Source organism: Artemia sp. Qi Xiang Cuo, chromosome 3 (assembly GCF_049724085.1).
Source record: "Artemia sp. Qi Xiang Cuo chromosome 3, ASM4972408v1, whole genome shotgun sequence".
NCBI classification, from domain to species: Eukaryota; Metazoa; Arthropoda; class Branchiopoda; order Anostraca; family Artemiidae; genus Artemia; species Artemia sp. Qi Xiang Cuo.
In genome coordinates this window covers 83,742,413-83,814,501 of record NC_142796.1, presented here as the reverse complement: position 1 = coordinate 83,814,501, position 72,089 = coordinate 83,742,413, and the positions used below count along the sequence as shown (strand labels likewise).

The window sequence follows — 72,089 nt, the reverse complement described above, 5'->3', positions numbered from 1 at the left end:
AGTTTTGTGGTAAAACAGGTATTATTGAGGTTTGATTTCTATTTGTCTCAGCAGTCACGATTCTACATAATACTTCTTCATCAAGGTCATAGTAAAAATTATCTATCTCAATTCTAAGAGTTTTGAATTTATCCGGTTACGCATCGTCATTCACAAAATAATTAATAAGCGCTGAACACATTTCGTCCTTTTTTTGCTTTATTTTTATATTTTCTAAAGACAAGGGACAATAGTTAATCTTATTTTCTTTTACCGTGTGCTTGACGTCTTTTTTACGTCCATGTTTGATCTTAGCATTGATAGCGTTAACTTCATTTTCCTCAGCTTCTGACGGAATACTTTCTGGGTATCTAATCAAAAAGTCGCAAGCTGCATTTTGTTTACCTTTTAAATATTCAAATTCGTAATCTAGGCCATGGATTTTCATAATCCATCTAGGTAGAATGCCCGTGGGGTTTTTAAATGTGCGCAGGTACTGCAAGCTTTTATGGTCTGATCGTAGTATAAATTTTCTACCAATTAAATAGTGTCTAAATTTGTCAAAGTGGTGGATTATAGATAATAATTCTAAGTTTGTGGCGGAATAACTACTTTCGCCTTTTGATAAAGTTCTACTCGAATAGCATATAACTTTTTCAATTTGTTTTTGTTTAGGCGTTCCCTCTAGAGGATTAGGGTTTTCTACCGGGATTATTTGCTAGCGCCAATGCCTTTTGAACTAGCATCGGTTGTGACCACAAATTGTCCGTTTTCGAAATCAGGAAGTGATAATATTGGTTCAGAAGTGAGTGCCGTGTTGAGACGGTCTTCGGAAGTTTGAGCTTCGTGGGACCATGTCAGATTATGGGATTTCCCTTTAGTTATTTCCGTGAGGGGTTTCGCAATTTGGACGTAATTGCGCACGAATTTCCTGAAGTAGCAAGTAAGACAAAAAATTCCGCTTAATTCTTTCATAGTTCTTGGAGGTTTGAGGTTTTTAACACATTTTATTTTATCTGGGTCTGGGGATATTTCTCCTTGTTTCACTACCACCCCTAAAAATTTAATTTTAGGTTGAAATAAATTTACTTTCTCAGGCCGGTATTTTAAATTACCCTCTCTGAATTTCTCGAACACCTTAGCTAATGTTGCTAAGTGTTGTTAAGTGTTTTCTCCCACGCATATGACATCATCAAGAAAATGAATGATATCCTTTAATCATATTAACAGGTGTAATAGGGATCTACATAGAGCGCTTGAACTTGTTTTAAGTCCAAATGGTACCCTTAAGTATTCATATGAACCACATTCATATGTTGAAAATGCAGTTTTATAGACATCTTTTTCGGATATTTTCACTTGGTGGTAGCCTTGGGTGAGGTCCAAAGAAGTAAAAATTTTGTTTTTGCTTGAAATTGAGTCAAGAATTTCATTTGTTCTTGGTAAAGGAAATTTATCGCTAACTACTTGTTTGTTGAGGGCTCTATAGTCTACTACAAGTCTAAGGTCACCATTCTTCTTTGGTACTAAGATCACTGGTGCAGAATACGGGCTTATACTGGGGCGTATAATTTCATTTTTTTCTAATTCAGGAATTTTATTTTTTAACCACTCTTTGTGCTTATACGGCACGCGATATGGCTGTTTTGCTACGGGATTACCAGTCGTTAAAATTTAGTGTTCATAAAAAGGTATCAGTCCGATATCATCTTCAGATGCGGAAAATACATCTTTAAAATTACATAATAATTCGCATAATTTTTTATTAAGTTCCATGTCCGTAATATGATCCATATTAAATTTATTTAAGAATTGCGATTTAGTTGGAGGGTACTTGTTATTTGAGGTTTTAATGCCGTTAACTAGGTTTCTTTTAGAATTTTCCCATCTATTTAAATCATTTTGCGAGATAACTTGGATTTGAACTAAACACGTCCCCTTTTTATTGTAATTGTATCATTTTCGTGGTTATTAGTTACTCAAATAAAACCTTCTCCTTTGTCATAAGATATAATCTGTTCCTCGCATAGCAGATTTTCGGGAATTTCAGATGGGGTCGCAAACCATATTTCGGATTTGCTAACCACTGACTCAATATCAAAAATATCCATCTGTGATATTTGAATATTTTGCATCGATTTGGGAGGGACTTTTGTTCTCCTTATCGCAAATCCGTAATATTTCTCTTTATTTTCATTGTTTATTAGATTCATACTAGCGCTATGCTGCGCCATTGCGGAATATTGCGGTGTCACGTTGGGATTTATTATGTTTTTCCATAATTCCGCTATTTTTTTAATTTCGTTTGACCTATACTGTCGTATATCTCCTATTTTTATTTTTGCAGATTCAATGCTTTTATTATTTAAATTTACTTCATCTCTACAATGTCTTTCAGAATAATTGAATAAGTTTCTGATTATTCCTTGTACTACTTACGAGACATCAGGCTCAGGAGATTGCGGTATTACAAAGTCAAACACTTGGTCTCCTTTTATATTGTCCTCATAACTCCTTTTATGATATTTTTCAATAGGAACTTCTTCCCCCATCTTAGCTGGGTAGACGAGCTTCTCGTTCTCTATGTCAAATAGCACTTTATTAAACCTTAAAAAAATTGCTCCTATAATTGCTTCACACAGAAAGTTATCTTATATTATAAAATTTGTCGGAAAGATCCTATTGTCCCTTTTTACGTTTAGGCAAATTGAGCCTCTTGCATCCAATTTATGCCCTGTCACGCTAGTTAGATTGGGATTATTAGGGTTCATCTGTTGCCTAATATGTGGAGGCAACATATTAAATACGGACGAGCGTATGATATTACCTGTAGCTCTGCTATCAACTAAAGCTTTAAAGTAAACGTTTTCTACACAAAAATCATTAAATATAGGTAACTTGTTAAAACTATCACTACAAGACGGTACTACCATAAGTTTGGACCTATTAAATGTTCTGGGCAACCTTTGGGTCCAATTTATGTTTCTGAGGTGCCTGAATTGTTTCCCTGACGATTTATTTTATGCGTCGGTGCCTGTAATGGATATTCAGACATGTGCGATTCCGTAGGCATATTTAATTTATTTATGTCTGTCTGCCTTTGCCATGTATTCGTATGATGACTTGGATGTCCTGCGTCAGTGCCGCTTGCTGGCGCTGACTGCCAGTCCCATTGAATTGCAAAGTTTTTTTCCCCCGTCGGCAAATTTTCGTGATTTCTTTATAGCATTCTCGCATTATATTGGCTTTGGCGATTGTTTGGGTTTTCAAATCGGTAATTAGTTTGTCTATTGGGAGGAGGGTTATACAAAATTGGTTGATACGCGTTGTAAGGTACTGATTGGAGCAATCTCCCCAGGTTATAGCTTAATGCACCCCTGGTACTAAAATTTTTTTTTCCGAACAAATGGTTGCCATAATTTTGCCTACTGTCGACAGCAATTCCTGGTATATGATTGGGGACATAATGGCAGTCTCTCGCGATGTGCCCAGGTTGATTACAATTATAGCATCTTATTATTGTATGGTTATTTTCATAATTAGATTGTTTGACAGGCTGAAAACGTACTTTTTTTTGCCTAGCTGGTTCTTGCGTTTTATTTCTTTGTGGCACTGGGGAGTTATCCCTTGAAAAGAAATTGGGAGACGCCTACTCGCCCTTGAAGTTTATGTTCGCATTTGAATCGCCTAGGCTATTTATTTTTGCTTTACTGTGATTTGCGACCATCGTGTCGACTTCGATCAATCGCTCCACCTCCTGAACTGCAAGATCCAACGTCTGAATATTTTTGGATATTACCACTGTGTATAGTTTTGAGGATAGCCCTTGCAAAAAGGTATTTAGTAAGACTTTTTCATACAGTTGTCATGAACCTCTTCCGTATTTTGCCACTACCGAAATTCGTATATTATCAAGATATTCTCTTATATTTTGTGAATAGTCAAAGCACACCGTTCCGTGTTTTAATTTATTTACGGAACTGGTTTCGATAAATCTATCTTTAAATGCTTTTAACAATTTGTCCACCGTATTTATTGGCAAGTTGGCGTCATTGCCTATGGTATGTTCAATCTGTTTTAGAAAAGTTAAGGCCTGGCCTTTTAATCGTAGTAGGAGCATGTCGACTAACACTTCTAGCTCTGTTTTTGTTAGTTGTACAAACCGGGCCAACTGGACATTGAATTCGTCAATATCTGATTGACCATTGTACTCCGGGATAGATTTCGCTATTTATATATTTTTCACGACCAACTTCTGCACTATTAATAAATCGTTAAGGTCGTCAGACATTTTTTTTTTTGAGTTTGAATCGACTCAAAATAAATTTATTTTTTCACTTAACCTATTTTGGGGGAGGCTTCTCCTCGAGCTATCTGGAGATCAGATTCCTTGGGAAAATATCTCCTATGAGATATTTTAAAGGGTTTCCTGTGGTAGCTTAGTAGTTAGAAGCCTAAACACTTTACTTATATATCTGCACCTCTCCAACAATTAAATTCAAATTACAAGGTTTATAACGTAATTAGTTCGCAAGTATCGCTCCCATTTCCGACTGCGCCATTTGTAGCGATGAAAGTTATTATGTGACTATAAAGAAATTATTAGCTATAAAAGAAAGGATTGGGCTTAATTGTGGTCATAAATATTGACCGCGTCAAATCTAATATTGTACCCTGAACCTGTGAACTTACACCTTATAAGTTCTCCGATAGCGCCGCTTATAGCGCTATAGATCGTGCAACCAATGCCAACGCCACCCTCAATTAATGAGAGAAAATAAAACTTGTAGCCATATAAATGTGATCTCTTCTCCCCGCACTATCTGGAGATCAGATTCCTTGGGAACGTGCCTTGGGGATGTGCGAACTAATTACCTGTCGTTAGGCTAGATACAGACATATAAAGTGAAATAAACACAGGTAAAAAGCAATAGATTTATTGAGACTTACATATTTAGGTGAACAGCAGTAGGTCACTTCAAATGACAATAACGATGACTGAAATACACCAATGAAAGAATTGCCAAGCTTGAACGTCGAAATAATTCTGTCTAAATGATCCTGACTCTGATTTACGAATATATCCAAAAAGCACTTTTACCCCACTATCAAACGTAGTTTTTTTTTGTCCTGCGCTCTAAGAACTGGCTCAAGTGGCCCAAGGATGCGAACCCTTTGTCCAATAAATTGTTTTAAATATTTCTGATGATTCAAACGTTCACACGGTTCTTATCATTTAAACTTCCTTAGAAATATTTTGCGTAGCATCTTTTTTATTGCCCACTGTCTAAGCGAAATCCAAGGCTTGAATAGCGCTGTTCTTTGTCTGAGACTAACTGCAATTTATCTCTTTGCTGATTAAGGACTTTTCTTTCTTTTTTGACACTAGATTTAAACTTAATTAGAGGAAGTCGGAATTATCTTTAGAAAGAAGGAACTTTATTTTGGTATTTTCAATATATCGCATTTGACTCACGGTACACTATTGAGGTAGTGCGTTTTCAGCATAAACAAATTTGGTGGGATTATGTATTTCTAAAGTCATAAGCAATTTTCTAAAAGCAAGAGCTAATGTACCATTATATAGCGATTTTCCCTCTTTTTGATTATTATAATTTGTTAGATGCCAATTAACACTGTACAGTCTCATAGTAACTCTATAACAACACAAATTACTATACTATTGAATGCGGATTTGTTTTTCACTTTTTTCTATTTGCCAATATTATTATTTATTATAACATAGTTTAACATAAGTTAATATGATATTCACATGACTGTAAAACAGCTAACCTTGTTATTTCTGTTATTGTAAACCGAAGACTGGCAGAATCAATACAAGATACTAGGATCTATAGGAGCCCTGTTATTGATTTTAAAAGTAAAGATCACCATCTAGCAGTGTCTAGGGTTAATCCAAAGCATAAATTTAGGAAAGTTATCTACCTTCAAGGAAGCTGTTATGTTGGTAGACTCCAGGATGAAAATCTGAGAGAAAATTTTAGGAACAGTTGAATACTAAACTAGATAGTTTAAATTTGACAACGTAGAAGATGGATGGAATAATTTTAGGAGAATAGTTTATGAAGTTGCTGATAGTGTCTTGGGGAAGAAATTTAGAAATGCAACTACGAATATTAGATATAACGCTTTATGTTTAACAGAGAGGAGGAAGAGCCTTTAAGGGAAAGGTTTGAAAAAATGAGAGGAATGAAAATAGAGAATGCATTAAAATATGAATTGAAACGGTGTGAAGTGAAGATCATGTGTAAAATTGTTGAAGATTTGGAAGATGCAGCTAGACGGCATACTGGAAATAATGTTGTACGGGTATGTTAATAAATTGAGAGGGAATATTCAATCTGGACTAATCACAGCTAAAGATAGGAACGGGGTCACAACTAGTGATAAGGAGAGAGTTAAATAGAAATGGGCAGAATATTTTAAGAATGTGCTAAACTGTGATAGAGCTATGCTAAAAATATAGAAAACAATGAAAAAGTTTGTAACATTTTTGATGTGAAGGAAGATTTATTTTGCGTGGAAGAATTAGTGACGGTACTAAAAGAATTAAAAAATAATAAACCCCCGGTATTGATAGTGTCGTAATTCAGTTTTTCAAATGCGGTGGTTATGAACTTAGAGGAAGATTACGGAAGATTATGAATGGGATTTTTGAAAAGGCGGAAGTACCTAGCGATTTTAGGGAAACTCTAATTGAACTCCTCTATAAGCAAGGTGATAAGAGTGAGTGTTGTAATTATAGAGGCATTAGTTTGGTTTCTTAACGAAGCAAATTACTTAGTATGATGATACTTTTTAAACTTAATGATGTTGTGGATAAAGTTTCAAAAGAAGAATAATGTGCTTTTAAGAAGGGGAGAGGATACGTCAAACATATTTTCTCTCTTAAATTAATAAATGAGAAGTACCAGAGTCATCAACATCTTTAGTCCTCAGTTTTATAGGTTATGATTACTACTCAACATTAAAGTGATTAGTGGTATGTACGAGAATAACATTGCTATTGTTAAGGTAGGAAAAGAGGTAAGTAGAAGCTTCCGTATTAAATCAGGAGTTAAGCAGGGTTGAGTCCTATCTTCGTTTGTATAGATCATTTTGATGGACTTTGTCCTAAGGGGCACAGCAAAGGCAACGGGAGACTACGGAATCAATTGGGAAAGTAAAAATCTCCTAAACTTAGATTATGCTGATGGTTTATGAATCCTAGATGAAGATGTTAGCAAGATAAATGAATTTTTAGAGGTTCTCTGACCTAAAGGTGAAAGAATATGTAAGAAAATTACTAATAAGAAGACTAAGTCGCTGAGACTAGGAATGAGTGAAGGTGAAGACGTGATGTTGGGAAACAAAAAGATTGATCAAGTGGACAGCTTCACTTACTTAGGCAATATTATTATTAAAGACGATAGGTGCAGTGAAGATGTTAAAAGGAGAATAGCCAATGCCCAGGGTGGTTTTTTCACAGTTGAAAAAAGTTTGGGAGAATAGGAAGATAGGTCTGCCAATCAAGGTTAGAATATTGGAAGCTACAGCGTTGAGATTAGTAAACTACGGTCCTGAAGCGTGGGTATTCCTAAAAAGGGGGAAAGATTTACTATACTTTTCCCAAAGAAATTATCTACGGATTGTTTTGGGTACCCGACTGACTGACAGTATCTCAAACAATAAACTGTACAAAAATGTGGTTTAATCTCGCTTTCTAGGGCTATAATGAGAGAAAAATTGAGATGGCTAAGGCACATTCTGCGGATGAAGGATGACAGATCGTCCTCTGTCAGTCAATCGTCTATGGCCAAATAAAAAGCAGGTTGTTCCCGAATGGGGTGGGATGATGACGTGAAGAGAAGACTTAAGAGAATTGGGAACTTCTTGGGAGGGTGTAAAGAGGGAGGCTTTGAATAGATTAGAATGGAGGAGGAGCGTGCGTAGCTGTGTTGGCCTCAGGCGGTTTGGTGCTGCAGTGAGTTTTAGTAGTAGTAGTAGCCAGGGGCGTCGTTTGGGGGTGGCAAGGGGGGCAGTTGCCCCCCCCCCCCAATAATGTGGAGAAAAAACATTATATATCACATGCCCTTTGACTATCCGGATATGGACCCCTCTTGCCCCGCCCCCAATAAAAATGCTGGAGATTCGCCCCTGGTAGTAGCAGTATTAATGTTTATTAGAAGCCATTTAATATTGTTCAGTCTTATACAATTTCTTTAAAAACCAGAATTAATGCTCCCAATCGACAAAAGTCTCTTTTTGGATCGAAAGCTTGTTTTTATTATTTAATAAAATACAACTAACTTGGTATAGAAATTCCCTTGGAATATGATTAAATACCCAAAATGACAAAAAAAATGTAATTGTTGCATATGGATTTTGGTCGTTTCGTTTTTGTGTCTCGTTCAACCATTATTCAGAAGACACTAATTTGCAAAATTAATACTGTATAAATTTTCCATATTTAAACACAAAATCAATCAACAAAACTCCCAACTTTCTCATTCATCTGACAATCAGTGGTGTCACCTCACGGATATACATTTTTTTTTTTTGGGGGGGGGGGGGTAGAATGGGGCAAATGTAATTTTCAAAATCTAGGGGGGTGACATTTTTTTCAATCTTCCAGAGATGCAAAAAAGGGGTATTTCTAATGACCCCCTCCCAATTGAAGCCCCTGCAGACAATACGTAAATTACAATAAACAGTAGAAAAGTATCGTCTTTGTCATTTTTGTCTGTTGCTCGTTAAATGCAGTTTGGCAATTTGCTCCTGCACCACTCACATCAAGTCATGGTATTGCATAATAAAACCATGAAAAATGTGGAAATAGGAAAAGGAGGACAACATTATTAGCTCGGGTTGTAGGAGGGTTGTAGAAGCAGGTATGGTTAAAATGAAACCAAATATCGAAAAACGGATAAAATATACTCTTATTTTAGATAGTGAACGTACAACAACAGAAGAAAAGAAGTGGAAGTAGATGAAAAGGGGAAATAGGAAAAAGAGGAAAAAATTATTATCTCGGAAAAGAAGGGATATAGAAGCGAGTGTAACATAAATCAAATGAATATATTGTCAAACGGGTAGAACTTTTAATAAGACAGTAAGCTTTGTAAAAAAGAAAAAAGAAATCAATATATAAAAGAAAAGACATATTCCATTTTTCAAGCATAAAAGTATTGAAGACTTTTGATCTGAATAACATTTCAATTATTTTGAGCTAGGCTATAGATAAGATCTTTAAACTAAAAGATTGTTTCATTATGCTAAAATCTCATGTGAGACTCAGATATACGCAGTAGTATATAGTAGTGAATTATCACTGCTTTTTTTGCGTGAATTATCATATTGAACTCGTTTAAATATATTTTTTTCGTGTTTTGTTTGATTGTTTCTATAGTATTTTTTCTTTTTATGTTCGTGATAATTTGTTTAAGCTACTTTTTTTTTTTTTACTAAAACCTTCCATATGCGAAGCCAAAATATTAGGATGTTGATTTTATTTGGATTAATTTGTTTCTTTTTTTTAACAATATTCACTTTATTATTAAAAGTGCTGCCAGTTTTTTATATATGTTCATTTCATTTTATTATAAATGAAAAGGCACTGTTGTCGAAAAAGTCGAATACGTAGAAGCATGTATATGCCACTATAGCAGTTGCTAATTGCTATAAATGATCTTCTTTCTCTTTCTGCCTTATCACTCTAGTCCTCCCTCCGCCTCTCATTACTCCTCTTTCTTCATCTTTGCATGATTTCACTTGAAAACATACTGTCCTGCTCATTCCCCATGTATGTACATTGTCCTTCCCATGGACTCCCACAGGCCCTCCCCTCCTGGAAAAAAAAAAAACATTAAATGCATTTAAAAGGGAAAATAAAGTATTCCCACTTAGATTTTGGCAAAAATAAAACTCCTGGTAGCTATTACCCCCCTCCACCAGTAGAGTAGAGTGCCCCACCCCTTCTCTACATGATACTAAGATCCAATAAATATCGAACTTAATGTAACCCTTACAAGCTGAGGAAGGACTGTTTCTAGGTCTTCAACTTTGACCTCATTTGAGCCCCGATTTTCAGCTTGATTTCCAGCACGTAGAGACATCTCTAAAACAAACAAACGAATGAGCTCATGAAATGCTTTCAAGCCTTCTCCTGATAGCTTTGCCTTGTCTCCATATGAAAGCGAAAGGAGTCTTTCTAGCGTTGCCTACAAGAAAGAAGAGACATAAAATTAGTTTTACGTGTTAAGTCAAACTAAAAAATTAAGAAGACGTTGTACAAAGACGTTGGGACAAAAGATAAGAAGACTTGGTAGTAATAGAGAACAAATGGAAACAAATTAGTGTTGGTGAAAACTTTTGAAACCAATTTCTTGCAATTTTAATTTTCCACTTCCGAAAGTTTGGCACCAAAATAAAGAAAAACTCCATGGCATTCATAAAACGTGGCTTTCCTTATTTACAGATGTGATTGATGTGGCTTTCCTTATTATGGTGAGACTCAGCCATGAGGAAGATTGGTTAAATGTTTTCAACAAGAACTGATTGAGGATTAGTCTTAGGAACTCGTTTGACTGACCGTATATCAAAGATAAGGTTTACAAGGAAGGTAGTTTGATCCCTTCGTGAAAACAAGCTTAAGATGGCTAGGCCACTTTTATGCAATTAAGTTAATAGATAGCTAAAAGATTTACTTCTTTTGCCACCTATCTTGGGCAAACAAGCTTAAACATGAAAACAAACTTAAGATGGCTAGGCCACTTTTACGCATCTAAGTTTATAGATAGCCAAAAGATTTGGTTCTTTTGCCACCCATCTGGGACAAACAAGCTTAAACATGGAAGCAAGCTTAAGATGGCTAGGCCACTTTTATGCATCTAAGTTGATAGATAACTACAAGATTTGTTCCTTTTGCCACCCATTTGGGACAAACAAAGCTTAAACATGAAAACAAGCATAAGATGGCTAGGCCACTTACGCATCGAAGTTGATAGATAACCACAAGATTTGGTTCTTTTGCCACCCATCTGGGGCAAACAAGCTTATGCATGAAAACAAGCTTGAGATAGCTAGGTCACTTTTACGCATCTAAGTTGATAGGTAGCAAAAAACGATTTGGTTCTTTTGCCACCAGTTTGGGGTAAACAAGCTTAAACATGAAAACAAGCTTTAGATGGCTAGGCCATTTTTATGCATCTAAGTTGACAGATATCCAAAAGATTTGGTTCTTTTGCCAACCATCTGGGGCAAACAAGTTTATGATGGCTAGGCCACTTTTACGCATCTAAGTTGATAGATAGCTAAAAGATTTGGTTATTTTGCCATCCATCTGGGGCAAACAAGCTTAAACATGAAAAACAAGCTTAAAATGGCTAGGCCACTTTTACGCATCTAAGTTGATAGATAGCCAAAAGATTTGGTTCTTTTGCCACCCATCTGGGACAAACAAGCTTAAACATGGCAACAAGATTAAGATGGCTAGGCCAAACATTTCATGGCCAAAAATCAAATAAAATAGTATGGCACGGGCGATCATAAATGTGTTCTGCAAGGGCGGTCAAAATTTCTGTTTTTTCCCGCTTTTTAAGGGTGTTATTGATTGAATTAGAGAGCTGAGTTAATCTATCCGTAAGCCGTTGATCAGTTCTTCTGAGGTACCAAAGACCACAAGAGCATGGAATCCTGTAAACACCGGAGTCTTCGCCTTTTGGGATAGGGTCTTTACCTTGATAAATTTGGGAACTGATTATTTTGCTGGGTCTATAATAAGTGTAAATGCTATTTTTCTTAGATCTTTGGAAATGTGGTCAAATCCTTTTTACGTACGGGAGACCAAGATAAACGGAATTTTCAGTTTGATTTGTGTTTTCTGTGTCACTATTTGATAGCTTTTTAATACGTTTTTCAATAACAGAATTTATTAAACTGATTGGATAACCATTCCCAAATAAAACATCTCTAAGGTGGTCGAGCTCTGAATCCAGAAATGTTTTCGGTATTTTCGTTTGGCCTTAAAAACCCCATTTTTGATCGTTTCTTCTTTATATTATGACAGGCCAATGTGGTTTAAAAAATTATCTTGGTTTTGTCTATCCTTTGGCTTGGGACGGAGGTTAATGGTGTGACTTGGCAAGCCTAGCCGCCGTGAACTTGCACAAATTCTCAAGTTACACCTGAGCTTCAGATGCCAGGCGAGAACTTGCCATGGCGAGGTCATGAGCTTGCACCGATTCTCAAGTAACACCTGAACTTCGGATGCCAGGCGAGGCGGGGAAACTTCTTGGCCTGCTGCAAGTACAAGCAAGTAAAATGAACGTTTGGAATGTCCGCTACATAGCTATCTTCCTTATAAAGGCAGCTTTAGTGCCATCATGAGAAATTTTTAAATATTGGCTGATATAAGTATTCAAACATGATACTCCCTTTGCCGTACGAGGAAAAATGCTCAACCAATGCACTATTGTCCATAATCCATTATGATATTAAAAACGGACAAAAAAAAAATTCGAATATTCCTTTGATGGTCTGCTACTTTGATTTTTGCTACTTCCCCCACTCGTTGACTTATTTGTTATCCTAGGTATACTCACCAAAAATCATTTTTATATTGTTGGTTTCAATTTTTTGCTTTTATATTTACTTTTCTGTATTTATTCTTACCAGAATGAACATAAGTATCTCTGCTTTAAAATTTATTCAAATATTTAGCTATCAAAATATGAGGTAATTATTAACCATAATCACAGGGAGGGGTACCAGAATTATCCCCCCCCCAAAACAAAAATAACATCTCTGGATCGTAAACAGATACAAGTAAGAAAAAACTCTAGAAAATACCTCCCTCCCAACGAACAGACTCTTTTGGTAAATCCCCGGAGCGAAAACTCTTCTAAGCCCACCCTTTTTCGAACGAAAATCCTGGATACAGTCCAGCTAAGAAAAAACAGCGACTAATTAAAACTTAAGTAAACTAAAGAATTAAAACAAAGGACTGACATTCAACGTTAAAATCATTTATTATAATTCGTTTAAATACAAGCGAATCACGAAGATCTTCCAAATATTGAACAGTGAAAGGGATTATCTATCTATTGTTAAAAAACAATTTAGAAAACAAGCACTGAATACTCGGAACTCACCTACATTTGAAATAAACCATAAAATCAGTGCCTAAAAAAAAAAAAAAAATAAATAAAAACAAATAAATAAAAGATCAATTTGAGTGGCAGCGCTGAAAATTACAAAACATATATCCAAACCTCGGTAGTTGTACATAATATAATCATCATAAAAGCATGATCGTTACCAGGGGAAAAATAAAGCCTACCCTAGGGAAAAATAAAGCCTACCCTAGGGAAAATAAAAAAATTCAAATCGTAATTTAGGCTTCCACTATGTATTTACCCTCTCTCCCCTTTGTCCTCAGATCTATTAGGCCCTCTATGGTCCTTTAATTACAAGAAAATTTGGACTTTTAAGCAGTCTAATTAGACACATGAATATAATGGTCTAAGTCAGGTAAAGTGTCTAAACAAGAAGAAATACAGTCATTAAAGCACACATTTTTTTCTATCAGAAAAAAAGCTTAAATTGGTGCAAAATGGCCTAAGAAAGATAGTCTTAAATTTGGGGTTACTCATTAAACACTGGTCTTGAGCTAGAGGGAGAAAGTAATCTTTTTCCCTTAAAAATCAGGCAAGGACCTAACTTCATGTTTCAAATAAGACCCAAAACTCTATTGAACAGGAAAAAAACAAAAAAAACAGACCCATCTGAAAGACATTACCCTCCAAATTTCCAGGATAGAAACAGATCCCTCGTGGATATGTTACTGTTGAAAAAATGTCTACAGAGCTTTTGAGTAGGCTTTCGGGGTCAGCTGGAGTTCGAATCCTCAAAGCACCAAGGATGGTAAAATATAAAAACTTTTTGAATTGGAATTTTTAATTTTTTGATTTGAAAGTGAAAACTATCACAAACATATGTTTTCAAAAATTTGGAAAATCATTAATTGAGTTTTTAATAAAAAAAAGACCTCTATATTGTGTTATGCATTTTACGGTGGTGGGGAGCAAACTTAAAAAAGAAAGGTGGATGATACATCAGCAAAAAAAAGCCAAACAGGTGTTTATATTTATATTTGTGTTTTTGCACGGTAATATGCTAGATAGGATTTGGTTATATTTTTTGTCAGAGGCAAAATAGATGCTGTTCATAAAACCTGAGGGTATAATGAAATTTTTAGAGATACTCAGCTGAAATATGTAAATACATTGAAAATAATTACATATTTATATTAATTTACATATTAAATACCTTGAAAATAAGTGAAAACGATTGTTCAAACAACTCTACATGACCATAGTTTTAGTATTAAACTCATGAATTTAGGTCTAAAAGTATTAACAATCCCTATATCAATGAAAAAAGCAGTTAACAAAAGTTAACTTGTCCAAGCCTGATAAAACTCCCTGGAACCTGATTACATGTAAAAAATCCTTAATTAAACCCAAATATAATAGTAACATTCATCATGACAAACAGACACGTAAATTATTCAAAATACGGACATGTCCCTGCTGTACAAAGTCAAATGATTATTTTCAGTGCTGAAGCTTATTGATTGACTGGGAAGTATCAACAAAGGCAATTATACAGGCCGATAATTTACCTTAAAAAAAAATCGAAGTCATTTCTGACTTGTAAAAGCCCCAAATCATACGTATATTACTCTGCACCCAAAATGGTAATTTTGGTGCAGAAATAGTAATTTGGTAATTTTGGTACATATACATATATTATTGTGATAATTTAAGAGGAACTCTGAAAAGGCTTTCACCCAAAATAATAATTTTAGTGCAGAAATAGTAATTTGGGTTGGGAAGTATCAACAAAGGCAATTATTTACCTTATTATACAGGCCGATAATTTGCTATATAAAAAAATCAAAAAAAAATTGAAGCTATTTCTGACTTGTAAAAGCCCCAAATCGTACATATATTATCCTGACCCAAAATGGTAATTTTGGTGCAGAAATAGTAATTTGGTACATATACATATATTATTGTGATAATTTAAAAGGAACTCTGAAAAGGCTTTCACCCAAAATGGTAATTTCAGTGCAGAAATAGTAATTTGGGTTGGGAAGTATCAACAAAGGCAATTATTTACCTTACTATACAGGCCGATAATTTCCTATATAAAAAAAAAAAAAAAAAAAAAAAAAACGAAGCTATTTCTGACTTGTAAAAGCCCCAAATCGTGACCCAAAATGGTAATTTTGGTGCAGAAATAGTAATTTGGTAATTTTGGTACATATACATATATTATTGTGATAATTTAAGAGGAACTCTGAAAAGGCTTGCACCCAAAATGGGAATTTCAGTGCAGAAACAGTGATTTGGTTTGGGAAGTATCAACAAAGGCAATTATTTACCTTATTATACAGGCCGATAATTTGCTATATAAAAAAAAAATCAAAAAAAAAAATAGAAGCTATTTCTGACTTGTAAAAGCCCCAAAACATACACATCTTATTCTGACCCAAAATGGTAATTTTGGTGCAGAAATAGTAATTTGGTAATTTTGGTACATATACATATATTATTGTGATAATTTAAAAGAACTCTGAAAAGGCTTGCACCCAAAATGGTAATTTTAGTGCAGAAACAGTAATTTGGTTAGGAAGTATCAACAAAGGCAATTATACAGGCCGATAATTTGCTATAAAAAAAAAAAAAAAAAAAAAAAAAAAAAAAAAAAAAAGCTATTTCTGACTTGTAAAAGCCCAAAATCATACATATATTATTCTGACCCAAAATGGAAATTTGGTGCAGAAATAGTAATTTGGTAATTTTGGTACATATACATATATTATTGTGATAATTTAAGAGGAACTCTGAAAAGGCTTTCACCCAAAATGGTAATTTCAGTGCAGAAATAGTAATTTGGGTTGGGAAGTATCAACAATGGCAATTATTTACCTTACTATACAGACCGATAATTTGCTATATAAAAAAAAATCTAAAAAAAAATCGAAGCTATTTCTGACTTGTAAAAGCCCCAAATCATACATATATTATTCTGACCCAAAATGGTAATTTTGGTGCAGAAATAGTAATTTGGTAATTTTGGTACATATACATATATTATTGTGATAATTTAAAAGGAACTCTGAAAAGGCTTGCACCCAAAATGGTAATTTTAGTGCAGAAATAGTAATTTGGTTAGGAAGTATCAACAAAGGCAATTATACAGACCGATAAATTACCGTATAAAAAAAAAATCAAAGCTATTTCTGACTTGTAAAGCCCCAAATATTGCGTATATTATTCTGCACCTAAAATGGTAATTTTGCTGTAGAAATGGTAATTTGGGTACATAAATTATTCTTCACCCAAATTATACATATATTATTCTACACCCAAAATGGTAAATTGGCGATCATAAGGTATGTGTGTATGTGCGTATGTTTGTATTGAATTAACGACGCTTATTGACTACTTTCGTCCGGTCCTTTTCGTCCTTTCGTTCGGTCCTGCAGTGTGCTGCTCTGTGCAGTCCCGTCCATAATAAGGTATCATCTACCTTGTGTGTTTTTGAAAACTTGGGTCAAGCTTGGTGGCACCGTAGCTATGAAGCAATCATAGCAATGCACATTCCTTGCTAGTAATTTCCCGAGTATTAGGGGTCATAGGTTTGAAGCCCTGGCATATACCTGGCAATTATCACAGTCAAGCGCTGACAGAATTTTTTTTTTACTAAGAATATCCACTAAAATTTTGGCAGTTCAATTTTCAAAGAGAATTAAAAATATTCAAAAGATAACAATTCAAGTCCACAATACAAAATTTTGAGATCCAATGTTTCACTGTGACTTGACTTGTGTCGATTTATAATGAGTTGGAAAACTATCAAATCAAACTTACAATGGTGCCAAATAAGAACAAATATGTATTGTCATTCAAAAACTAAGAGACACGTACCTAAGAATTGTTTTTCAGGATGGCATTGGGGGGTCGACAGTAAAAACAGATTTTGCTGAACAATATGAAATAGAAGTATATAAAAATTCAAAAACATTTGGAATTTCAGGGGTGGGGGTAAGGCCCACCATATAAGTACGTTTCTAGAAATTAAATCTCATTTTTAGTAAAACTAAATTTTTAATCCGTCCCTATGTACCCTCTTCTACTTGTATCCCTTATTTATCCCCCTTGTATGCCTGGCCATCGAGCCTTTTGAGGAAGAACAAGAGTATTGTATTTCCAATCTGTATTTATTGGTGAATAAAACTATGAAACTCTACTCACATTATTTGAGAACTTCAAATGCAAATTACCGCATTTGCATTCATTTGTACACATCCTTCATCGAACGTTGTTTAAAATGACTCAGTGTAGGCTACTTTAAAAGTAGCCTACACTGAGTCCTTCTAGGACCTCTCGCCATGATTATATGCGATTTTGAGTGATTTATATAAAATATTTTTTTAAAAGCAAAAGTGGCTAAGAAAATGTTTTAACAAAACTGATTAAACAAATTGCTTGAGAATAAGTCATACTTTTAGGAAAGCCAAGTTTTGCTAAAACGTTCCTTTTACTTTTGAAACTTGAGTATCCTAATATGCAACGTATTGTGAATTGCTGTATGTTTCTTCCTTTTATTTACTACTTCGTCCAATTGGATTAGTGAATTGTCTCCCCCCCCCCTTGATTTTGAAGATACATTTTCGGAGGAGTATTTCATTGGAATTCTTTTTTCTGGTATTTCATCAGAAAAATGAAAACGACAAGTTTGCCCCCCCCCCCTAAATTTTGCAAAATACAACTCATCCCCTTCCCCTAAATTTTCATGAATTGACGCCACTGCGTTCAACTCTGTTAAAAAAGCATCAAATCTCGTAGCCTCCAATAGGTTCTAGGAAGGATTTCTAGGAAAAAAGAAATAATCAATGTTCAGTAGAACTGGAGATGTTTTTTTTCAAATCTATAGAATTTCAACAAAAATACTAAAAAGAAGCATTTTCCAATGAAAATATACCCATAAGAGGTATTTTTCAAAATCTAGGGGTAGGGGAAAAAATATATGTGGTGGGTAGTCCAGATCATGTAGCACCCGTTAGCTCCCATAGATTCTTACTCAAAATAACATGGGATAATTTTTTTTTAGTAACACTCATTCAAAGACTTGTGTTTTAACAAAACTGATAAAGGAGAAGTTAATAATACGTCTTGTTTATAGCAAAGTAGAGTTATAAACTCTAATTCAAAACTGAGTTAATTCAATACTGAATTAAAGTTTAAAACTTAATTGACAATAAATACAGTTATCTTACAATAGCCTCTAACAGCACTATAATGCTCAAGTCCTGAATTGCCTTCCAAAAAGGCACCCACTTTCCCACAAGTCCTGAATTGCCTTCCAAAAAGGCACCCACTTTCCGCCACATGATGTGCATTTTAAAACCCATGCGTCCCACGCAGTTCTACCGCGCTTGGCACAGTTTCGGGAAATCATTGCACACTTCCACCATACTTGGCAACCAATATTAACCAGTTACTTCTTAACACAGAGAGTGCTCTGCTGTAGAATTACTAAATTATGGCAGCGTTGCCATAATTAGCCTGTTACAAAATGCTATCAGTTCACAGAAACCAAAAAAAAAAAAACATAAATTGTTCATAGATATGAACTGTTTTAGACCTAGCCTAACCTTCAGCATAGTGTGTTCACAAAAGATGGCTCTCAAATCACCACAATGTAAAATTTGGTTCATTATGTTTGAGTTCAAACAAACCATTAGCCAAACAGTAGATACCCCACAAATTTGTCACGCCAGGTAAACGAGGCATAAGATTTTTTAGTATATTGATCAGTTTTTTATCACTTTCTTCCTGTTCTTCTGGCATTTTTCCAAATATAAAATCATAATCTAAGGGAGATACAGCTAAGGATTTATCAAAATGTGTCACTTTAGACGCACCAGCAACAACTAAAACACTGCACCAAAACTGGACAAAATTGACATCATCTGATGCAATTAAAATTTTCTTTCCATTCAAAGTTTTCCACCTTGGTTTCCATTCAATAATCTCAGATTCAAAAATTGCACTGGGGAGGAGGTATTGGGTGTAGGCGAGAATGCTGTCGCGTCGTATTGAATCAGTTACCCAAGCATTATGAATAGGAGGGAATCCAGCAGCAAGGGCGTATACAAACTTCTCGGTTCTGCAGGCTCGATTGCTAATGACAAAAATTTGAAGCTTGGGATGGAGCTAAAAAAAAATAAATAAATAATTAATATACAAACAAAATAATGCAAAGAATAAAATATTAATAATAAAATGTAAAGTAAAATAAAAATAAATTTCCCTTCTTCGGCGTTATAAGAAAAACTTACAAGGAAACACGTTCACAAAAACGATAAAGACAAACAACACGAAAAAACAAACAAAAAGGAAAAATAAATAAAACCAAAACTGAGAGAAGTAAAAAGAACAAAAAAAAAAAAACCAACAAAGCCGAAAACTAAAAAAAAGGTAAATTCAAAATTAACAGAATTAAAATTTTTAAAGGAAAAGGAAACTAATTTCAAAAGCGAACCACTAGCTGCTGCTACCTACTTAATACTAGACTGGTGAGCGACTCGCTTTTGAAATTAGCTTTTTGGCTTTAGATTTTTTTTTAATTATGTTTATTTTGATTTTAACTATTGTTCGGTTTGCCGCATTGTTCAGTTTTTTTTTTTTAGGATTTTGCATTCTTATGATTCTAATTTTATATTTCTTATAGTTCCAATTTAAGATAAATTTTAATTCTAATTTGTAATGTATTATTTATAGCTAATAATAAAATAATTAATAGGGTAAATAAAGGCATCTCAAACGTATTCGTATTCCGAATACCAGCGCGACCACTTGGCTAGAATTACTGTTACGATGGTATATAAAAATGATGTAACCACATTTTGAACAATGATCACCTTTCCCCAGTTTTCAATAGTTCACCCTGGCACATCAAGATCAGGCCGTCCAACAGGGCCGTATACAAGAAAGGGGGGAGGGTACTCCCCCCTGTGAACTCTCTTCCTCCTTCCAAATGTTTTGTCCGACACGTAAAATATTAACAATATACGTACAAACAAATTTGTGTTGCGTGTTGTAAAGTTTTTTATACCTCCCTTACCTCCAACGCATCCCTCTTTGGGAATGCCATATCCTTCATAGCACTTTGAGGGAATTTATTTGACTGGGCAGGTCCCGCATCAGTGGCGTGCCATGCATAATTTCGCATACAAAATCTTGGCTGGGAAGCATAAATGGTAGCACATAAACAAGTTCAATCATTTAATTTGATAATTATATTGGTCTAATATCAATTATCCAACAATTAACTTACTATATGAACAACAAATTTATCTTTAGAGTGCTAATTGTGTTAATTACACTAAACAGAAACACTGTTTTTGAAGTTTTGAGTTTCTAATGTAATATAAAAATTTAATGTTTTTAAATTTTTCTGGGCGAGGGCGATCTTAATCCCTTTACGTGTACAAATAAGATCATAGATGACCACGGGACTGACCCTTTTCTTGGAAGGAGACAGGCTGTAAATACTTTTTTTTTTTTTAGAGAGGAGCAGGGGATGGGGAGAGTCCATTCGACCCATCCTAGGAGAAACTTTTCGATCAGCAGCCCCTCAAACTTTTCAGGTACAAGATAGAGGCTGTAAATATTTTTTTTTTTTTTTTTTTAGAGAGAGAGAGAGAGAGAGAGGAGCAGGGGATGAGGAGAGTCCATTCGACCCATCCTAGGAGAAACTTTTCGATCAGCAGCCCCTCAAACTTTTCAGGTCCAAAAATTTTTCAAGGATATTTGAGTAGTACATTAGGGACTTTCTAGCATTAGTTTTAGAACAGTTTTTCATGGATATCTTCCCATTCATTCGATAAAGGGGCTATAATTAATTCAGGCTCAATAAATTGGGGAAACCCATTTTACATATTTTCAACCAACTGATTTGAAAATAGGAGCTTTTTTTGCACACTGCTTCTCTCTCAGTATATTTGTTCGTTATCATTATGACCAGTTTCAATATTCATTATGACCATTTTTGATGCCTTACTTCTTTTCCAGCATATTTGACCTTTTTGCTATGACTAGTCTCAAAAGAGGAGCTTATAGGCCTATAGTACATTTTTTACTTCTTGCACCAGTTTCAGCATGTCTCATCTTATGATCAGTTTCAAAAGGAGCGCCTCTAAGAGTCTATTTTGATTTCACTTCTTTTCAGTAAATTTGACCTTTTTTGTCTATGACTAGTCTCAAAAGAGGAACTTATATAGTACATTTTTTACTTCTTGCCCCAATTTCAGCATTTTTCATGTTATGATCAGTTTCAAAAGGAGCATCACTAAGAATCTATTTTGATGTCACTTCTTTTTCAGTAAATTTGACCTTTTTTCTTTGACTAGTCTCAAAAGAGGAGCTTATATAGTAAATTTTTTACTTCTTGCACCAATTTCAGCATTTTTCACCTTATGATCAGTTTCAAAACGAACACCTCTAAGAATATATTTTGACGTCAATTAATTATCAGTAAGTTTGACATTTTTTATATGACTAGTCTCAAAAAAGGAGCTTATACAGTACATTTTTTACTTCTTGCACCAGTTTCAGCATGTTTCCCCTCATGATCAGTTTCAAAAATAGCACCTCTAAGAGTCTATTTTGATGTCACTTCTTTTTCAGTAAATTTGACCTTTTTTGTCTATGACTATTCTCAAAAGAGGAACTTATATAGCATATTTTTTACTTCTTGCCCCAATTTCAGCATTTTTGTGTTATTATCAGTTTCAAAAGGAGCACCTCTAAGAGCCTATTTTGATGTCACTTCTTTTTCAGTAAATTTGACCTTTTTTGTCTATGACTAGTCTCAAAAAAGGAGCTTATACAGTACATTTTTTACTTCTTGCACCAATTTCAGCATTTTTCATCTCATGATCAGTTTCAAAAGGAGCGCCTCTAAGAGTCTATTTTGATTTCACTTCTTTTCAGTAAATTTGACCTTTTTTCTTTGACTAGTCTCAAAAGAGGAACTTATAAAGAACATTTTTTACTTCTTGCCCCAATTTCAGCATTTTTCATGTTATGATCAGTTTCAAAAGGAGCATCCCTCAGAATCTATTTTGATTTCACTTCTTTTCAGTAAATTTGACCTTTTTTCTTTGACTAGTCTCAAAAGAGGAACTTATATAGTACATTTTTTACTTCTTGCCCCAATTTCAGCATTTTTCAACTTATGATCAGTTTCAAAACGAGCACCCCTAAGAATCTATTTTGATGTCACTTCTTTTTCAGTAAATTTGACCTTTTTTCTTTGACTAGTCTCAAAAGAGGAGCTTATATAGTAAATTTTTTACTTCTTGCCCCAATTTCAGCATTTTTCACCTTATGATCAGTTTCAAAAGGAGCACCTCTAAGAATATATTTTGACGTTACTTCATTATCAGTAAGTTTGACATTTTTTATATGAATAGTATCAAAAAAGGAGCTTATAAAGAACATTTTTTACTTCTTGCCCCAATTTCAGCATTTTTCATCTCATGATCAGTTTCAAAAGGAGCACCTCTAAGAATCTACTTTAATGTCACTTCATTTCAGTAAATTTGACCTTTTTTTTCTATGACTAGTCTCAAAAGAGGAACTTACATAGTACATTTTTTACTTCTTGCCCCAAATTCAGCATTTTCGTGTTATGATCAGTTTCAAAAGGAGCACCTCTAAGAGCCTATTTTGATGTCACTTCTTTTTCAGTAAATTTGACCTTTTTTGTCTATGACTAGTCTCAAAAGAGGAGCTTATATAGTACATTTTTTACTTCTTGCCCCAAATTCAGCATTTTCGTGTTATGATCAGTTTCAAAAGGAGCACCTCTAAGAGCCTATTTTGATGTCACTTCTTTTTCAGTAAATTTGACCTTTTTTTTCTTTGACTAGTCTCAAAAGAGGAGCCTATATAGTACATTTTTTACTTCTTGCACCAATTTCATCATTTTTCATGTTATGATCAGTTTCAAAAGGAGCACCTCTAAGAGTCTATTTTGATGTCACTTCTTTTTCAGTAGATTTGACTTTTTTTTTTATTTGACTAGTCTCAAAAGAGGAGCCTATACAGTACATTTTTTACTTCTTGCACCAATTTCAGCATTTTTCATGTTATGATCAGTTTCAAAAGGAGCATCTCTAAGAGTCTATTTTGATGTCACTTCTTTTTCAGTAGATTTGACCTTTTTTCTTTGACTAGTCTCAAAAGAGGAGCTTATATAGTACATTTTTTACTTCTTGAACCAATTTCAGCATTTTTCACCTTATGATCAGTTTCAAAAGGAGCATCCCTAAGAATCTATTTTGATGTCACTTCTTTTTCAGTAAATTTGACCTTTTTTCTTTGACTAGTCTCAAAAGAGGAGCTTATATAGTACATTTTTTACTTCTTGCACCAATTTCAGCATTTTTCACCTTATGATCAGTTTCAAAAGGAGCACCACTAAGAGTCTATTTTGACGTCACTTCATTTTCAGTAAGTTTGACCTTTTTTTCTATGACTAGTCTCAAAAAAGGAGCTTATACAGTACATTTTTTACTTCTTGCACCAATTTCAGCATTTTTCATGTTATGATCAGTTTCAAAAGGAGCATCCCTAAGAGTCTATTTTGATGTCACTTCTTTTTCAGTAAGTTTGACCTTTTTTCTTTGACTAGTCTCAAAAGAGGAGCTTATATAGTAAATTTTTTACTTCTTGCACCAATTTCAGCATTTTTCATCTCATGATCAGTTTCAAAAGGAGCACCTCTAAGAATATATTTTGACGTCACTTCATTTTCAGTAAGTTTGACCTTTTTTCTATGACTAGTATCAAAAAAGGAGCTTATAAAGTACATTTTTTACTTCTTGCCCCAATTTCAGCATTTTTCATGTTATGATCAGTTTCAAAAGGAGCATCCCTAAGAATCTATTTTGATTTCACTTCTTTTCAGTAAATTTGACCTTTTTTCTTTGACTATTCTCAAAAGAGGAGCTTATATAGTAAATTTTTTACTTCTTGACCCAATTTCAGCATTTTTCACCTTATGATCAGTTTCAAAACGAGCACCCCTCAGAGTCTATTTTGATGTCACTTCTTTTTCAGTAAATTTGACCTTTTTTCTTTGACTAGTATCAAAAGAGGAGCTTATATAGTAAATTTTTTACTTCTTGCACCAATTTCAGCATTTTTCACCTTATGATCAGTTTCAAAAGGAGCACCTCTAAGAATCTATTTTGACGTCACTTCATTTTCAGTAAGTTTGACCTTTTTTTCTATGACTAGTCTCAAAAAAGGAGCTTATACAGTACATTTTTTACTTCTTGCACCAATTTCAGCATTTTTCATGTTATGATCAGTTTCAAAAGGAGCATCCCTAAGAGTCTATTTTGATGTCACTTCTTTTTCAGTAAGTTTGACCTTTTTTCTTTGACTAGTCTCAAAAGAGGAGCTTATATAGTAAATTTTTTACTTCTTGCACCAATTTCAGCATTTTTCATCTCATGATCAGTTTCAAAAGGAGCACCTCTAAGAATCTATTTTGACGTCACTTCATTTTCAGTAAGTTTGACATTTTTTTATATGACTAGTCTCAAAAAAGGAGCTTATACAGTACATTTTTTACTTCTTGCACCAATTTCAGCATTTTTCATGTTATGATCAGTTTCAAAAGGAGCATCCCTAAGAGTCTATTTTGATGTCACTTCTTTTTCAGTAAGTTTGACCTTTTTTTCTATGACTAGTCTCAAAAAAGGAGCTTATACAGTACATTTTTTACTTCTTGCACCAATTTCAGCATTTTTCAAGTTATGATCAGTTTCAAAAGGAGCATCCCTAAGAGTCAATTTTTATGTCACTTCTTTTTCAGTAAGTTTGACCTTTTTTTCTATGACTAGTCTCAAAAAAGGAGCTTATACGGTACATTTTTTACTTCTTGCACCAATTTCAGCATTTTTCACCTTATGATCAGTTTCAAAAGGAGCACCTCTAAGAATCTATTTTGATGTCACTTCTTTTTCAGTAAGTTTGACCTTTTTTTCTATGACTAGTCTCAAAAAAGGAGCTTATACAGTACATTTTTTACTTCTTGCACCAATTTCAGCATTTTTCAAGTTATGATCAGTTTCAAAAGGAGCATCCCTAAGAGTCTATTTTGATGTCACTTCTTTTTCAGTAAGTTTGACCTTTTTTTCTATGACTAGTCTCAAAAAAGGAGCTTATACGGTACATTTTTTACTTCTTGCACCAATTTCAGCATTTTTCAACTTATGATCAGTTTCAAAAGGAGCACCACTAAGAGTCTATTTTGACGTCACTTCATTTTCAGTAAGTTTGACCTTTTTTCTATGACTAGTCTCAAAAAGGAGCTTATACAGTACATTTTTTACTTCTTGCACCAATTTCAGCATTTTTCATGTCATGATCAGTTTCAAAAGGAGCACCTCTAAGAATCTACTTTAACGTCACTTCATTTCAGTAAATTTGACCTTTTTTTTCTATGACTAGTCTCAAAAGAGGAGCTTATATAGTACATTTTTTATTTCTTGCACCAATTTCAGCATTTTTCATCTTATGATCAGTTCCAAAAGGAGCACCTCTAAGAGTCTATTTTGATTTCACTTCTTTTCAGTAAATTTGACCTTTTTTTTCTATGACTAGTCTCAAAAGAGGAACTTATATAGTACATTTTTTACTTCTTGCCCCAAATTCAGCATTTTCGTGTTATGATCAGTTTCAAAAGGAGCACCTCTAAGAGCCTATTTTGATGTCACTTCTTTTTCAGTAAATTTGACCTTTTTTGTCTATGACTAGTCTCAAAAGAGGAACTTATATAGTATATTTTTTACTTCTTGCCCCAAATTCAGCATTTTCGTGTTATGATCAGTTTCAAAAGGAGCACCTCTAAGAGCCTATTTTGATGTCACTTCTTTTTCAGTAAATTTGACCTATTTTTTTCTTTGACTAGTCTCAAAAGAGGAGCTTATATAGTACATTTTTTACTTCTTGCACCAATTTCAGCATTTTTCATGTTATGATCAGTTTCAAAAGGAGCACCTCTAAGAGTCTATTTTGATTTCACTTCTTTTCAGTAAATTTGACCTTTTTTGTCTATGACTAGTCTCAAAAGAGGAACTTATATAGTACATTTTTTACTTCTTGCCCCAAATTCAGCATTTTCGTGTTATGATCAGTTTCAAAAGGAGCACCTCTAAGAGCCTATTTTGATGTCACTTCTTTTTCAGTAAATTTGACCTTTTTTGTCTATGACTAGTCTCAAAAGAGGAACTTATATAGTATATTTTTTACTTCTTGCCCCAAATTCAGCATTTTCGTGTTATGATCAGTTTCAAAAGGAGCACCTCTAAGAGCCTATTTTGATGTCACTTCTTTTTCAGTAAATTTGACCTTTTTTTTCTTTGACTAGTCTCAAAAGAGGAGCTTATATAGTACATTTTTTACTTCTTGCACCAAATTCAGCATTTTTCATCTCATGATCAGTTTCAAAAGGAGCACCTCTAAGAGTCTATTTTGATGTCACTTCTTTTTCAGTAAATTTGACCTTTTTTTTCTATGACTAGTCTCAAAAGAGGAACTTATATAGTACATTTTTTACTTCTTGCACCAATTTCAGCATTTTTCATCTTATGATCAGTTCCAAAAGGAGCACCTCTAAGAGTCTATTTTGATTTCACTTCTTTTCAGTAAATTTGACCTTTTTTGTCTATGACTAGTCTCAAAAGAGGAGCTTATATAGTACATTTTTTACTTCTTGCCCCAAATTCAGCATTTTCGTGTTATGATCAGTTTCAAAAGGAGCACCTCTAAGAGCCTATTTTGATGTCACTTCTTTTTCAGTAAATTTGACCTTTTTTGTCTATGAATAGTATCAAAAGAGGAACTTATATAGTACATTTTTTAATTCTTTCACCAAATTCAGCATTTTCGTGTTATGATCAGTTTCAAAAGGAGCACCTCTAAGAGCCTATTTTGATGTCACTTCTTTTTCAGTAAATTTGACCTTTTTTTTCTTTGACTAGTCTCAAAAGAGGAGCCTATATAGTACATTTTTTACTTCTTGCACCAATTTCAGCATTTTTCATGTTATTATCAGTTTCAAAAGGAGCACCTCTAAGAGTCTATTTTGATGTCACTTCTTTTTCAGTAAATTTGACCTTTTTTTTCTATGACTAGTCTCAAAAGAGGAGCTTATATAGTACATTTTTTATTTCTTGCACCAATTTCAGCATTTTTCATCTTATGATCAGTTTCAAAAGGAGCGCCTCTAAGAGTCTATATTGATTTCACTTCTTTTCAGTAAATTTGACCTTTTTTCTTTGACTAGTCTCAAAAGAGGATCTTATATAGCATATTTTTTACTTCTTGCCCCAATTTCAGCATTTTTCATGTTATGATCAGTTTCAAAATGAGCATCCCTCAGAATCTATTTTGATGTCACTTCTTTTTCAGTAAATTTGACCTTTTTTCTTTGACTAGTCTCAAAAGAGGAGCTTATATAGTAAATTTTTTACTTCTTGCACCAATTTCAGCATTTTTCACCTTATGATCAGTTTCAAAACGAACACCTCTAAGAATATATTTTGACGTCACTTCATTTTCAGTAAGTTTGACCTTTTTTCTATGACTAGTCTCAAAAAAGGAGCTTATAAAGTACATTTTTTACTTCTTGCACCAATTTCAGCATTTTTCATCTTATGATCAGTTTCAAAAGGAGCACCTCTAAGAATCTATTTTAACGTCACTTCATTTCAGTAAATTTGACCTTTTTTTTCTATGACTAGTCTCAAAAGAGGAACTTACATAGTAAATTTTTTACTTCTTGCCCCAAATTCAGCATTTTCGTGTTATGATCAGTTTCAAAAGGAGCACCTCTAAGAGCCTATTTTGATGTCACTTCTTTTTCAGTAAATTTGACCTTTTTTGTCTATGACTAGTCTCAAAAGAGGAGCTTATATGGTGTATTTTTGACATTTTGCTTCAATTTCAGCATATTTGACCTTTATGATCAGTTTCAACAGAGGAGTCTCACAGAGTCTATTTTTAATTTTCTTTTTTTGTTTTACTTCCTTTTTAGTATTCTTTTGAGTTTATCTAACATTCCAAAATAAACCAACTTTTGTTTCTTAACATAAATTTACCACAAATTTTTACTGCTTCATGGTATTGCTCTAACACCAAATGCCTCCCCCCTCCACCTTCTAAACGTCTCTTGCTATTTGTAGCTGCAAAAGTGAAAATTTAGACTAAATAAAAAAAAAAAAAAAAAAAAAAAAAGGTTCCATCCAGGAAAAAACCGACAACCTACAGCATGTAAAAGTAGACACGATAATATACAGTGTATATAACACTAATATATAATTTCTATAGCGGACTTGTTTTTAAGTCAATTAGAATACGAATATATGCTAAATAAAAATAGCCCAAGCAATTTAAAATATAACCTTTCAAATATTAAAAGATATCTGGACGATCTCTTAGTAATCAATTGTGCAGAGTTTATTGAGATTTAAAAAAATATTTATACACAAGAGTTAATTCTGGAGGCTAGCTATGGGACAGGACACTCTGACCATTTCTTAGATTTAAATATTAATATTTCAGATGATAATAAATTAGGTTTTATAATATATAATAAAACGGAAGATTTTAATTTTGAAGTAATTAATTTTCCATTCCTTGAAAGTAATATACATTCAAATATTACTTATTCAGCTTATTATTCCCAATTATTTAGGTATGCAAAAATTTGCAGTAATTACACAGATTTTAAAAATAGTTGTAAAAAGCTTAGCCAAAAACTGATCTTAAGAGGTTTTTCTGCAAAAAAATTTGTTGGCAACTTAAAAAATTTAGTTTTATGTATCATGAACTTTTAGGTAAATATACAAAAAATTCGCTTTCGCTTTTCTTTTTTGGAATTTTGAATTTGTAGACTGTTTCCAAACAAGGTTGAAGAGCTTTAAATCTGTAATTGGTTCTGGATACCAACAAAAGGCTTTTTTTTATAACTCACATCAGGGCCAGTCTTTATTTGTTCCAGAATGGTCTTTGCTCAGTTACCTCTGGGGTTTTAATAAGGAAAGAATGAAACTCATTTTGTATGTAATTTTGAATAGCTTTACTAGTATGCATGTATTTCACAAGTTTTACCTAACATGGGGATACCATAAAAATCTTGTGGTAGAGGCTCCACTGTGCCGGGTAAAGAAAGTAAAGCCTCGAAACCCGTTAAGGCAGGTGGTATTTCTTCTGGTGAGCCCTAATGGAAGGTACTACTTGGAAATATTTCGCTAGATTTAAGGTTCTTTTGCTTGTAAATTTACAACGACTTACATTTATTGATGACGACTTTGCAATGATTTGGACATTTCTACTTGGTTGATGGTTTGGTTATACTATTTGGTCCTAGGTAGTTGGATAGATGAGTAAGGTCAAAACCTCGTTCAAGTGCATATTTGTCTCAATTGCTGGAATAGGATGACAGTCTTTTTCTTCTTCTTCTCTCTCTCTCTCTCTTTTTTTTTTTTTTTTTTTTGCCAATTAATTAACTCTATAACATTATATAATAATTCATGAAACCTGGCCTATGATTCAAGTACTAAGATGCTCAAATTTCTCGCCCTCCTCCCCTCTTTTGACTTTCTCCTGCTAAAGCCAATTAGGTTTTATCATTGTTATAAAAATGTTAGTATTTGTTCGGTAATACAGAGCAAACAAATAAACAAACGAAGCCCTTTACTGTATAGTAAGTAATGAAGTTATTTACCTGCGATGACATAAAATCATCAAAAACAACTCCTCCTCTGTCTTGAATCAGCGCGCGGAGTTCAGTTTTATTGAAGTCAACCATGATAAACGTCCTTTCAGTGTCAGACATGTCATCATCAATATCTGACAACACTTCTTTTTTAGTCAGCAAAAATCCATAGCCTTCAAAAATTTGCTTTGGGGTTGAAACTCTGGATTCAAGCAATTTACTTTCTTTCTGCTGCTTTGTACCAACACAATCATGAAAACAAGAAAAAAAATATTAAAGAGACTTGTGATAACATTGGCCTCCGAAGTTGGTCTCCGAGGGGGCCAACTTCGGAGGAATGGAGGTCCAATGACAAAATGAATTATATACAACTTCAAATTCCTGATCGGATGGAGGAGCTGACCCCACAACAGAACAGCCCGAAAGGGGTTTTACATAACCCATAGATTTGAATGGTATATTCAGAGTTTGATTCGTGGCATAGCTCTAACGCCAACTACCTCCTCCCTCACTTTCTCCTGGCCTTCTCTTGCCATTTCTAGCAGCCAAAAAAATTAAGAAACAAAAAAAAAAACAAAAAAAAAAGGTTCAATCTGGGGTCAGCATGTAAAGAAGACGCGATAGATTTTGACAAATAATCTTCATTAACAAAAAAGTTGAAAAAATTCTACACATCCCCCATTTTGATAAATTGGTTTCCCTAGCTTTGAGTCTTTATCATGTTATATTTCTACTGGAGTCTTTATCAAGTTGTATTTCTACTGTTAAAATTTTTGCCGAATAATTTGATTCAGTCTTTGGGTAACAAAAGAAACACTAATTAAAAACATCTTTCCATTTAAGTATCATCAAATACCCCCCCCCCCCATCACCTCAAGAGATTTAGAGTGATATATGCATGCTCCTATCCTTAAAAGCTGTTTTCTTTACAAAGTACAAAAAAACTAAGGTTGTTCGATATTATAAAGGATTATCATATCTCGTTCATTATAATCTTTTTGTTTGTTTGGCAAAGCGATTCAAAATTGATTGGGCAGTCTTGCAATAGCTTGTATAGCTTTAATAAGCAATCTGAGTAAGTAACTACAAATCCAAGAAAGGTTATCTTGGATTACACATCCTAGAAAGGTTACACGACAGACTCTAAGGTTCAAAAGAAAAAAAAAATAGTTTTATAATTGGCTTGAAAGGTGTCATTTTATTTTGGATGTTTTTTTTTTTTTTTTTTTTTTTTTTTTTTTTTTTTTTTTTTATACATACCAAATGAATTTCGGGCTTAGGTAAAAAGAAAGTTCCTTTTTCCTCAACTTGAAACCTTAGGGTTTGCTTCTATTACTTAAGTTAAAGACCCTTAAGTTAACGATCTAGTTACAATGACTAGAGCTGCCATCTAGCAAACAATGGCACAAATACAAAGTGGCTATACAAATGCTACCTTCGCTAAAAAAAAAGAAAAAAAGCTGCGATTCTTATAGCTGTATTTTCATGCAAAACAAGCACTTTGATGTTTTACGTCAAATTCCATCCGTTTTTCTACAAGCTCTTCTGTCATAAGCTGCTGTATGGAAATCTTTCATATTAGCCACTGAAAATTTTTTAGGAAAAAATAACTCTTACTACCAGTTTTGCATTTTTGGCTTTCCTGTCTTTCTCAGCTACGGGTTATCAGGTATCAATTCTTGTATTGACTGTTACTTTGACCGGTACTATGAACTGTCATTCCTGTTTTTAAAAGTATCGCCCTCCGAGGATTTCTTAAATTACTCTTTGACGGCTCACTGTTTTAGCACATGGCAAATGAGCACAACATGTTTATTGTCTGTCTCAAAATTTTGTTCTCGAATTCAAACAAGCCTAATGATCGTACCGCCAGTGGCGTCAATCAAGGGGGGGGAGGTCATGCTTGGTGAGCACGAACACGTTAGTTTTTTGGCAAGCAATGGCTAATTTTCTTCATATAAAATTACTCTTTTTAAGAGTATTTTAGTATGGTGAAAAAAATGGGGCCTTAAATCTCAAATATTTGCTATAAGTGTCCTAAGTATGATACCCCAATCAAACCCCCCACAAAAAAAAAAAATCACGGAAAGCAAATATCACAATTTATTTTCAAAACACACAGAGATTTAATAATTCCTTTTCGGGAATATCTATAAGAACAATCGATTCGGAACGGTTTGCAACGGTTGCAACGGTCGATTCGGAACAATCGGTTTGCAGTCGATTCTGTAGCATTAAAGTTTCATATGTTGTACAGCTTAAAATTTTATTCTCTAAAAAACATGTTTAATTTTCTAAAAAAATACCAAAGGATGCAAAATCCCATCGTGCGAACTCTGAAGTTATACTCTGTATACAGTGAAGGTCTGCAGCCCTCAGGAACCTTATCCCAGTTATGGCCTGAATCGACTGTAGTCTTCCTTGGTAGGGACCGAAGGAGCAGCAACAAAAAAATAATGAAAAGAATAGTAATAATAAGAACAAAAATAATAAGAATATCATATGGCGAATTCTAGCAGCCTCCAGGAGCCTTATGGCCTGGTCATTCAAGCCTTATCCTAGTTATGGCCTGAATTGACTTTGGTCTCCCTTAGTAAGGACCGAAGGAACATAGAAATAATAAAATAAGAGTATCAAATATAAGGCATACTAACACAATCCATAAGCCATACAACAGGACAACGACTGTTAAACTACAACACCAGGTAAAACAAACACAAGAAGATTGTTAATGAATTACAATGAAAATTTATTGTAAATAAATTCTTTTCTTGCCTTTTTGTCGTTTTCTTCTTACCTTTTATCAGTCGCTTAATATCAGTGAATATGATCAATATTTCTAACTTGACAAGTTGTAAAACTTGTCGCAGAGACTTGAACTTAATAAAGAGTATAGCATCTGTGATCTACAACTATTATGGTAAGTCTTATTCATCTGACACAAACTGATGGAAAGTAAAAGAAAACAAAAATCACTCCAAGAAATCATTCCGGAAATTGTTTGATTACCATTTTACTTTGCTTTAGTGCTCCTATTTGGTATCGTTAATTCCTTAACCATATTCGTCGCAAATTCCCGTTACTCATGCAAATTCGTTATTTTGCTGCGAACCCTCGTGGACAGGTATGGAAAATTTTCCAAAGCTGCCAGTACCAGAATTCGATAGAATTCCAAAAGCTGCCGACACTTTAGCAGCACAACTTGCGTTTTGACACCTTTTCTTTGAGCAAAAAGTTTTTTTTAATGTAAAAATGGTATTTTCAGACAAAGTCTACCAACAAATTTCACTAGACCATAAAAACTGCCAAGTAGCATTGCTACTAAGCCACCCCAGTTTTTACAAGGCGGCTCGTGGGTAAGCAGGTCAGTGAGTGAATTAAATTAATATTAGTTTAATGTTCCTACAATTCTACTCGCTCAAGTTTTCTGCAACTTAGTAGAACATTATCACAAAATGAAGCTTGTAGAACAAGCATTACCTTATTAATCAAGCCTACTGGCTTAATTAATTAATTAGGGTTAAAATAAAAAAATTCTATAAAGCCTACTGGCTCTTGCTTACGTATCAAATGTTTCAAAATAAATCCCGAAGCAACTTACCTGAGGCTTATCAACGTCTTCCATATTCAGTTTTTTTGCACTTCGTCGCGGAGTTGCCACCCTTCTGTCAACTTCACTCTCTGTCCCGTCCAATATTGCGTCCTTCTTTGCACGACACTGGGTTGACGGTGACTGAAGCTCCAATCGCTGCATTCTCTTCCTCTTCCCACAAATAACATTATCTAAATCAAGACAAGGTGTACGAATTTCTGGTGCTTCTGATAGTAGCAGTTTCATCTGTTCAGTAGATAGTATGACTTTAATACGAGGAACAATGCGTACATCCCCATTATCTAGTTCAACGATATAATCAACTTCACCATTTGATTTATACCCAACTATGATACCAGGTAACTTCACATCATTATTACATTCACAATATACCAGGGTCCCTTTAGGTATGTATTGAACAGGAATCACTCGAACATGCCCGACTTCAATTTTTATTCCATCTAAAAAATTAACTTCCCATTTATCCGCTTTAGTATGCTGTCCTAGCTTAGCAGGATAATAAAATGGACCATATTGGGAGTAAACATCTAGATTGGGTTTCAGCTCAACAGATTTTGAAAGTACTTTTTGAACTGAACTATCTGCCTTTGCTGAAAACTCCTCGTCTGAAATTCTACTAACATCAGTACTGGCCATTTTTGTTCCCAGTGTTTCTGCTGCATCTTCTTCTTTTATAAGCCTGAAAAAATTTAAATTTTTTAAAATTAACAATCGAAGAAAATTTTTAAATTGAAACAAGCAATTTGGAAAAAAAAGAAAGAAAAAACGACACTGGACAGAGAAAATATTTTTTTTCATATTTTGGGTCAAAGTTATCTATATTCATCTTAAATATTTAGTTTTTAATCTGAGACTAATTATACCTTATTTTAATGAAGCCCAAATTCATTTCATTTGACTGCGCACCTCTTTGGTAGTTCAAAGAGCCCAGAGTCCAAAAAGCCCAGACAGTTTCTAATGAAAGTTTAACCCAACCAATACTTTGGAATCTCACACTAAGGTGTGAGATTACTATATACCCCAAAATTAAAATGTTATCTTTTTTTCATATGAAAATATCCAATTCACTATAAAAAGCATTCACCAATCCAGTCCAGCCAGCTACTTGACCCTGGAAATATTATTGCTGTTTTTTTGTTGTTTTTTTTTTAGCAGAAAAAAGGTCTAGGTGACCACTTTCAGTCCAGTTTGGAATATTAGTTCCAATGCAGCTAGCAAGGCCGTATCCAAAGAAGGGGAAGGGAGAGTTTCAGGGTTTGAACCTTGTCCCCGATATTTTTTTTTCCCGACTCATACAAACGTAACAAAAATACACTTAAACAAATGTTTGGCGCATATTTAAGCCTTTTTTTGTGTCCCCCCCTCCGTAAAAATACTGGATACGCCCTTGGCAGCTAGTAGCATGTTTTCGACATTAAATAAAGACAGTTTGTGTAGAAACAGTTATACCTGTTAGTCTGTTAGAATTAAAGAAAGTTGTACCAATTTAAAGTGTAGCCACTGGAAATTTTCAAAATTCCCAATTTCTAAAAAAAAGAATACAGCCATCTCATTCTGAACAGCCTCCCCCCCCCCTGAATTTGACTCAGGTGAATTTGAATCAGATTAAGCGAATAGGTCTCTATACTTATCCAAATACGAAAAATTATTTTCCTTTCTTCTTTTTCTTGTCTGGACTGTCATGGAGACGCTTTTGCATAATCCCATCACCGGAATAAAATTCCTGGCTCTGCAGTAGATTGACGAAGCTAGGTTCGAGCTCCCGTTTCCCGCACTATGAAGCAGAGATCAATCCCACTGCGCCACTTCAGAAAAGAATAATATAGAAAAACTGAACAGCTCCAAAGTGGATGTCAATAGGGATCAAGCAATAGTTAACTCTAAAGATGCCATTAGTATCACCTAACAGAAAAGAAGGAGGGCGGGACAAATATGTATTTTTCTAAATTTGGGGAGGGGGGCAATTTCGTTGCTTTTAATTCTATTAATGAAAATTACCAAAAAAGCCAATTTTCAATGGAAATACACAAAAAAAATAACCCGAGATAAAATACCAAGAGAGGGCCAAATACCCCACCCCCAATAGACGCCACTGAAACACCCCAAAAAACTATCAACAACTGACCATAATTTACCAATAATTGATGATAGGATAGATTACTAATGGGATTGAGATTGTTGCAATGAATTATCTTATTCAATGCAAATTAATCAACTCACTTTGTTGTCAAAGTTTCAAGGACATTGAATATGATATCTAATCATTTGGTTTTGGAGGAAGTCTAAAGTTGCAAGTTTAGACAAAATCTATACAAGTCAGTATTTCTTTACAAATCTACATAGTTTGAACTATATTGCATCCATATTTATATAATACAATACATAGACTTATTTAATTTAATAGCTAAACCGCAAAGAAAACCATCCTACAATTGCCCACCTTAGACTAATACTTTTTTTAATAGAGCCTAAAACTAATCCAAAGCCCAAAACCAGTTAATTTTTTTTTTTTTTTTTTTTTTTATTACCATACCTTCCAATACTTTTCTGTAGACTTCCAATGCCATTGTTTTAAATAAAATAAACAAATGAAATAAAACTTACAATAGAGATTCTGCAGTCTTCAGGCGTTTCTTGCTAGGAGTTGCCGCTTTGTTGAAATTTTTGCCAACCTTAGAGCTCATTTGCCTTCTTCCATCTTCAATTTCTGGTGGCGTTCCAAAATCATAAGACTTTGCACTTTGCAACTCTTCTTCTTCTCTTATCTGGTCTTCTACTCTCTTTTCACTGCCCTCCTCCCGATTTTGAGCCCCTTGCAAAGGTAAAGAGCTTGAACCAGTTTCTAATTTTCTTTTGGCACCCCTAATATTATCATCATCTTTATTCTCATCAATTACAGCAAGACTTCGTGCATTCTTGCTTGAACGTCTGACACCACTTTTAGTACGTTTTCTTGCTGATTTGGGGGTGTCTTTGAACGCCACTTGGGTAGACTGATCTTGTTTAAAAGGACTCTCTTCTGAAGATGTTATTGAATTAGCTAACTGAAGGCAAGGGGTGTTGACATTAGCATCATTTGGGCATTGCTTTGATGAATTTGAAATTGCAGCTCTAAGTAATTCATTGCCACTTCCACTAGATTTACTTTTACTAGATGACGATGTATCAGCTGAGTATGGACAATGGAAGTTCCATTTTTCAATTAGACTATCTAAAAAGATACCAGCTTGACTGCCAAGAAAGGAAACACACTTTTCAATATCACTTTTTTTCTCACCAATAAACTGTATATGCAAAGAACCATCTTTTTTATTAGCGGTGACAGAACTGTGGGTAAAGTAAAAACTTTGCTCTGCTAGATTACTATCCTGAGAATTTACCAAGCCATTTTGCTTATCACACCGCTCAGATGATTGGTGTGGAGTTGAATGGTGTTGTGCCTGCATATCAGGTGTTGAGAATGATGATGACACATGTTTATTTTCACTGATATTTAACGAGCTGTCTGCAGATATATGTTGACCTTCATCACTAATTTTTTGAGTGAAATCTTCCTTATCATCAACATTATAATCTTGCGTCATAATGATCTCTGGACTTTCACAGGGGACAGCTTGGGAAACGCAAAGGTCAAAACTAGACGACTCACTTTTTCCTGGTTTCCCATAAACGATTTCTCTCAGCTCTTCACAAAAACTTTCTGAACTATCATTTTTACTCAATTCATCCATGTTTAATTTTTTTGTCATGCTCACTTGAGCTCTTTTATTTTCTAGCTCATCACTCGCTGGCACTATCGAACTTAAAGGTTTACGAGTCGCTTCTGGTTTCTTTTTAGGAGAATAAGATTCCAAAAGAGATGGACCTCTTATAACAGGTGGAGTGTCCTGGGACGAACTACTTTCTATCACAGCAGTACTACCTTGACTAGAAGAGTCATCTAACTTTTCTGGACTAACACCATTCTAAAAACAGTAAAGTCAAAACAAGGAAAGACTATAACAAACATAATGTATTCTATGGTCACGTAAGGTAATAATATGGTCATAATGTACAAAACATCCCACAAAAAATCTGAATTTTAGATGTCACGTAAAGTGGAAAATCGCCAGGTCTTGATGCAATCAAGCAATATGCAAGCTAACATCTAAAAACATGATTTTAACTTTAATAAGGATACTTTGATTTATAGTTTCCAAAACTACCAAATTAAAAAATTTCAACACAAAGTGAACATACTGAAAATAAAAAAACTATTACAAAATCAACACCAACTTTATCACCACCTAATGTTCAAACGTTCTTAATAAGATGTCTTCAGTTATATGTCAACCAATAGCCAATATCCCCAGAGCTGAAAACTTAGCACTCTTGTGGTTGGTAGCCACTCCATATGATAGTACTGGTGAAGAAATAGGGTGCTCAGGGGTGCCGTTTGTGGGAGGCGAGAGGGGGCAGTTGCCCCCCCCAATAATGTGGAGAAAAACCATTACATATCCCATGCCTTTTGACTATCTGGATATGGACCCCTCTTGTCCCCCCCCCAATAAACACGCTGGAGATTCGCCCCTGAGCTGGCAATAGGTTCATTATCTTACCAATAAAACTTAAATTTTATAAGGTCAAATTTAAAAAAAAACAACTGTTTTTCCTAATTGTTTCAACTCATAATCAACACTAAATTGAAACAAGCTTGTCTTTTTTTATTTTGAAAGTACAGATACACATGGAAATACATATATCAGACAATTCTCATATCCAGGGTAGAATCTCTCCTGTGATGGAGTTGATGACTGCCCACAATGCCCTTGTTATAACCAAATCATTCTGGTTACTACATGTTTTCTAAAACACTTGATCTGCCCATAACAGAATCATGACACCCCCAAAGCACATTTCTGGGGTGTGTTTATTCCAAGAAAAATGTCTTAGACCAATACCTAAACAGACGAAAAATGCCCAGAAACCTCTGTTTGAAAATGCTCCAAAGGCAAAACTAATCATAAACATTAATGTGAAAAATCATGTCTATGAATCAGTGTTCAATCTTTGGAAGAATGCAAACCTTTAAACATAAATAAACATAAGCCCAAATTCAAGACTTTGATTGAATATTATTGTACTCTGATCCGCACAGTAACCAGGACCTTTTCCAATATTTAGTTACATTGTGTCTTCACACACAACAAAAATGTAAAATGGACCCTAGACATGTCCTGAGGTATGAAAGAAAAGTATTTCGTTTTTTTTTACTTGTTCATTTCTTATTTCTGTGTTTTCTTTCTCATTTGAGGTTTTGTTTTTAGTGTATTTAAAAATTTCGGTTACTTTCCGTTTTTCTTTTATATTTATATATATATATATATATATATATATATATATATATATATATATATATATATATATATATATATATATATATATATATATATATATATATATATATATATATATATATAAAATACAATAGCAAAAATGTTAACAAATATTTTAACTACCAAGGACATCACAATAAAATATATTCCATTAAAATTCCGTAATAAAATATATTCCATAAAATATATAAATACCATTCAAAATGAATGGTCTGTTCATACCTGAATTAAACACAAAAAAAAAGGTTTTTTTTACTGAAAGTAAGGAACAACATTAATCACAGCTAGTGTTTGTACATTCTCTTAGTGCTAGATTCCTGATGCTCCTTCTACTTTTTTTCCATTAATTTTTTGTACTTTTTTGAAGTTTTTTTAAGCTGTTTCAGAGTTACAAAGTTTTTAGGGAAGAACATCATTTTGGTAAATGCTGCCATATTGAACTTTGAAGCTAAATAAGCAAATTAGTTAGCAACAATTGACAACACTTGTCATTTCTAAAATTCAAATATTAACAATCTGTTGAAATGCGAAAACAACTACGCCTTAAAAGGAAAGCTGCAACTTCTTTGCAGTTTGTTACTGAATGTTTTTGGCCTTTTTTGGTGGTTTTTCATCCAATTTTTTCCTTTTTAATTGGTACCCACTGCTACCAAAAACTAAACAGCAGTATATATAGTTTTTTTTCCTTAAAATTAAATTCCGACGTTTTCAGATTTTTTTTTGAAAATTTATATTTATATGATTTAATTATTTATTTATATCTAATTCGATTATTTGTAAATTTGTATGATTATGTAAGTGCCTACTTAACTAATTCAAAAGGTCAGATTTCGTTTTCACTGTTCCTGTTGCTTAGCTGTCTTTCACCTGTTTTTGGAGGAGTTGAGAAAAACTTCTTGTTACACCCTAGCGCTAGTGTTTGCCATTCAAGATTAGCCCAAATCTTAGTTTCAATTTACATGCTAGAAAAATTGCTCCCTTTTCAGTAGAAAATTTAGCAATAAAAGGGTAACTTCGAATCTTCTTTTTTATTTTGCAAGAAAATAAAAAATTGGTGAGCAAACAAGAAACAGTTGCTGCATTGTTTTTAATCACCTGAGTCCAACTTTTTCGTTGCACTAACCCCCCCCCCCCCCACCCCAAAAAAAAATCCAAAATGATTTGCAAACTTTAGCACATTATCACAGGATTCACTCAAATACATTAAAATGCCATCTCCATCAAAAATAATATTTTCATGATGGGAGAAAAAGGAACTCTATAAGCAAAATGAATTCTTTTTGGAAATTCAAGGTTAAGTTAATTTTAAGAAGACTAAGTTGCTTAGACTGGGAAAAAATGATGGTGTTTAGGTGATATTGGGTAACAAGAAGACTGACCAAGTGGATAGCTTCACTAAACTGGGTAGTATTATTAGTAAAGACGACGGAATAGCCAAGATCCTGGGTATTTTTTCACAGCTGACAAGGTTTTGAAGATAAGTCTGCACAAGGAATAGAATATTCAGCCACAAAAAAATTTTGAAGTTAATACAATTACATATAAAAACTATTTTCCAATTTTTGTTGGTGGGTCGAAAATGAATGAAAAGGTGGCAAGTGGAGCTTTCCTTCCACACCTTAATATGGCAATTAGTGAGAGAATGTATGATAATGTGTATATAAAGTCTGCAGAGTTAAATGCCATTATCATTGCATTAGATCACCTCATGAATAATCAACCTTTGATTGCTAATTTACAAAATATTATTGTTTATTATGACTCTTTGTCAAGCCTATAGCTGCTGTCTTCAGCTTCTCAATATAAGATGGATATACACTTTCCATTGTCTTAGCATTATTCACAATCTTGCTTAAAGAGGCATAAGAACTTACCTTCAGTATGTTCCAAGCCACTCAGGTATAGCTGGGAACCATCAGGCGGATGAAATTGCAAAGAATACTTTAAATATTGACCAGCCAAGTGGGAGACCAATCCCCATTAGAGACATATACCACTGGAGATTATCAGAGGTAACATTAAATAAAAATAATCCAATTTTATCGCCCCTTCCCCAATAAACACCTTAGTAAAATTTATCATAGAATTTGGTCTGGCTCAAATAGGCTAAATTTTCAGACGTTTTCATATCAGCTTCATAATTCAAGTGGCTCAGTTCCCTCTTCCCCTCTTTGCAGGTATTGTAATTCAAAGAATAAAACAATTGACTATTGACTATTTGAATGTAATATGCTGACGTCTGCACAGTATATCCTGCAATGTAAATTGTTAAAGTGCTTCAAACACAACAAAATCTCACATACAACTAAGAGTCTATCTGACTATAACACAGAGCTCAGAAACTAATATTTTCCTTCTTATTTTTCAACTCCTAGAACCAAAAGATTTCCTGAAAGAAATCTGAGCAGATTCAAGATAAATAAGAAGCAACCAAATCTGTACCTCTGTTCATCTCACACAGTGAATCAAAAGGAAAAAGGCTGAATAATCTCGACTGAAAAGCCCACCTGATTAAATAGAAGAAGTGATGACAGTGATCCAGTATAGTTCTGAGATGTGGGAGCTTGAAAAAACTGAGGATTATTTGTTAGATGTTTCCCAGAGGAATTGTCTTTGGATTATTTTGGGTACCTGTCTGACTGACCTTATTTCAAACAGTAAGATGTACAAAATATGGTTCAACCCCACTTTCTACGGCTGTAATGAGAGAAAGGTTGAGATGGTTACGACAAGTTCTGTGGATAAATATGAAAAATTGCCAAAGATTGCTCAAAGATTTGCAGATGTTTCTGATTTGCCATGACCCCTCAAAGCAAGACCCTGGTGGCCAAGAAAGCAAACAGCACAAAAATGTACTTAACATGATCTCTTTTTTTCTGAGCCTCTTGAGATTTGGCTTGAATTAAGGCACTTGCTATAGATCTCAAAGTATCAGGACTAATTATCTTAAATTCCATCCATGCTGACATACAATTCCTATGTCTTTCAGAACCATCATGTTGCTTTAATAGAGCAGAACTATCTTTCCATTTATAAAATCCTGACTCAATGAAAACCCTTTTTCCAGCTCTTTTAGTCCCCACAGAAAAATGGCAGCAAGCAGCAAAACAAAACATGGAATTCAAGTTTTTTGAGTATTCAATCCATTCATAAGTCTTATAGTAACGTGAACTAAATTTTCTTCCATTAGAAGTGGAAGCCGGATATCTCTCAAGAATAGGTTGAGCTGGTTTGTTCTGATGCGTGGTAGAGATTTCTGAGAGGTATGTAACTCCTACTCTTACTGGAACCTGCAAGGGGCTCAGGGATGCAGACCAAACTTTCATGTTGACCTGAGTCATATATTGTTCCACTTATTTCTGAAAGACTGTCACAGGTGAGGGAATTAATCTCCGCTAACTCGACACTTTGAGTGCGGACACTACTGCCAGTTTCTTCATTTTTCTTCTGCATTTCCAATGCAAAGAAATCCAAAGTTTGTTATCACTTTTTACTCATAGTTTGATTACAAATTTTTCACTAGAACAATAAAGAAACGCTGACCAGCAGAAGCTTAGTTTCGAATGAACCCTACTCAAAAATCAAATTTTCTGGTTGAGGATTGGGTAATAAAATAGCATAGACGCACTCTTAGACATTCCAAAACAAGATTGTCTCCTAATGGTAGAATTAGGGTGGTACAAGAGTTGGACAGATGGGACATTTCAAAACAAGGGCGTTGAAAATTAACAGTGCTATTTAATAGCTGTGAAAAAACAAAGCACAGGAGTGACAAATAAAAATGACCAGTTAGCCAGTCTTGCTGGTTTAACATAGCACATAACTAAAATAGAAAATAACTGTGAAATATAAATAAGAAGGTAATTTTCAAAGTCTAGGGGGACCATGCCCCCCCCCCTAATAAGCGCCTCTATCTGGGAAAGGGGTTAGGTTAGGAAAATGAAAACTTTCTGGGATGGTTCCACAGAGTAAAGTATGTCACAAGAAGGCATTTTGAAGTACCTATCTCCACTCCTTCTCCTTCTAGAGGGTCCTGACCATTGATGACCTTTAAAAATGTTTTTGTTATAAAAGTGAAACCTTGGAAAATAGATCTTCTGCTTAAATGATGTACAACAAAACTGTTTTCAGCTTCACAACTTTTCTCAACACCAATTTATAAGGTTTTAATGATATGCAAATACATTTCCAAAATTTTGAAGAAACCCATTGATATGGTTTAAAATTCTACTGAAATAACAGGAATTGCATTTTCAGAACTAAAGCAAAAGAAAGTGATAACTGAAAATTAAGGTAAAATGTTGTTATGTCAAAGTTTCAATAGGTAGCCTATAGACCTTTGAAGTAGGCAAATTTCTAAGATTTAGAAACAAGAAGAGGGTTAACATAGAAGCTTGGCAATACCTTCCCAGAGTATATTCTTGGCCCTGGATTCATTACTGAAAGTTTCATTTTTCTAACCTAAGCCCTTTCCATGATAGTGAAAGGTAGTTAAACTAGAATTTTACCACACATATGCCAGTAGCATGTCACTGCACTGACATCAGAAGGTCAAAGATGAGAGTTTTAGGGTAGACCTTCACTATATGGTTTCTCACCAAGTCCAGAGATACACTTGGTGCATCTCCGAACTAAGTAAACAGGACGCCATCAGAGATTGAAGGTTCTCTTTGTACACATTCAATCAGCATTACAGCAAATCACTTTTGTAAAAAGGACCAACAAGGCAGGTTTTAAAGTCAAGAACTAGCCTGACCATTACCTTATATGGCTTCAAGAAGACTCCGTATGATTGGCTTGTAATTGTTCTTTTAATAGGTTCAAGGCTTGAATTTGCTCTCAAAACATTTTGTACAGAGTGTTTATGAAACTTTAGTAGGTTATCTATAGTGACTCTCAGGTCTTTAGCGCTAGCACAAATTGGGAGAGGAATGGGGGATGATATATGGTTATAAACAAAAAATCGCGAAGAAAGGAAACGAGGACAATTAACAGCCAGTGAAAAAATTGAAAAATTATGCAAATATTTCGGTCAAGACCTCCGCTTGACCGTCCTCAGTGCAGAATAAAACTGATAAAAATGTAAAAACCAAACCTTAAAATAAAAACACCAAACTAAAATTGGACGACCCTCTCCTAGTAACGGTGAAAGGGTAACTGAATAAAAAAACAAGTCTAAATGGCATTTCAGAATTTCATTTTGCGTAAAGCACTTTTAAAGGCTGATCGCTTTCCAGTTTGATTGTTATCGGAGACTCTATTCGATTGCACAATATAACTTTGTGGATGTATGTAAAAACGATCAGAATTAATAATTTTGTCATAAATGGGACTTAGAAAAATTTCTCCAGTGTCTCTATTGAGATCTACCTTTTCGTGAATGTGCTTTTTTATTTCAACTGCCTCCCTGAAAACTTGCGTGAGACCTTTAACGGGGGCAACGATAGAGGCCTCGTCAAACAAAATGAAATGGTGTGGATTCTCGTGCACATATTGCGCCAAGGCGGAATCAAAAACCTCAGGCCTTTGGCGTAACCTCATTGCCTTGTCGATTGAGGACTTGTGCTCAGATAAACTCTCCCCAAATTGATGCTGGGTTCTACCAACATAAAAACCGCCACATGAAAAAGGAATTCTATAAACACAACTACCCAGAATGGGGCTGGTTTTATCTTTGCCGTTGTTAAAAAAGTTCTGTGTAATATTTGAATTTTTAAAGGCGACGCTAAGTTTATGTTTTTTAAGGATTCTTTTCAATTTGTCACTAAATTTTGGAATGTAGGGTAGAACAGTGAAAAGTTTCTTATCATCCACCAATGGGACGGTATCTGTTGGGGCTTGTGGACCTGATGCCCTCCCCTCTGCCTTTTTTCGTCTTCTGTCTATAATGGTCTCAAGTAATTTTTTAGGGTAGCCATTGCAAAATAAAATGTCCTTAATATAGTTCAATTCTGAGTCTATGTGAGGCTCTGAGCATATTCTTATTACTCGGTCAACCAAAGAAATAACGACTCCTCTTTTTATGCAGGGAGAGTGGTTGGAGGAAAAATACAAATACCTATCGTTATGCGTAGGCTTTCTATAAATAGAAAATTCAAGGACAGGAGACTTATTGAAAATTAAAACATCTAGGAAAGGAAGTTTGTGGTTATGTTCTAGTTCTAAAGTGAACTGAAGGTTAGAGTCCAAAGTGTTTAGATGAGTTGACGAAGTCGACTCCTAAGTGACTCTCACACTTCATCGCTCCCATATGCAGAACACAAACTTCATACATACGAAACTCATTCACCTTATTGAAAAATGTAAAAGACATTGAAATACAGAAGATACAATTTTGGCCAGTTTCGATGCCATTTCTATGTATACGTCTTGCGACATTAAAAAATGTGAACTAGCTCTTCAAAGGAAATTAGAAGATAATATTGATCAAATAGACTACAAAACACTGGATATAGAAACTATTATGCATCTCGTCCTTCTTTGCAATAGTTCCTCCTCATATTTCCGATACAATAATCAATTTTTCACCCAAATTAGGGGTTTACCCATGGGTACAAGTCTTTCACCATTTTTGGCAACTTTTTATATGGAATTCATAGAAATCTCTGCTCTGGAAAATTTTCCGATAAAACACCGTTTCTGGGGCAGGTTTGTCGATGATGTTATTTCTCTGTGGGAGCATGGAGGAGAGTCACTTGACTCCTTCTTAACTCATCTAAACACTTTGTACTCTAACCTTCAGTTCACTATAGAACTAGAACATAACCACAAACGTCCTTTCCTAGATGTTTTAATTTTCAATAAGTCTCCTGGCCTTGAATTTTCTATTTATAGAAAGCCTACGCATAACGATAGGTATTTGCATTTTTCCTCCAACCACTCTCCCTGCATAAAAAGAGGAGTTGTTATTTCTTTGGTTGACCGAGTAATAAGAATATGCTCAGAGCCTCACATAGACTCAGAATTGAACTATATTAAGGACATTTTATTTTGCAATGGCTACCCTATAAAATTACTTGAGACCATTATAGACAGAAGACGAAAAAAGGCAGAGGGGAGGGCATCAGGTCCACAAGCCCCAACAGATACCGTCCCATTGGTGGATGATAAGAAACTTTTCTCTGTTCTACCCTACATTCCTAAATTGAGTGACAAATTGAAAAGAATCCTTAAAAAACATAAACTTAGCGTCGCCTTTAAAAATTCAAATATTACACAGAACTTTTTTAACAACGGCAAAGATAAAACCAGCCCCATTCTGGGCAGTGGTGTTTATAGAATTCCTTGTTCTTGTGGCTGTTTTTATGTTGGTAGAACCCAACATCAATTAGGGGAGAGGTTATCTGAGCACAAGTCCTCAATCGACAAGGCAATGACGTTACGCCAAAGGCTTGAGGTTTTTGATTCCGCCTTGGTGCAACATGTGTACGAGAATCCACACCATTTCATTTTGTTTGACGAGGCCTCTATCGTTGCCCCCGTTAAAGGTCTCACGCAAGTTTTCAGGGAGGCAGTTGAAATAAAAAAGCACATTCACCAAAAGGTAGCTCTCAATAGAGACACTGGAGAAATTTTTCCATAAGTCCCATTTATGACAAAATTATTAATTCTGATCGTTTTTACATACATCCACAAAGTTATATTGTGCAATCGAATAGAGTCTCCGATAACAATCAAACTGGAAAGCGATCAGCCTTTAAAAATGCTTTACGCAAAATGAAATTCTGAAATGCCATTTAGACTTGTGTTTTTTATTCAGTTACCCTTTCACCGTTACTAGGAAAGGGTCGTCCAATTTTAGTTTGGTGTTTTTATTTTAAGGTTTGGTTTTTATATTTTTATCAGTTTTATTCTGCACTGAGGACGGTCAAGCGGAGGTCTTGACCGAAATATTTGCATAATTTTTCAATTTTTTCACTGGCTGTTAATTGTCCTCGTTTCCTTTCTTCGCGATTTTTTGTTTATCATGATTAGCCAGTGTGGTCTCAGAAATTATTTATATATGGTTATCAAACATAGTTCATTGATCCTTAGGATTATTGTGACTAAAATGAATCATGACACATTTGATATCTTATTAATTATCTTAAATCGCACTTGCCAGTGAGTTAAACTTTTTTTAGAAGAATTTATAGAGGAATTTGAAACAGCAGAATCAGAAAGACTGTTCCAGGCTGGCACTGCTTGAACAGAAATAAGTTCTGTCTCTCTCGTCTTTTTATATTTTTCCTTTGCAGCTTTAAGGAATGACCCCTTGTTGAAGGATATAATACAGAGCTGAATAGCAGGTCTATCATATTATTGTGAAATAAATTCTTCAATGAAATTACATCTTCCTTTGGCGACAGTAAACTAATGAGGGCAGGTTAAGTTTCTTCAAGCAGTCAGGGTATGCCATATCTTTATGAGGAGCTGATAATTTAGTAGATCTTCTTTGAACTCCTTCTAACAATGCAATGTCACTTTTATATGAAGAGTTGCTGACTGGGTAACCAAACTCCAGATGAGGGTAAACAAAAGCTGTATACAATTTTGTAACTACCAAGGGATGGCAAGAAGAAATTGTTTGTTTGATCAGGTCAAGAGCTTGATTAGCCTTAGAGACCTGTGCTTTTGTGTGACAGTGGAATTTCAGCTGTTTATCAACAACTACACCCAGGTCTCTCTCATTATCTACTGAGTCCAAATTGACAACTTGACCTAAAGCATTTTGCATGTAATATATGTCTGCATAGGATTGTTTGGTCCCATATGGACAACATTGTACTTCTATGGGTTATAGTCCATTAGCAATGTATGAGCCCAGTGAGCAAGGTGATTAAGGTCTACCTGAATCCCATCTCTCACTGGTCCAATAAGTTTGTAATCATCAGCATATAATGTAACATTATTTTGGACTGTACTGAAACAATCATTGATAAAAATATTAAACAGAATTGGACGAAGTGCAATCCCTTGAGGTAATCCACTAATGACTGATGTTGGCTTGGAATACACTTGATTTCTATTTTTATCAGTTACAAAAACTATCTACAACCTTCCACTCAAAAAGACGCCAATCCAATCTACTACAGGGTTAATTATGCAATAAGCCCTTAATTTAATCAACAAGCAATTACGGTCAATTTTATTGAATGCTTTTGCCATATCCAGAAGTCTTGATCTATGAGTTTAGTGACAATATTGTATGATTGGATTAAGTTTGTCTGGATGGAACAATTAAGTCTGAAGCCATGCTGATTACTGGTAATCAGATCATTATCATCAAGATGTTTGACAACAGTCACTCACTATCCCCTCGATTTTCTTGACCAACACAGAAGTAAGGCTAATAGGACAGTAGTTTTCAGGCCTGTATTTATCTCCTTTTTTGAAAATGGGTATAACATTTGCCATATGCCAATCATCAGGTATTATTTTTAATTTCAGCGACATATTGAAAATATCAGCTAGAGGCAAGGCAATGAAACGGGCTATTTCTTTGAGAAGCCTAGGGTGAATACCATCAGGTCCTCTTGATTTCTTAAGAACAAGTGCTTATTTAGCACTAGTTGCTGATCTATTTCAACTTCAGTCATCTCTTTAGTAATAGATCTGGTTGGTAGGTAAGGGTGGCTTGAGGAAGTGGCACTTGAGAAGGTATTTGCAAAAGTAGAATTGAAACAACTATCAACATCTAGAGGGTTATTCAATGTTAATCTGTTATCAGAAACAAGTTGAGGGGTTTTGTGCCTTCCAGGGTTTGATGATGACACATACCTACAGAAACTCTTATAATTCTTTTTCACTCCCACAGCCAGTTTCTTTTCATGATGAGCTAGTAGCTTTGAAGTATCATTTCTAAGCTTATTACAAAATTTCTTGAATGCTGTTAGACGACTCTCTTCTTGTGTCCTTTTATAAAGGGCCCAAAATGTATTTTTTTTACTTTTGTCTAATACATTGCTTAACCTCTCTTGTCATTACTGGTAAAGTTCTTGGCCTATTTCTATAATTGACTGTTATACATTTTTTCTCTAACTCTGAGTTTCATTTTGAAATTAAACCATGACTGTACAGGATCATTATTCTTAATTAAAGCTTCCCAGCACATTGGTGACAACTTTTCTCTAATCATTGCATAATCAGAGAAGGTTCTTTTGATTTTATCATTTGCTATGGTTTAGGAGGCAATGATAATGAAATATGCAAGGTTAAATGACCTAAACCCAACAGCCAGTAAGTAATCAATTGACTGGTAAATATTGGGATTATTTAATAAAATCAGATCTAAAAGTGTGGGGACTTGACCCTCTCTAAAACAAGTAGGCTGATCAACCAGTTGAAATAGGTTAAGATCTGCTAAGGCATTTATTGTAGTTAGAGCCAGGTCACTATTACCAATGTAGCTGTATCCGTCAATCCAATTGACATCAGGCATATTGAAGTCACCAGTTGAAATAACTGAATTAGGTTGTTTATTATGCACTATAAATAGTAAATCAGCAAGAATTCTATGCAACTCAATCTGAGTGGGAGCCGAGGGACTCCAATATATGGATCCAATAATAAGCTTTCTAGTTGATCAATGACACTCAACCAAAAGACTCTGAACCCAAACACAATCACTGAAAAAAAAGGGAAATTTTATTTGTTGTACCTTGATAGCTTCTCTAATGTAAATGGTAACTCTTCTTCTGCATCCATTTGTTAAGAGGTTAGATATAACATTGTAGCCAAGGATTTGAATATGAGAAATATCCAAAGGGGTGACAGAATTCTTGGGACTAATCTCGGTAATAGAGAAAATATCAATTTCAAGACTATCAAGGAGAGTTTTTACTTCAGGCAGTTTACATTCATGCTTGCCAGGCTTAAAAATTTCTCATTTTTATCCTTACTTAAGTTGTGTTGTGAATTATTTGAGCTGGAAAAAATATTGATTGAATTTGATAAATTATAGGGATAAACAATAGATGAAGATAGGGGAACAGTTAGTTGGGCTCAAAGCCCCTTGTCAGTGGCCAGTTTTTTTTATCTGAGCTGAGCATGATGGCTGGAACTTATTCATAATATGGGTGAAGCAAGCTTCAGCCTGGGCAAGTATTTCTTTTGAGAGATAGGTTGAGGCTATCTCACTGGCAATATCCAACTTCAGCTGGGACAACAGGGTGATTTTTTCCAGGGCTAACATGTTGAGCATAAGGAGGCACGTCAGATAGGAGGTTTTCACTATTTGAGGATGCTCCTTGCCTATATTCTTTCCTTGATGGGGGTATTAATGGGGGATAATCCTTCTTGTTGATGCGAAGGGGAGATATACCCTTTGTTTGGGTTTGGATTTTTCCTATCTTTGTTTTTCTTAAGGCTTGGTGAATGGGGCAATGGGGAGTGCTGGCTGCTCAAGGGGTACTCAATTAATTGACAACATTGGAAATAGGTACTAGAGGTTGGGGACTATTATACATGTTTGAGACTGACTCTGTATTACTCTAGCCTCAATAGCAGCAAAGGCGTGAAGTATTGACCTTTCTTTGGCAATTTTTAGAGTGGCAGGTCTTTGTTTGTACAATGGACATTTAGACTTATTATCTGATCTATCAGGGCCTTTGCAGTTAATATATTTGGGTTCTTCTTTGGGGCAGGTAGTATCCTCATTATGCTGGTTATCATACTTTGCACATGTTATAGTATTTGAAGAGCAAAATTCAGCTATATACCTTAGCTTTGCGTATTTTTGGCATTGTATAGGTTTCAACTAGTAGGCTTTGAAGGCTTTTCTTTAGCCAAACAAAGGCAAAGGTTAATTCAGATTTACCTCCTCCTTCAAACCAAAAAGGAATGATTTGTTGATTATTTGGCCTGTAGTGTCAGGTTTACCTAATCTAGAGATACTTGACACTGATATAGGCTCCCCTTGGCTCTTTGTTAGGCCAGTGGCCAGCTCCTGTAGTGCTGTCTGTTGGGACATTGTATTGGGGTAAAGTTCATGGTAAAATTGCAGTGGGCCATATAATTTAGCTAGAATGAAAGTGAAAATATTATTTGATGCCTTTTTTATGCTCTTTCATAGTTCATATAAAATACATCAATTCAAACCTCATTTATTAGGCAACTCAATTCAAACTGTTTCCCTACCATTTCAAGTTTTTCAACTGCCATCAACAAAAATATAACTGGCTTTTGTGATTCAAAACTTTGCTGTCAACAATTCAGGGTAAATTCCAATTCAGGGTATATACTTGCACATTAGGGGGGTGGAAGGTGTAAAGTTCAAGGTAAATTTACAGTGGGCCATATAATTTAGCTAGGATGAAAGTGAAAACATCATTTGATACTTTTTTTATGCTCTTTCATAATTCATATAAAATACCTTTGGGGCCCCTTTAAGGGCTTAGGATGCAATTTGCAACAGAAGTGATGGTAAATTCTACTTTAGCTACTTTTGGCTATCTTGGATAGGGATTAGGTTAGGAAAATGAAACTTTCAGGGATGGGTCCACAGGCTAAATATTGTCCCAGGAAGGTATTTTGAAGTAAATACCTCCACTACTTCTCCTTCTAGAGGGTTGTAAAATTTGCCTACATAACAGGTCTGCTAAATCTTTTGCTCTAAACCTTGAAAGCACACCTATTGAAATTTTGCCAAAACAATATTTTACCTTAATTTTCAATTATCAGTTTCTTTTCTCTGACTTAAGTTCTGAAAATGCAATTCCCGTTATTTAAGTAGAACTTCAAGCCATATCAATGTTTTTTTTTTCAAAATTTAGGAAATGTATTTGCATATCTTTAAAACTTTATAAATTGGGATTGAGCAAAGTTATGAAACTGAAAACAATTTTGTTGTACTTCATTTAAGCAAGAGATCTATTTTGTAAGGTTTCCCTTTTATAACACACAGATTTTTAAAGGTCATCATAGGTCAGGACCCTCTACAGAGAGAAGGAGTGGAGGTAGGTACTTCAAAATACCTTCCCAGTACATACTCTAGCCTGTAGACCCATCCCTGAAAGTTTTCCTAACCTAACCTCTTTCTAAGATAGCCAAAAGTAGCCAAAGTAGAATTTTACCCAGATTTCATCCTATATTACAATCATAATTATAAATCACTGCTTACCTTACACAACTTCAGCTTTTAACCTTGTTCATTAAAATATATTCCAAAATCCTATTTTCATTTAACAGTCCATCCCTTTAGCTTATTTACTATCTAGCTGACAGTGTTTATGGAACCTGTTTGTGCTGTCACAACTTTGCTTATCATAACCCCTTTAACAGTAGCATGCAGGTCCCATGGGGTAGAAGACAACTCTGTGTTGATAAGCCATTTAAACATTATTGATTAGGGAAAGGATTTGACAAGAGATAGACCAGTAAAAAAATCCAAATTGTTTTTAGAGGACCAATTATGTTATGAGAAGATGTTTTTATTTTTATAGGTCCATGCACTTATGAAGCTTTTTAAATATTTCTGAAACACTAATTGATAGAGTGCTACAAACATCAGAATTGATTTTAGAAGACAAGTTATGTCATGGGAAGATGTTTTTGAAATTCCCTCTCCCCAAAACTCAAAAATTTCTAAAATTCTACTTAAGAAGCTTTTTAAATATTTCTAAAGCACTAATAGATAGAGCGCTACAAACATCAGAATCGACTTTAGAGGACAAATTATGTTATGGGAAGATGTTCTTGAAATCCCCCTTCCCCCCAAACTCAAAATTTTCCAGGATTCTACTTTAGAAGCTTTTTTAAATATTTCTAAAGCGCTAAGACATAGAGCGCTACAAACATCAGAATCGACTTTAGAGGACAATTTATGTCATGGGGAGATGTTCTTGAAATCCCCCTTCCCCCAAAATTCAAAATTTTCTAACATTCTGCTCTAGAAGCCTTTTAAATATTTCAAAAGCACTAAGAGATAGCACACTAATAACATCAGAATCAACTTTAGTGTCCAAAATAATACTACAATAATTCCCCCTTCCCCCCAAACTTAAATTTTTTTGTAAATCCCCCTTCACCCCAAAGTCAAAATTTTCTAAAATTCTACTTTAGAAGCTTTTTTAAATATTTCTAAAGCGCCAAGACATTGAGCGCTACAAACATCAGAATCGACTTTAGAGGACAATTTATGTCATGGGAAGATGTTTTTGAAAATCCGCTTACCCCCAAACTCAAAATTTTCTAAAATTCTACTCTAGAAGCTTTGTAAATATTTCCAGAGCACTAACAGATAGCGCGATAAAAAAATCATAATCGACTTAAGAGGCCAAATTAATTCTACAGTAATTCCCCCTTCACCCCAAACTCAATTTTTTTTGAAATCCCCCTTCCCCCAAACTGAAAATCTTCTAAAATTCTTCTTTAGAAACTTTTTAAAAATTTCCAAAGCACTGATAGATAGCGCGCTAAAAACATCAGAATCGACTTTAGAGGCCAAATTAATTTTACAATAATTCCCTCTTCCCCCCAAACTCAATTTTTTTTTGAAATCCCCCTTCGCCCCAAACTCAAAATGTCCCAAAATTCTACTTTAGAAGTTTTTTGAAATATTTCTAAATTGCTAAGACATAGAGCGGTAAAAACATCAGAATTTACTTTAGAGGACAAATTAAGTCATGGAAAGATGTTTTTGAAATCCCCCTTCCCCCCAAACTCAAAATTTTCTAAAATTCTGCTATAGAAGCTTTTTAAATATTTCAAAAGCAATAATAGATAGCGCGCTAAAAACATCAGAATCGACTTTAGAGGCCAAATTAGTTCTAAAATAATTCCCCCTATTCCCCAAACTGAAAATTGTTTTTAAATCCCCCTTTGCCCCAAACTCAAAATTTTCAAAAATTCTACTTTAGAAGCGTTTTTAAATATTTCTAAGGCGCTAATACATAGAGTGCTACAAACATCAGAATTGACTTTAGAGGACAATTTATATCATGGGAAGGAGTTTTTGAAATCCCCCTTCCCCCAAACTCAAAATTTTATAAAATTCTACTCTAGAAGCTTTTTAATTATTTCCAAAGCACTAACAGATAGCGGGCTAAAAACATCAGAATCGACTTTAGAGGCCAAATTAATTCTACAATAATTCCCCCTTCCCCCCAAACTCAAAATTTTCTAAAGTTCTACTCTAGAAGCTTTTTAAATATTTCCAAAGCACTAACAGATAGCGCGCTAAGAACATCAGAATCGACTTTAGAGGCCAAATTAATTCTACACTAATCCCCCTTCCCCCCTAACTCAAAATTTTTTTTAAATCTCCCTTCACCCCAAACTCAAAATTTTCGAAAATTCTACTTTAGAAGCTTTTTTAAATATTTCTAAAGTGCTAAGACATAGAGCGCTACAAACATCAGAATCGACTTTAGAGGACAATTTATGTCATTGGAAGATGTTTTTGAAATCTCCCTTCCCCCAAACTCAAAATTTTCTAAAATTCTACTCTAGAAGCTTTTTAAATATTTCCAAAGCACTAACAGATAGCGCTCTAAAAACATCAGAATCGACTTTAGAGGCCAAATTAATTCTACAGTTATTACCCCTTCCCCCCAAACTCAATTTTTTTTTTAAATCCCCCTTCCCCCAAACTCAAAATTTTCTAAAATTCTACTCTAGAAGCTTTTAAAATATTTCCAAACCACTAACAGATAGCGCGCTAAAAACATCAGAATCGACTTTAGAGGCCAAATTTATTTTACAATAATTCCCCCTTCCCACCAAACTCAATTTGTTTTTGAAATCCCCATTCGCCCCATACTAAAAGTGTCCCAAAATTCTAATTTTGAAGTTTTATTAAATATTGCTAAGCTGCCGCGAATTAGAGTGTTACTAACATCACACTCGCCTTCAGAAAACAGGTCCTATCATGGGAAGATGTTTTTGAAATCCCCCTTCCCCCAAAACTCAAAATTTTCTAAAATTCTGCTCTAGAAGCTTTTTAAATATTTCAAAATCATTAATAGATCGCGCGCTAAAAACATCAGAATCGACTTTAGAGGCCAAATTAATTCTAAAATAATTCCCCCTTCCCCAAAACTCAAAATTTTTTTGAAATCCCCCTTTGCCCCAAACTCAAAATTTTCAAAAATTCTACTTTAGAAGCTTTTTTAAATATTTCTAAAGCGCTAAGACATAGAGTTATACAAACATCAGACTTGACTTTAGAGGATAATTTGTATCATTGGAAGATTTTTTTTAAATCCCCCTTCCCCCAAACTCCCCCCAAAATTTTCGAAAATTCTTACTTTAGAAGCTTTTAAATTAATTCTATAGCACTAATAGATAGAGCGCTAAAAACATCAGAATCGACTTTAGAGGCCAAATTATTTCTACAATAATTCCCCCTTCCCCCCAAACTCCCCCCAAAATTTTCTAAAGTTCTACTCTAGAAGCTTTTTAAATATTTCCAAAGCACTAATAGATAGCGCGCTAAAAACATCAGAATCGATTTTAGAGGCCAAATTAATTCTACAATAATCCCCCCTTCCCCCCAAACTCAAAATTTTTTTGAAATCCGCCTTCACCCCAAACTCAAAATTTTCCAAAATTTTAATTTAGAAGCTTTTTTAAATATTTGTAAAGTGCCAAGACATAGAGCACTACAATCATCAGAATCAACTTTAGAGGACAAATTATGTCATGGAAAGATGTTTTTGAAATCCCCTTTCCCCCCAAACTAAAAATTTTCTAAAATTATATTCTAGAAGCTTTTTAAATATTTCCAAAGCACTAACAGATAGCGCGCTAAAAATATCAGAATCGACTTTAGAGGCCAAATTAATTCTACAATAATCCCCCTTCCCCCCAAACTCAAATTTTTTTAAAATCCCCCTTCACCCCAAACACAAAATTTTCCAAAATTCTACTTTATAAGCTTTTTTAAGTATTTGTAAAGCGCTAAGACATAGAGAGCTACAAACATCAGAATCAACTTTAGAGGACAATTTATGTCATGGCAAGATGTTTTTGAAATCCCCCTTCCCCCCAACTCAAATATTCTAAAATTATACTCTAGAAGACTTTAAATATTTCCAAAGCACTAACAGATAGCGTGCTAAAAACATCAGAATCGACTTTAGAGGCCAAATTAATTCTTCAATAATTCCCCCTTCCCCCCAAACTCAAAATTTTCTAAAGTTCTACTCTAGAAGCTTTTTAAATATTTCCAAAGCACTAATAGATAGCGCGCTAAAAACATCAGAATCAACTTTAGAGGCCAAATTAATTCTACAATAATTCCCCCTTCCCCCCAAACTCAAATTCTTTATTTAAATCCTCCTTCACCCCAAACTCAAAATTTTCCAAAATTCTACTTTAGAAGCTTTTTTAAATATTTGTAAAGCGCTATGACTTAGAGCACTACAAATATCAGAATTAACTTCAGAGGACAATTTATATTATGGGGAGATGTTTATGAAATCCCCCTTCCCCCCAAACTCAAAATTTTTTTGAAATCCCCCTTTGTCCCAAACTCAAAATTTTCCAAAATTCTACTTTAGAAGCTTTTTTAAATATTTCTAAAGCGGTAAGACGTAGAGTGCTACAAACATCAGAATCAACTTTAGAGGACAAGTTATGTCATGGGAAGATGTTTTTGAAATACCCATTACCCATTGAAATTTTGACAAAACAACATTTTACCTTAATTTTCGGTTATCAGTTTCTTTTTCTCTGGCTTTAGTTCTGAAAACGCAATTTCAGTTATTATGTTTTATGTCTTTGTCGAACAAATCCCTGTTTGTCTGGTTTATTTGTCTAATAAACACCCGTTCGTCTGGTTTCCTTGTACAGTCTTCAGTGGTGTGTTATTTATAATTCACAAGTAAAGAATAATCTATATTCGTTTTGTTTATTTTTTTTTTGGAAACCCCTTAATATTTTGAGTTTGGTAACCACATAAAACATCATTCAAATACTTTAATTCTATTATGTTGAGAAATTTTGCTTTTTTTTTTTACATCCATGATTTAAAATATGTAAAAAATGCTGGAACTTATATAAAAATTTTCTTTCGAGGGTGGAAAAGTTAGCTGTAAGGGGATTTGATAGCAGGGGGAGAGGAAGGGAGGGGGCGGTGGTCAGCAACCTGCTCGCGGTGCCCCTGCTTATACTAATCTAAGCTGACCATTTCGTTGCAACATGTTGCACTGGAATCATACTCTAAAATCTGGTTGATAATTTGCCTGTCTAAAAAATTTGTCTGAGTTTCGTAAAAGGGGGAAACAACCCCTAAAAGTCAAAGATTTTAGTAAAACTCATACAATCAAATTTGTGGTTCTTGGCGAATACCCGCTGAAAATACCCCCCCCCCCCACTGGAAATACCCTCATGGAAAATCCCCCCCCCCAAAAAAAAAATGCCCCCGTGGAAAATAAGGCTTTTCAAATTTCAAATTATCAACCAGATTTTAGAGTATGAAGGGGATTGGGATGAATGGTAAGGAGGATTTCAAAAACTTTGAATGACCTTTAAAAATCGCTCAGTTATAGCAATGGAACCTTACAAAATAGATCTTCTGTTTAAATGAAGTACAACAAAATTATAATCCCAACTTATAAGGTTTTAAATATATGCAAATACATTTCCTAAATTTTGGAAATAAAACATTGATATGGCTTAAAATTCTGCTCAAATGATTTTCAGAACTAAAGCCAGAGGAAAAGAAACTGATAACTGAAAATTAAGGCAAAGTGTTGTTTTGTCAAAATTTCAATGGGTAACGGGTATTTGAAAAACATCTTCCCATGATGTAACTTGTAACATTAATATGGCTTAAAATTCTGCTCAAATAACTGAAATTGCGTTTTCAGAACTAAAGCCAGAGAAAAAGAAACTGATAACTGAAAATTAAGGTCTTCCCATAACATAATTTGTCCTCTAAAGTTGATTCTGATGTTTGTAGCACTCTATGTCTTACAGCTTTAGAAATATTTAAAAAAGCTTCTAAAGTAAAATTTTGAGTTTGGGGGGAAGTGGTATTTCAAAAACATCTTCCCATAACATAATTTGTCCACTGAAGTCGATTCTGATATTTGTAGTGCTCTATCTATTAGTGCTTTAGAAATATTCAAAAAGCTTTTTAAGCAGAATTTTAGACATTTTTGAGTTTTGGGGAAAGGGGATTTCAAAAACATCTTCCCATGACATAACTTGTCTTCTAAAGTCAATTCTGATATTTGTAGCGCTCTATCAATTAGTGCTTTAGAAATATTTAAAAAGCTTCTAAAGTAGAATTTTAGAAAATTTTGAGTTTGGGTGGAAGGGGGATTTTAAAAACCTATTCCTGTGATATAACACGTCCTCTGAAGTCAATTCTGATGTTTGTAGCACTCTATGTCTTAGCGCTTTACAAATATTTAAAAAAACTTCTAAAGTAGAATTTTGGAAAAAAATTGAGTTTGGGGCAAAGGGGGATTTCAAAAACATCTTCCCATGACATAAATTGTCCACTAAAGTTGATTCTGATGTTTGTAGTGCTCTATGTCTTGGCACTTTAGAAATATTTAAAAAAGCTTCTTAAGTAGAATTTTAGACATTCTGGAGTTTTGGGGAGGGAAGATTTCAAAAACATCTTCCCATGACATAACTTGTCTTCTAAAGTCAATTCTGATGTTTGTAGCCCTCTATCAATTAGTGCTTTGGAAATATTTAAAAAAGCTTCTAAAGTATAACTTTAGAAAATTTTGAATTTGGGGGGAAGGGGGAATTATTGTAGAATTAATTTGGCCTCTAAATTCGATTCTGATGTTTTTAGTGCGCTATCTGTTAGTGCTTTGGAAATATTTAAAAAGATTTTAGAGTAGAATTTTAGAAAATTTTGAGTTTGGGGGGAAGGGGGATTTCAAAAACATCTTCCCATGACATAACTTGTCCTCTAAAGTCGATTTCAATATTTGTAGCACTCTATGTCTTAGCGCTTTAGAAATATTTAAAAAAAAGCTTCTAAAGTAGAATTTTGGAAAATTTTTAGTTTGGGGTGAAGGGGTTTTTCAAAAAATATTTGAGTGTGGGGGGAAGGGGGAATTATTGTAGAATTAATTTGGCCTCTAAAGTTGATTTTGATGTTTTTAGTATGCCATCTGTTAGTGCTTTGGAAATATTTAAAAAGCTTCTAGAGTAAAATTTTAGAAAATTTTGAGTTTGGGGGGACGGGGGATTTCAAAAACATCTTCCCATGACATAATTTGTCCTCTAAAGTCAATTCTGATGTTTGTAGCACTCTATGTCTTAGCGCTTTACAAATATTTAAAAAAGCTTCTAAAGTAGAATTTTGGAAAATTCTGAGTTTGGGGCAAAGGGGGATTTCAAAAACATCTTCCCATGACATAAATTGTCCTCTAAATTTGATTCTGATGTTTGTAGTGCTCTATGTCTTAGCACTTTAGAAATATTTAAAAAAAGCTTCTAAAGTAGAATTTTGGAAAATTTTTGAGTTTGGGGCAAAGGGGGATTTCAAAAAAAAATTTGAGTTTGGGGGGAAGGGGGAATTATTGTAGAATTAATTTGGCCTCTAAAGTTGATTCCGATGTTTTTAGCGCACTATCTATTAGTGCTTTGAAAATATTTAAAAAGCTTTTGGAGCAGAATTTTAGAAAATTTTGAGTTTGGGGGGAAGGGGGATTTCAAAACATCTTCCCATGACATAACTTGACCACTAAAGTCGATTCTGATGTTTATAGCACTCTATGTCTTAGTGCTTTAGAAATATTTAAAAAAGCTTCTAAAGTAGAATTTTGGAAAATTTTACGTTTGGGGTGAAGGGGGATTTAAAAAAAAGTTTAGTTTGGGGGGAAGGGGGAATTATTGTAAATTAATTTGGCCTCTAAAGTTGATTCTGATGTTTTTAGCGCGCTATCTGTTAGTGCTCTGGAAATATTTACAAAGCTACTAGAGTAGAATTTTAGAAAATTTTGAGTTTGGGGGTACGCGGGATTTTAAGAACATCTTCCCATTACATGATTTGTCCTCTAAAGTTGATTCTGATGTTTGTAGCACTCTATGTCTTAGTGCTTTAGAAATATTTAAAAAAGCTTCTAAAGTAAAATTTTGGAAAATTTTGAGTTTGGGGGGAAGGGGGATTTCAAAAACATCTTCCCATAACATAATTTTTCCTCTGAAGTTGATTCTGATATTTGTAGCACTCTATCTATTAGTGCTTTAGAAATAGGGTGAACCAGGGTAATTCCAGACAGTGGGTAATTCTGGACACCCCCCTTTATCTTGCTAGCCCCTCATTAAATTTCTGTTGAAAAAATCACAGAGGTAGTGCCAAGACTCTAGTTTATGACTCACTATATCCGATTGACAACAGCCAGCACGTGGGGGAGACAGTCAGTCTTGAACCGGAGTCGGTCGGAGAAACTTTGATGAAAAAGTACGTATGGTGTCAGTTTTTTTGCATTTGCTGGTGAACGGTGTAACTTACGGATTTTGTTGTTTTACCATTCAAAAGGGTTTTAATTAGGGCATTAGTGTGATTTTTTGCAGATTTTTATTTCTAACGGTTTAGCCGTAGGTTAGGTGTCCGGAATTACCCATTTCCTGACCCCAAACAGGGTAATTCCGGACAGATGGTGAGGCATAATTCTGGAGACAGAGGGGTATTTCCGGACGTGGGAAAACGTGATGCAATCAATTCCTTTTCATCGAGTTTTGACCTCTGCCTCCTTAAACTGTGTTCTATCAGAGATTCTCGAGTTTCTAACAATGTAGCATGAGTTTACTGAAAAATCGTTTTTTTTTTTAGGGCTGATTATCTGCAACTTTCGTCAGTTTTGGCTTCTTTCAGTGCAAACAACTTTTCTTGTTATACCTTTTACTTACCCTTGCTTTAACTTTCAGATGCCGAGGACACAGTACAGCCCAGAAGATCTGGACAAGGTGTTAGCAGAGGTGAAAATGGGTTGGCTGACAATCAGACTTACAGCAGCAAAGTATGGGATTCCAAAGTCGACGATTTCGGACCATTTGACTGCGACATCATCGAAAGTAGGAGCAGGTAGACCTACACAACTGGATTTAGATGAAGAAGTGACACTCACAAAGTGCATCAAAACCATGGACAAGTGGGGTGTTGGACTATCCCGAACCGATATAGTTGCTCTTGTAGGCAAATATGTGAAGGTGAACAATATGAAAACTACTTTCAAAGATGGTGTTCCTGGTTGGGACTGGCGGAAATACTTCCAACAACGACACAACCTTAGTCTCAAGAAGCCTGAAACCCAAGAAAATTCAAGATACAAAACCGAAAATCCGTTCTTGATCGACGGATTTTTGTATGTTCTCTCAGAAACGTTGAATGAACTTGAACTCCTCGATAATCCCCACTTGGTGTACAACCTGGACGAGACGAGCTTCTGTACTGATCCTTTGAGAACCAAAGTTGTTGGACAGAAGAACTCACCAAGTTTCTGCCAAACTGCTGGAACAGGGAGAGAAAACACAACAGTTCTTGGTTGCATCAACGCTCCAGGGGCAATTCTTCCCCCCCCCCGGATTATATTCAAAGGCAAATCTGTGTGGTCCACTTGGACATCTGATGACGCTTTTCCTGACACTTCATATGCTGCCACGGAAAGGGGTTGGATGACGGCTGACATGTTTTACAACTGGTTCAAAGGCCAGTTCATTCCTAGCGTTGGGCAAGAACGTCCAGTTCTGCTTCTTGTTGACGGTCATGGCTCTCATTTGTCGCTGCAAGTTGTGCAGCTTGCAATGAACGAAAACATCACGATTCTGAAGCTGCCACCCCATACATACACACATGCTTCAAGCTTTAGACGTTGGCGTTTTCAAGGCTTTCAAAACCACGTATGACCAAAGGCTAACCAAACGGACAAGGAAAAATGTTGGAGAGAAGCTACAGAAAGCAGATTTTGTCAAGATGATAAGTGAAATTTGGAAACAAGCAGATCCAGTTCTAATCCAGAAAGCGTTTGCATCAACTGGAGTTTATGATCCTAGTGTACCAGAGAGCCAACCGTGCAAAAATCAACAGAGAGCAGTTTGACCCGTAGAAACTCAGGGCTTACTATGCCTTTCTTGAAGAAAAGAAAAGAAACCAGCAGAGAATTCAACAGCTGATAGGATTAGTGTTAGAGTCCAGAGAGAAAGTGACAATCTGACTGTCAACATCAACATTTCTTCCCCTGAGAAGAAACCACCAACTCCAATGAAGAAGACCTTTGAAGAGCTCCTGTTAGAGAGTGTAAGAAGAGAGCTGAGGAGTGAACCAGGGCAGAGGAAAAAGATCACTCAGAAAGCTGCCGAAGTGATCACTTCTAAGGTGTATTTAGAGCAACTTAAGAAGCAGCAGGAGGAAAAGGAAAAGGCAGACAGGAAAAAGGGTGTAGGAAAGAAAACCAAAGCAAAAGAAACTGGTGATACCCAGACCTATGGTGCCAAAAGCAAAAAGATGAAGCTCTCACGAGAAGCAACCTCCCCAGTTCCCTTTTCTGACACCAAAAGCGAGTCCAAGATACCATATGCTGACACCAATGATGACATTTCTCTTGAAGAGACGTGTGTTCTTGATGACCTCAATCAGCCTGGCCCTAGCAAGAAAAAAATCGAAAACGAAGCTTGACCATTATTATGCTGTGTATTACAACTACTCACCTTATTTTGGCAGAATTGTTAAATTTGCTGATGAAGGGGTCATTAGGATGAAGTTCCTAAAGCTCAACTCAGCAGCAACGTACAAGTTTAGCTGGCCCAAGAACAATGACATCACAGACGTCACAGAAGAGTTCATCTTGGGAGGGCCCCTCACTCTGAAGGGCACTGGACCCTTCGCTATAAGCGAGCATCGCGAAATGGTGAAATGCCACAAGGAAAGGAAGAAAAGCTATGGAAAAAAGCAGTGATCACCTAGTTCCTCTGTGTTTTGCTTTTAAACTTGCTTTTATCAGTATTTGAAGTCATCGTTTTTATTATTTTTACCTTATTTTTAATATACAAATTTCAAGGAAGTTAGCAGATGGATTCTGTAGTTACAGGAGATGAAGGCCCAGGCCTTCAGGTCCCCCAGTCCTTCAGAAGACTATTTAAATGCTGGCTTGTGGTGGTATATTAACTTTGTTATCAAATTATCATGAGAATCCATGGTTTGACACATTGGAAAAACCAGATTTGATTTTCAGAAAAACAAAATCATGACTGCAAAGCTGAATAACTCCACTAGTTTGAAAGGTACGCGCATGAAATTTTGAAGAAACATAGATTCTGGGGTGCTTATACCACCAACCAAAGCTAAGATTTTTTACTCCTTCAGGTACAAAGATATTGACCTCGTCCAGAATTACCCATTTGGCTAATTCCAGACACCATGGAAAAATTTCAAATGAGGTCACCAACCCCCTTTATAGTTTGAATTTCGGAAGTTTCTAGCTCTTGTATGAAAGCTAACAGTCTGAACTTTCCTACAAATCCAATTTTACAACAAGATTTTAAGTCTGCTGGCAGGAGGAATTTTTTGAATAAAAAAAAAAGTCAAAGTGTCCGGAATTACCCTGGTTCACCCTATTTAAAAAGCTTCTTAAGTAGAATTTTAGAAATTCTTGAGTTTTGGGGAGGGGGATTTGAAAAACATCTTCTCATGACATAACTTGTCTTCTAAAGTCAATTCTGATGTTTGTAGCACTCTATCAATTAGTGCTTCAGAACAATTTGGATTTTTTTACTGGTCTATCTCTTGTCAAATCCTTTCCCTAATTAATAAAGTTTAAATGGCTTATCAACACAGAGTTGTCTTCAACTGCATGGCACCTGCATGCTACTGTTAAAGGGGTTATGATAAGCAAAGTTGTGACATCACAAACAGGTTCCAAAAGCAGCGTCAGCTAGATAGCCTAGTCAATAATTTAAAGGGATGGACTGTTAAATGAAAATAGGATTTTGGAATACATTTTAATGAACAAGGTTAAAAGCTGAAGTTGTGTAAGGTAAGCAGTGATTTATAATTATGATAGTAATGTAGGATGAAATGTGAGCTAAAATAACTAGTAATGTGCAGTAATTTACCACTATATAGAAGGGGGAGGAGTGGAGGTAGGTACTTCAAAGTACCTTCCTGGGACATACCTTAGCATGTAGATCATCCCTGAAAGTTTCATTTTCTGGTAAAATTCTACTTTAGTTATTTTTACCTATCTTGGAAAGGGGTGAGATTAGGAAAATGAAACTTTCAGGGATGGGTCTACAGGCTAAAATATGTCCTGGGAAGGTATTTTGAAGCACTTATCTCCTTTCCTTCTCCTCTAGAGGATCCTGAAATTTGCCTACATGACAAGTCTATACCTATTGAAATTTTGACAAAACAACATTTAACCTTAATTTTCAGTTATAAGATTCTTTTTCTCTGGCTTTAGTTCTGAAAATACAATTCCTGTTATTTGAGTAGTATTTTAAGCCATATCAATGTTAATTTTCAAAATTTAGGAAATGTATTTGCATAGGCTATCTTTAAAACTCTACAGCCTACATCAGGATTGAGCAAAGTTGTGAGGCTGAAAACAATTTTGTTGGACTTCATTTTAAGCAGAAGATCTATTTTACAAGGTTTCAGTTTTATAACACACAGATTTTAAAGGTCATCAAAGGTCAGGAGCCTCTAGAGCGAGGAGTGGAGGTAGGTACTTCAAAATACCTTCCCAGGACATACTTTAGCCTGTAGATCTATCCCTGAAAGTTTGAATCTCCTAACCAAACTCTTTTCCAAGATTGCCAAAAGTAGTTAACGTAGAATTTTACCAAATTCATTTCTGACAAAAATGATTATTATATTTGTAAAGAGCATAAAAAAGGGCATTGAGTGGTAGGCTATATTCACTTTAGTCGTAACTCAATATGATTTGGTAAATATTTACCGGATTTTAAATTTACAAGAAAAAATCAAAACTTTATTGTAAGTCTTAAATAAGTATTTAATACTTCTTCCTACCTCTTTTAATCTGAATTCTGGCTCCATTGAAACACGTCACAGGCCTGTTTTTTTTTTTCAATTTAGCGCCTTTAGCCAGGGTTACCGGAAAGTCAAACAAAAAACAAGCCCGAGCCTTTGAAAACAAGCCAAAATTCGCCCGAGCCTTTGAAAACCAAGACTGCCATCATGGTCAGTTCATAAAGTTCTAAAATTGCCCGTGTGTTTCACAGCAATTTTCGGTGCTAAGTCAAAATATTTTGCATGTGTCGCTGCTTGCGCCGCGACAAGCGCATGGCCCGATAAATGTAGTTAAATTAGTTCTAGATCAGTTTTTTTGTCCGGTTATTTCAAACTTAGCACCAATCTTTCGAAACAAACACGGCAAAAAGGTGGTCCTGGTTAAATCAAACTTCGCACAAATCTCTCAAAACAAATACGGAAAAATGCGGTCCAAACTTTTTGTTAATTCCTTAACCTTTTTCAAAATCCTCATCATTTCGTCCATGACAATATTAAAAAAATGTATTACGAAAGTGCTACAAATTGAAGCACGTACTACCGTGCTACACATGATGAAATAGTGCTAAAATAGTTCTTTCGTGCTAAAGTCAGAACAAGTTTTGCCCCTAATCTAATTCTACTTTTACCTTGCTTGCTTATCCTTCGCTCATCCTGCTCCACTTTCACAGAAGAACAACGATTTATGTGATCCGCCAAAATTCATCTGTTTTTAGTATGCAGTTATATGTGTCATAATGGTTAAACCACTGTGAACTCTTTTTATTAAATTTTAGAATTTAATATGACTTATTCCAATGAATACGCTAGTAACAATCACAAGCTGAAGACATACAATATCTTTGGTTTATTATCGCATAAAAATTTTTGGTAAACGTAAATTGGTACAGTTGCAACACAATATTTAAAGATAACTTTATGATTAAAGTCAGGCCTCAAAAGAAAAAAACGTGAGAACGGGGTTAATACAAAAGCCTTCGTAATCCCAAGATGAAATAATACGTACAGGTAAAAAGCAAAAACAAAAGGCACTTAGATCCAAAAAGCACTAAGAAATTTAAGACTCAAAGGAGGCTAGAATATTATCTAGATCGACTAGATCGGTTGTTTGCTCAGTTTCTTCGACTTCACAAGCCCTATAAAGATCACTATTGAAAAGCAGTCGCAACACAATATTTAAAGATAACTATATGATTATAGTATAGCCTCAAAAAGAAACATGAGAACTGGGTTAATACAAAAACCTTCGTAATCCCAAGATGAAATAATACAGACAACTAAAAAAAAAGAAAAAAAAGGCACTTAGATCCATAAGGCACTAAGAGATATTATCTAGATCGACTAGATCAGTTGTTTGGTCAGTTTCTTCGGTTTCACAAGCCTTATAAATATTACTATTGAAAAGCTGCATACGCTTTGTATGCTCAAACGTCGAGCAACTTGACATCACAGGCCTTATGAATATCACTATTGAAAAGCAGTTGCAACACAATATTTAAATATGACTTTATGATTAAAGTAAGGCCTCAAAAAAAAAAAAAAAAAAGTGAGAACGGGGTTAATACAAAAGCCTTCGTAATCCCAAAATGAAATAATACATACAGATAAAAAAAAAAAAAAAGAAGAAAGGCACTTAGATCCATAAGGCACTAAGAGATTTGAGACTCAGAGTAGGCTAGGATATTAACCTAGATCGACTAGATCAGTTGTTTGGTCAGTTTCTTCGACTTTCTCAAGCCTTATAAATATCACTGTTGAAAATCAGCATACGCTTTGTAGGCTCAGACGTCGAGCAACAAGAGCCCCATGCTGACAACCACAGCCTGAACACAAGTATTGAGTTCAACATGGGCAAGAGCATACGGTTTCGAAGCTTGCTTTTAATGACATTCATCATAGAAAAGGACCGTTCCACTATCACATTACTAATTGGCAAACTCAACAGGGTCAATGCCCACTTGGCTAACTCACGAAAAGGAAATGACCCAACCGCATCAAGATATTGTAGGACAGTTATCCAGAACTGAGAGGAGTCTTTGGGGATTGTTCCTCCACACACAAATCACCAATTAACGTCCAACAGTTTCCTCCACTGATTCTCCAAGGTACTGAGATCAGTGGTAGCAACAATTTTCAATGGCAAGTCTCCAAATCGGGGTCGAAACTGAGACAAGACAATCCCAGGGGATAAAAATTGCAGCTTTAGGAACGAAACCAGAGCAGGAGGCATTCGTTTAAGCACCGCTTTAGCCGCAGTTTTCAGGAACGCAAAACACCGTATTTTGATTACGCTCTTCTGTGTGTCTGAAAGTTTAGATTTGGCCAGTTCAATCAGGAACTTGTGTCCGTAATCATCTTGATCTGATGGCAAATAATTGATTTCGAAGTCCATATTAACCATCAAAGACACTGCAGATGAGCAGAGTATCCTACACAGGAGACTTAGTATCAAACCCTGCAGCTCTTCAAAAAGACGAAACTGGTCAGCGTGTGTCTGGTGAAATAGCAAGTTGACCCTTTGAAATTTGGACAGCTATGGCTTCAAGAACACAACGGAAATTCTGTTTTGCTCATCTTGATACATAGCATGTAGCACTCTGGCAGTATAGCAACCTTCTTTTTCTTTGGCTAGACTGAAGTGCGTGGTGAGCTTCAAGTACTGCTCATGTATGCAAACCAAGGCATTGTACCGAGAAAGCCAACGAGTATTTGAGGGAGAAATAATACGTAAGGGTGAATTTCCATCGCTTACCAACTTAAATACATGTTGATATGTCTCCCTTCTAAGGAGGCTCACATTAAACCATTTATATGTTTTGGATATCATAAACTCAAATTTCGAAGGGAGTTCACAGACCGCCTCTGAAGCACTATTCTAGACAAGCTACTTTTTGATATCTTGGAAGAGTTAGGTTAGGAAAACAAAACTTTTAATGATGAATCCAGGGCCAAAAACATACTCTTCGAAGATATTGCCATTCTACCGTGTTAACCCCCTTCTGATTTCTAAGTCTTGGAATTTTGACAAAACAATATTCTATCTTAATTTTGAGTTTCTTTGTCTCTGGTTTTAGTTTGAAAATACAATTCCTGTTATTAGAGTAGAATTTTAAGCCATATCAAAGTTTTTTCCTAAATTTGGGAAATTTATTTCTAGATCTTTGAATCTTCCCCAATTTAGATTGAGCAAAGTTGTAAAGCTGAAAGCACTTTTTCTGTACTTTTTTTTAGCAGAAGATTTATTCTGCATGGTTTCACTTTTATCAAACAATGGTTTTTAAAGGTAATCAAAGGTCAGTGCCCTCTCTTGGGGAAAGGTGTAGAGATGGGTTGGCTACTTCAAAATATATTTCCAGGACATAACTTTAGTCTGTAAGCCCATCCCAGAAAGCTTCAGTTTGAAGTTTGCTTGTCTAGAATTTTACCATATATAATTCAGACTATATGTTTGCATGGGCGCCCATAAGGGGGAACAGGGGAGGGAGTACCTTCACCTTAGTACTTTTAACATCATTAGTTACAGTAACTGCAGTTGTAGTACTAAAAGTATACACATAGTGCCTCCTGGATAGTTCAAAATCCCCCACAATGTACTCTTAAAGATCTAACTTATTAATATAAGTTGTTCTTGAGATATTGCTTTTTCACCTTTTGGAAAGTCCACATGCTCATAGTCTGTTTTGATTTAGTTTAACGTCTGCCTAAATATTTCTTGTATTTGATTACTGAGGATGTTGTTATATTCTCTTCTGGACTATTGCTCTGAGGGTTGTGGGGGGGGGGTGGTATTCTCAAAGTCATGATTTCTGGACCTTTAAACTAGGCTGAACAAAATGGCTATCTCAAAACTTTGATTGGAGGTGTTTGGGGAAGTGATTGACGTGGGGAGGGGGAGCTGGTTGCCCTCCATGAGCTCTTTTTGTAGTTCCTATGACATTTCTTTCAATAAGAAGTACCCTGGTCTAAAAAACAAAACAATACATTGTGCCCACAGGGCTCTTTACTTAGGCAGCACAATTTCGCTGCCTATAACGTTTTGTTTTGGTATTTTATTTGTATAGCACTGGAGGTTCCAATTAGACCAGGTGACCCCCCCTATAATTCAGTCTATGGGCACCCGTCTTGATTTTCACATTATTGGGGGGGGGGGTAAATCAGAATAAAAATGCAGTTAAAAAGGGTAACTTACAGACGTCTACAGAAAGATATATAGAGAAGGAAAATTGTTAATAAAAAAAATAATAATACATAGAATTCTTGTAGACAACATATATAGCACGTATCCCAGCTATGATTTTTCCCTAACTCCTTCCCCTAATGTGCAAATATATAACCCGAATTATATATTTCCAATGCATTCCGCCACCCATCATTATCTTGTTTTTCTGGTTTTTGTTCTGTCACAGTTGATTAAATTTACTGGAACAATGGATGAATTTCAGCCATGTATTTGCAAAGTAAGGGGGAGGGCGTAGGGGTAATGTATAGCAGGGCAACAAGCAAAATATCAGCAACAATTATTTCTGTATATTAATTCTCAAGTATGAATTGTTTTCTTAACATGTTTCCTTCTCTAGGTATATACCATTACAAGTAGGGAAATCTGCATATTAAAAAGTATAAATTGTTTTCTTAACATGATTTTTCTGCAACAGCCCCAATTCTAGACTAAGCCTAGGCCACAACAAGATTGGGCCAGATCTGTCAAATATATAAAAAAAGGATAGATCTGCATAAAATTCAAATCTAGCCTTAATCTGAGCAGCAATAAAGTTCCTTGTGAGACTCCTAATGCAGAGCCATCTCAACCATGCAGAAATAAATTCCTAATGGGGAAGCGTTTCAGAATAGAAAGCGTTCCACGCGCTAAAGGAGGGCTCTTGTCTTTTTGGTGCATAGTCACGGCTGAGCCATCGTGATTTTGGAATTTTTGTCTGGTTCCAAACTTTCAGTCAAAATAAGTCCAAAATAAGCCCATTTTTAAAAAAAAACCACGTTAACGCCCCACGGCCCTCACGCCCACTCAAAAATTCAGCCCACCCCTGACGGCTAAAACAAGCCCACGGGGCGGAAAACAAGCCCATCTGGCGACACAGCCTTCAGCGGTAACAGTATTGACGAAGACTTTCAACTAGTCGTCAGTATAAAAAAACATGCCCATCTGGCAACACAGCCTTTAGCGGTAACAGTATTGACGAAGACTTCTCAACTAGTCGTCAATATTAAAAATAGGCCTTAAGGCCTGTTTTTTATTCAGGGTTGCCACCGAGGTTATGTTCGTACCGTTTTTGGTACGTTTTAAGTAAAACGGTACGGTTGCATACAAATGATTTAACAGAGCAGATTGATTTATTAGGAATAACTTGTAAAACATGCTCAGTTACTGCGCTTTACTGAACGTGATTTATACATATAAAAAAATTTCTATATAAAAATTGTAAACTAATTATTTTTGACCAAGATCACTTTTTGTTTTGGGGATGTTTCACCCCTTTCCCAAACTTCAGGCCAATCTCCTCATGCTCGTTAATGCTGATGAGTAGTTTTTAAACTTGGTAAATTCTTCATCCAGAATTTTGGTATATTTTTGACATATGCATTTATATAAAAGAAAATTTCTAGAGTCCGATTTACTAAAAAGTAGATTCTTTCCTCATTGAATTTTTTTTTATCACGACCTGTTCAGCTAATTCAAAATAATAATTGTTATATCTACCTTTTTGTAAAGATTTCCGTTCTTTTGTTCAAGCGTTCTTTGTGAAAGATGCAAGATCTTTTCACAGAACGTACAATGATGAGTAAAAGAACGGCCTTATTAGCTTCTGCAATTATTTTTCCAATTTTAAATTATTTGAAATATTTAGAAATGCGATAGGTTCCACTTCGTGACTGTGATGGTCACTGGTATCCACAAAAGGAAGATGGGAAAAAGGTAGGCTATGGCTGTCTTTTATATCTGGGACTATTGTGATCTTCGGTTGGTACGGGCTTAGTTCATCAAATGAACTCGAAATATCAAAAACTTTGGCAGGCTAAGTACAGAAAAGTCCTGTGTTCCATAAAAATGGTTTTATTTGCAATATAATGGTTTTAAGTTCAGTATCAGATAAGACCCAAGTAACAAACGACGAACAGTTATGAAAATAGACTCAAGAATGTAAAGGGTACACTACGTATACATGCAGATAAGAATCACTACTCCGGATCATGTAATCACCCTGTTTGCATCGTTGATCAATTGCTTTATGTCTGTGAAAACAGGTGATCATTGAGAGCTTTAGGTCAGCATATTTCTTGACTCAAACAACAAAACAATACAAATCTTTCCAGTATGAAATCTGAATAATAAAGAAATCTGAAGTTCACACTATAAATTAACTATGAAAAAACCAAAAGAAGAACCAAGACTCACAGTATTGCTTATTAGAACTGAGCTTTTGGAGTACCTATTTTATTTATGACAAGTAGCCTATTATTTAGGAATCAAAGGAATGGAAAAACAAGCTTTGTCGACTTTGAAAAGGCATTTGTCGACTTTGAAAAGGCACTTGACTTGACCGATAATGCTTGTGAAGAGTCCTCAAGTATTACTGAGTGCCAAAAAATCGATGGCTATAATTATGATATTCCTGTATGAGGAGACTTAGTGTTGTGAAAAGACCGAGAATGGCACAACTAGATTTGCAAAATCATGTCTGGCGTCCGTTAAGTGTACGTCTTTTCCCTATTTTTCTAGCTATTATGGACAAAATATTACGACAAATTCTTCATAAAGTGTAAGAGAGCAGTAAGTGTGAGTATGACTGCACTAGACCCTCAAGATTCAAACATGCCCTTAATCCGCTTAAGCGTGACCTCTAATGCCCGGATCCGTGGTACCCTACCGCCCCAACCTCAGTGATTCTTGGGGTTATTTTCAATATCAACTATTCATTTAGTGGTCACATAGCCAGACTAGGGAAAAAAAGTAGTTGTACACAATGGTCACTACTAACCTTGCGCCGACTGGGTTTATCACAGTTAGCTGAAGACGGTTTATGTCACACATGTGCGCCCTATCCTAGAATATGCATGTCATGTGTGGGGCCCTCAGACTCATAATATTGACCACCTAAGTGAAGGTCTGGAGGCCATTCAGAAACGGGCAGTGAAAGTGATACTAGGTCTGAAATACAACTCTTATGAGGCTGCCCTTAGTACCTTACGACTGCCGACGTTGGGCGATAGGCACTTGCAGTTGATGTGCAATTTTGGGCAGTCCCTTATTTCGTCCCAGAGACACCGTTCGTTGCTTCCCCCACCTGCGCCTATCTCCACCAACACT

General features: G+C 35.0%; 1 protein-coding gene across 2 annotated transcripts; it reads right to left on the bottom strand.

The window, feature by feature from the left end:
- Positions 1 to 17,925: 17,925 nt before the first annotated feature.
- On the bottom strand, positions 17,926 to 64,792 carry LOC148954646 (uncharacterized). 2 transcript variants are annotated; one of them, XM_089087180.1, is made up of 5 exons: positions 64,766 to 64,792; positions 36,071 to 37,431; positions 33,455 to 34,145; positions 29,863 to 30,084; positions 17,926 to 19,268 (listed from the first exon to the last, which is right to left on the bottom strand). In XM_089087180.1, exons 1-5 carry the CDS (start codon positions 64,790 to 64,792, stop codon positions 18,744 to 18,746), a joined length of 2,826 nt encoding a protein of 941 aa, XP_088943306.1. In that variant the 3' UTR covers positions 17,926 to 18,743. The 2 variants fall into 2 exon arrangements, with proteins under 2 accessions (XP_088943306.1, XP_088943307.1); XM_089087181.1 differs by lacking the exon at positions 64,766 to 64,792 and adding an exon at positions 64,692 to 64,707.
- Positions 64,793 to 72,089: the final 7,297 nt, after the last annotated feature.

Excerpts from the sequence above, each read along its gene's own strand:
- LOC148954646 (XM_089087180.1), bottom strand. The coding sequence starts at position 64,792 with ATGGAGCCAGAATTCAGATTAAAAGAG. Across the intron at positions 30,085-33,454 it reads AAGACGTTGATAAGCCTCAG|CAGAAAGAAAGTAAATTGCT; the intron begins GTAAGTTGCTTC and ends GGTACAAAGCAG. Across the intron at positions 19,269-29,862 it reads ATGATTTTATGTCATCGCAG|CTCCATCCCAAGCTTCAAAT; the intron begins GTAAATAACTTC and ends ATTTTTTTTTAG.